Source organism: Tinamus guttatus, unplaced genomic scaffold (genome assembly GCF_059628265.1).
Source record: "Tinamus guttatus ecotype Peru unplaced genomic scaffold, ASM5962826v1 Tinamus_guttatus_pri_ptg000265l, whole genome shotgun sequence".
In the NCBI taxonomy this organism is placed as follows: domain Eukaryota; kingdom Metazoa; phylum Chordata; class Aves; order Tinamiformes; family Tinamidae; genus Tinamus; species Tinamus guttatus.
The window spans coordinates 490,747-562,835 of record NW_028288799.1 but is presented as its reverse complement, the minus strand read 5'-3'; the positions used below and the strand labels follow the sequence as shown (position 1 = coordinate 562,835).

General features: G+C 36.5%; 1 protein-coding gene across 2 annotated transcripts; it reads right to left on the bottom strand.

Annotated features, from left to right (window-relative positions):
* Positions 1 to 18,465: 18,465 nt before the first annotated feature.
* On the bottom strand, positions 18,466 to 70,528 carry GALNT1 (polypeptide N-acetylgalactosaminyltransferase 1). Of its 2 annotated transcripts, none has more exons than XM_010228291.2 (12): positions 70,338 to 70,528; positions 58,985 to 59,213; positions 56,856 to 57,030; positions 38,563 to 38,729; positions 34,204 to 34,411; positions 32,577 to 32,747; positions 31,949 to 32,066; positions 30,907 to 31,087; positions 23,725 to 23,864; positions 23,061 to 23,159; positions 22,189 to 22,323; positions 18,466 to 19,114 (listed from the first exon to the last, which is right to left on the bottom strand). In XM_010228291.2, the coding sequence occupies exons 2-12, from the start codon at positions 59,121 to 59,123 to the stop codon at positions 18,968 to 18,970; spliced, it is 1,680 nt and encodes a 559-aa protein (XP_010226593.2). In that variant the 5' UTR covers positions 59,124 to 59,213; positions 70,338 to 70,528; the 3' UTR covers positions 18,466 to 18,967. The 2 variants fall into 2 exon arrangements, with proteins under 2 accessions (XP_010226593.2, XP_088383347.1); XM_088527221.1 differs by having other exon boundaries at positions 58,985 to 59,127.
* Between the last annotated feature and the right edge of the window lie 1,561 nt (positions 70,529 to 72,089).

Genomic DNA, 72,089 nt, shown 5'->3' with positions numbered 1-72,089 from the left:
ATCAGTACAACACACACAAGCAGACTCATAAAGATTTCAGCTAAACATGCAAAATGCATTGAGCTAATAGACAGTTTCCCTATATGAGTATAGGTCACTTTATAGGCCATTTACACCTACAGCCTTAGAGTAACTGTATATACAAGACTACAGCTTCAATCAGCGAATATGGAAAAATCAATTTTATTGCGATTTGTGGGAAATGTGGCTCACTTGACCCTAATCCATCTGTAATCCACCCTAATGACCCTAATCCACCAAAATACCACATACATATATATTTTATTTGTATATGCACATGCATAAATATGTAAATTTATGTATAAAAGTCCACACAGAAAAAGCTCACAATAAAAAGTGTGTTCACCAGCCATTGGACATCATAATTGCTGTCTAGACTTTATTGCATGCAAACAAAAGGTTTTGGAACTTGCAAAATTAATATTGCTTCAGTCATATTCATAGAATGGATATTCAATGGCCAGAAGTAGCAGCTAAACCCATGTACATATTGGGACCAGAAGAAAAGCACAAGTTTAGAACTAGGTGGTCTAACTGATGGAGATCTGATTCTGCCAGGAGGGATGGCAAGCAAACGCCTGTTTGCTAGGGCGCTTGAAGCAGGACAAATTTGTTGAGACAAATACCCTTGGGTTCCAGGCAAGACTCAGAGGCTAGAGGGCCTGGATGTAGCTGGACCTACCTCTTAATAGAGATAACAAATACTGTGGTAGCTACTAGCCCTACTCTAGCAACACCAGATTCATGAACAGTCTGTCAACTAAAAGTCCGACTGTCTTCAAAACAAGTAGTCAAATTCACAAATAGTATTATTTATTCAAAAGCAACATTTACAAAGCAAGTTTCAGATGTTGGTACAAGAAACTCTCTACTGCAGTGTGGGGTTCTCAGCTAGCTCTAATGTAAAAATGCTCAATAACCACTCATCCAAGAAAATGGGAGAGGGCTCTCAACCTTGAGGAATCTTCTCAGGTGAGGTCCTGACCTGAGGAAAGAAAGACAGGTTCAGTCAGTTGACCAATCCAGAAGTTCCAATGGAGTCTTCTCCATCTTCTTCCCTCCATAGTTCACCTTTTATATTTTTTCTACATTTAGGTGGAGCTTGAGTGAGTGTAGTCATACTTATTTTTATTATTGATTGATGTAAAAGTCTCTTACTTTCATTTAAAGGCATAATCAATCAAACATCTAGAGAGCATGTTCAGTGAGGAGTGGTCATGCCTTGGAGGAGGGTGACTTTTGGGATGGAGAAGTGTGTGAGTATTGTAATGAGTAAAAGTAAAATGAGTAAAAGTTCAAGCAAAGTCCATCCAAAGGGACTGATCTGCCACCCTTGTTGGCCCAGCACGGGACATCTTGTAGTACTATGTGCCTCATCAGCTGCATGGCACCATCAGGTGGCCAACTCTGCAGGGAGCACAACAGAGTTTGGCTGTGGGATCTTCACCCGGCTCCATGCTCCATTCACTCTTCCTTTACTCTTATTAGCATGTGCTAGGAGGGCAATTTGTGTTGCCTAGGGAGCTGTGGAGAAGTAGAGTCGGTGCATACCAACCATTCTGGAAGTGGCAACTGTGTCTTACCACAAACAAGCCCCTGTAATACCGTAACGTCTCTTAGGCCCTAGGTAGAATTAGAATTTCTCTAACTTCCTTCTTTTCAAGCAATTTTCCCACACCGGCCATCAAAAGCAAAAGGTGCTTTGCCAAACACCTTGGGCTCTGTGCAGTTCTCAAACCTCACACAGTACCAAGAGCTGAAGAAGAAAAAAAAAATAGATTGGCTTCATTTTAAATGCACAGGATAATAAGAGAGGTGAATGTGTGAAGTAAATGGAAAATATTTAGACAGCATATCACTCCAAACAAAATGAGAAAATACCAGCAATAATGAAAAGCAAGAGCAGAAAAGCATCCCATTTGGCAAAATGACATGCACTGGCATACTTTATACATAGCAGCTGCCATGTAACTTGGGCAGAGGAAGCTAAGTGGAAAGCATCACTACAAGATAATGAAGCAGCATAATGATGTTTAAAGTTTGTGGCTGATCCAGGACCAGTCCTGACACTTTAACAGCCTGATAGTAAATTGGACTGAAGTTGGCACCCAAAACAGCAAAATTGGAGACCATCAGGAAACCCATATTTAGCCTTTTAATAAGGTAATACTGTTATTGGAGGTTGAAGTTCACCTAAAATGTTCATGCAGGGCAAATAGGGCTGTAATGCTGCAATCAATTGTGCCTGCAACTGGAGGTCATACTGGCCTCTAGAGCGGAATCAAGCAAACTGCGGTGAGCTTTGCAGGCCAAGACAATAGTACCACATGGGGAAAAAAAAGACAATGGCCTAAATAGATTTCTTCATTTTTGGCAAACAAACAGCAGACAAAAATGATCAAACATTGCTGACTAAGGGGAATTGACAATCCCCTGCTACAAAGCATTCTGAAAAGCAAGTAAGATTATTAACTTTAAATAGGACACTACTACACAGTTACAACTTAGTTGTCAGAAACAACAATATTAAAGTGAAAAAAGTTCCAGGCACTGAAAAAATCCTAGAAATGTCAGAGCTTACTGTAAGTAATCTTTGCTTTTAGAGGAGAAAGGAAACTTGACACATCAGTGAGTAAACCATCATGAATATTAAGGGACTAGAAAATATCTTAACAACACTTGGGAAAATAGGACTTTTACCGGATTGGTGTGTGGGAAAACTTGCTCATCAGTGGAGGGAAACAAAATTTCAAGTGTTTAAATATATTAAACCCCAAGTTGTGACTTAATATATAAGAGAAAATTCCACATCCTACAAAACTTGATCATGTTATAGAAAACCATTGTCAAATACTTTCCTGCTAGACTAACAACTTGATTTGCCAAAAATATTGGAAAACATAAACAGGGACAACTAGCAGCTCAGGAAAAGGTCAGAACACAAACCAAAGTATATATAACAATTGTATATAACACAGGAATTGTGTTAAATAATGAAGCAGCAATTGACAGTGGCAGTTAGGCTAAATTATATTTAATGCAGCTAAATTTAGAGCAGGTCTGCAATATAAGGCATGTTTTAGATAAACTACTTGTTTTCAGACCAAGAATGGGATGGATAGAATGCTGAATGATGAGATCAGAGGAAATGGGGGGTTACAGGTCTATAATAGGTAGATGAAACTTCACATGAAAGCTACTCAAGTTTTGATTTGAGGCCCTGCCTCCACTTTCTGAGAAATATGTCTGCATCTACTAGCGATATCAGAGATTTCAGACATCAGTCGTCATATGAGATCACCACTCCAGAGCAACATGTGTTAGAAAATAAGAGAATACTGTCTCCTATATCCAGAAAGGAGGAAGATCAGAAAATTTGAGGATGACTCTCCCTCCATCACCATCTCCCTTCAAGGCTTCAGAGAATAAGCAAACCAGATTAAGCAATACCTCAAGTCAGAAGAGGTTTACAGTAAACAGATAAGGACATTTCAACTGCAAGCCCAAGCAGGCATGCAAAACACATCAGAATTTATTTCAGCACTGGTAGTAAATTTAGATTCAAGCTGAGGAGCTTGTATTGCACCAGAGCAGTGTGTGAAGTTGAGTCTGAATGAGAAAAGGCAATGTGTTATTGGAACCACTCTACTCAGGAGCCCAGCAGAACCTGTACTGCTTACACTCTACCTTTGTATCATACAATATTTATTTTCTTGTAGAAAACATAGGAAATAAGGCAAGAAAGGAGACAGAGGTCAGCTAATGCAGCCTGCCCATTAGGAGACAATACTGATATGCTCCCCTGCTGAATCCCTCATTCACAGCTTGATGAAAACATTGCCTGACTGAGCTCAGGATGCTCATGGAAAATGAACTGCTGGTATCAGCATAATGCAAACAGATCAAGGAGATGTTCACCAAAAGTACTGCTCAAACATATGAAAAATAAGAGAACAAGATTATTTGGTAGCTGGTGATCAAATTTTTACTGTTTACTGGTAGCTACTTTTTTTTTTTTTAATAGCCCAAACTAGAGACATAATATTAAAAACAAACACAACCTAAAATACATCCAATAGTATAAACAAAGTCATTGCACTCCAGATTATTTCTGTATGAAAGCTTAACTTCAAACAGATACCATCATTATATGAAGCACACGAGAGTAAAAAATTTGAAGTAATCAACTTTAAAATCTAATTATTTTAAACAACTTCCTTAAATAAACTAGAATACTAAATCCACATTCAGACATTTAAGAATGTATGGAGCCTGAGCACTCACACTTCTTAGAGCAGCAGTAACACTTCCCCACTCAGCATGGGAGAGGCTGATTGCAGGTTTGCATGCTCAGTCTTCTCCTGCTCCATTTGAACACTAGTATCATCCAAATGTAATTGGGCAGCTATCTGCCAACAAAAGATTGATTTATTTTAAGTCAGACTCATGATCTGAAACACTTTACCAACTCAACTTTTTGACATGTGGCTCCGTTGTTAAAGGTTGATATTTACAGCCCAAACAAGCTTTTGTTGTAGAGCAACATAAGAGGAGTCTATTACGTCATTGTGGGAAATTAATCTTTTCTCCCTAGGGTTTTGTTTCTAACTTCATGGTATTAATGCTGTTATTATTTCTAGCAGAAATAATACAAAATACATTTCTAGGTTCAAAGAAGGCTGTGCTATTTTATTCAAATCATATGTATATACAGATACACACACACACATATATATACACACATATATTGTATATGATATATATGTCTCTAGTTTATTGGAAATAATTCAAAACTAACTTGCCTTCATCAGGCAAGAGACAAAGATACCGTGAATTTTAAGGCCAATTCTTGAAGTTCAGTAAAATATAAGCATGCAGAAGAAAATCACCCATGATTACGCAGACTGCCTATTAAGATTTAGAATAAACAAGATGGGGCTAAAATGCAATTATCTGTATCCATTATGAACTTCGGTACTTAAGCTTAGCACTGTGTAGCTAACCAGAACAGCAGATAAGAAACTTTTTTTTTTTTTTAATCACAAGAAAGTTGTAGTTCATGCACTCCTCTTCTCCAAGGGAGGAGATAAAAAAAAAATGCACACTGATATTTTCCATTTACTTTCCTAGGTATTGAAGGAACCATTTACCAGCAGTTCAGATTAATGGAAGCCACTTCTACTCTTTAAATTAGAGCACTTACCATCTGTTGATGCAGGATCTGCAAATAAGAGTGCAGATAAAAGTTAGAGAACTGCCTCAAAAAATATTACACATTGTGCTCTGAATCAAAACAAATGGCAACTTTTGCAGGGCTAGCTGCAAATGATTTCACTGTCTTCTCAGAAGCTGTTTGATAGGAACTGGAAAGATTTGCTTCCTCATTCTTTGTATTCCTCTGCTTTCTGGAAACAGAGCAGGGAACATAGTTGAGTTTTTCAGATTAGGCTTGCTCCATCCTCGTCTCAGCTTCTTAAGCCAGCTATGACAAAGTTTGCTAGGATGGCTAATAATCACTGCTAACCCTACAAGACCCTAAAATTTCAGATCACAGAACTATCAGTGTTATTAGTCATGGAAAAGAAGTTTAATTCCTTCCATAGTTCTTATGGTTGCTTTTGGGCTTCTAGTTGTACTCATGGTAAGTGATGCACCTGACTTTAATGACAAAAAAGGGGATGACAATTACAAAAAGTCTGTCCAATACAAATTATGTAAAACTATTAAAAACCATTTTGAAATAAGTTTTCTCTAAAATATTTCTGTTTGTGGCTAATTCAGAAGTTTTTGCTTGCAGTGCACACGTTTTCTGAAGAGTTTTGAGTATCAAGAGAGGAAGACATTCCCTTCTGTGAAAAACTTGTAAAATAAGCTCTTAATCCATTTGCATTAGCATTAACAGTTGGATTAAAAAAAAAAACTTACAAATGACAAATGGTCATCAGCAAGAGCATGTGCACCTCAGTGCAAAACAATTTTTTTTTTTTTAATCTCATCTGGAGCCTTTGCCACAAGCTCTGATCTGCCATTTGGAAAAGCATTATATAGTACTACTAAGTAAGTTAAGCAAAAGCAGTTAATGCCTAGAGGAGTGGGCGGATCTGACCCAAACATGAAATTTCCTCTGTGGAGAGAGTGAAGACAAAATCCCAGGAAACAGTGACAGCTTTGGTGAGCTGGGTTCTGTGTTAGCATTGCTTTAGCTGCATATGCTGCAGTGATATAATCCAGAAGGCAGCAAAATTACATTGTGGATGCAGATCATCTGCCTGAGTAAGACTCTGAGATTAGCTATGTGATGCTTGCTTTTGCAATGGGAAGGGGAAGTAGGCAGGTGATAAAAGAGATAAATATCCAGGTCGGGTTTTGAAATTTAATGGTGTCTTTGATTCCTGGTTAGAAATCAAAATGAGAGTGTGGGTGGCGACTCTGAAAGATAACCTGCACGAAGCAACTGTTGGTAAAATGTAAACAGTGGGAGGAAAAACGTAGGGATAATTAAAACTGAGAAAAGTGCACTGGGATGGAATAGCAGCGAGACACCACACAGGCTTCCCTCCCATGCTGTCCCATACCTAATCTCCCAGTGTAATGAGTTACATTTTTGGAAATCAAGATGGTGGAGGGGAAACAGAGATTGCTGCAAGAAAGAAAAAGAAAAAGAAAACATGAGTGAAAAGACATATTTCAGGCATAAGAAAATGGGACTAGAGGTAGAAAGGAAAAAGTGAGGCCTCTTTCTTGTCATCTTATTCAAAACACTTTGCTGATTCTTTATCAAATGATGTGACACGTACACTTCTTCAAAGCCAATATTTCTAAATAGTCATGCACAGATGGTCTCATTCCCTACCCTCTCCCCAACCCTAACGCCTCCCAACCCCATGGGTTAGGATCCCCTGCTGACCACTGCAAAACCCTGCCTGCCCAGGATGTCTGCACTATCCAGTAGACATGCTGCCAATCAAAGGCAAAGCTCCTGCTTCCTCATACCTGCCTTGTTGATCTCATAAAAGGCAATTCTAACACACAGGTGGTTTCCCTTGAACTATTTAACTCTGAAAACTAGTATCTTCCACGCAAGGTGCGGAAGAAAGATTTAGTGCGCCCCATAAGTCAGCCAATGCACTGCCTGTGTGCCCATGAGAATGCTCTGGATCCAAAACCCTGTGCTAGGTTCAGCAGCACTGCTACTGCTCCCTCTCGCTGAGGGGATTATTCCCGAGCAGACAGCAGGCTTTATCTACCTGCGGAAAGTGTGCAAGTTAAGTCACCAGTTTCAGAAGAAGGATTATAAATAATAGGTTTAAATTCAGCTGTAACATATAAAAGTGTATCTCTTCTCAATAGTGGTCCAGATACGATTTTTGGCTTGTCTACCTAAAAGAAAATAATTTGTCTTTCCTGAGACTTAGCTTACATATTTACGTGTTATTTGAGCCAGCAGAGCAAATCTTGGGAAAGCGTGATTTGCCCCTGTACCGACCCTAAATATTTCCAATTTACAGTGCTTGCATATACAGCACGAATTGGTTAAAAAGATATGCCAGCTTGGATTTTGAAAGAACAAAATCTTGCCTTCAGTAAGGAGGGAGGCATTAAAAATAATCTTTGAGAAATTTAGAGAAGGAAAATATTTATTTGTGCATTTACTATCCCCCAAACTGTGAGACATTATTAAAACATAGTATGGTCACTAGCAAGGCTTGCTTCTTTTGGCTGATCTTTTTTGACATGCCAGCAAGAAACAAGTCTGTTCCAAGTCACATTTACCCTGTTACATTTTAATCCAAACCCCATCATGTAGAACATGGGTTTCTATTTCTTTTCTCCTTGATTACATACAGCTGTATTAAATCTATTTTAGCTAGTTAATATCCCTAAGTTTAGGCACATACTAAAAACACTAAGCAGAAATTTAGGGACAGTAAGTTATATCCACAGGATGCAGGAACAACCACTTCATTAACATTTTGCAGCAAATTAGCTTTCAATAAACTTAATATCCTGAATAACCAAGATGTGCAGAAGTCTCATTTCATCTGTCTAAAAAATAAAATAAACAACAATACACAAGGTTGCACTAAAGTTAAATTATCTGTAAACAACATTCTCCAGGTTGCACAGTCCACTTGAACATTAACATATTTGTTGTACATACCTTGCAGTTCTTTATTTCTAGTACCTATAGCACAAAAAACAACTCCTCCACTGTTCATATTTGGAGCACAGGTGAGTCTAGCAATATGAAAGTTTCTGCTCAGCCACTTGACCGGCTGTCATGAACGGAGGGAAGAGGGGAGGGAAGAGAATGTGTGCATCTGAAATCTATTTCTAGGTTAAGTAACTCTGTTGTCAAAAGAAAAATGCATTGAATCACCTTTGGTGCTAACAAAGTGGATTACACAGAAAATTTACTTGGTTCCCACAAACAAGTCCACAAATACCTTCCAAGCACTATATTAGATCTAGATGATTGTATTGTCTCCTTGGGAAGTTGCAGGAAGAACACTTAATATAACCTCAACTACAACGAAATACTCTTGAAAGGCGGCAGATACTCCTTGGCACTCCCCTCCTCACTCTTGAAACATTCAGTGGTATATACCTGGCGGTGGCCATTCACTTAGGTTTGCCAGCTAACAGTGCAGACAACGGGTGGGGGGGAGAAGGGTGGAGTTCTCTAAGGAATGACATACATTGACAAAGAAAACACTGCCTATATTACTATTGCGATGCACACTTTAGAGGTGTGAGGCTTAACCGAAAACATTTACCATTATATCACAATTAAAGTGGAATAGTTTACTAGAGGAAGAAAGGCAAGCTGATCTGCTTGAGGACACCATCAGTCTGAGAAGATTCCAGGGTAAAGGCTGATGCAGGTGGTTTTATATTATCCATAAGTGTTTTTGTCTTCTCAGAAATTGTCACTCTTATGAATATCCCCTTCACAGACAAGTTCCATCAAGAGACATGTGGGATTCATCTAACTTCCTTAAAAAGCTTTAATACCACAGAATACGAAGACAAAAAAGATTTTAAAAAGCAAAACAAACAATAAACAAAAAAAACCCTTAAAACTGATGCTTAAGAAACTGAAGAATGGTCCCGAATACTTCGGATCGTAGAGACGTGTCCACCAATATTATCATATATGGGCATGTGGTGTGAATTGAAAATCATATATAGATATATGCTGTATAGTCCTTCTAGTCCTTTTTCCATGGGTGAAAACCTCTTGCACGTGGAAACAGACGGTATGCTATTAAGAGCACCATCGATGCCCTAAATCAAGCACAGATGCATGTGCGCTCTAAAGTTTGCCATCACTAGACAGAGAGATATTCCTCTTGTCAATGCAGTCTCCAGGAAATTGTGTTAATTATTACCCCATTATCATCACTGCTAGGAGTATAGCTCTGCTATCCCTTCAGAAAATAATGAAGGGAAGTTGCTCGTCAGCCTTTCTGGTTCTGCAACCAGAAATATATCTAATAAACCTCTAATAAACCTCTCTTCCCTTTCCCAGACATAAATGACTTAATTTGAGAACAACCAATGTTTCCTGTTGCTGTCCAAATCAAGTGGACAATTAACAGGCAGACTCAGATGAAAGAAAGCATATTAAACATTTCTCTGATACTTCTTACACAAGATACAGGAACATGAATCGATTCAGTGCTGTGCAAGGATGGCTCAACATACAGAACAACATAGGCCCCTCCTTCAGGAACCAACCACCCTCTAAGCAAATGCTTCATACAGAAGCATCTGTAACGAGCTAGGACAAATTGATATAGACAAAAATGATGTAAGCTGCCACTTCACTGAATACCAGACTCACACAACCACCAGAAAAGAATTTCAAACAGTAGTTTTGTAGTGAAGTGAAACTGTTTATCTAAGTTGTCACAAGACATGTCTGTGATCCTTAGGCCTCTATTGTCTTTGAGATGATCTAACACATAGGATCATATTGCCATGTGCCCTGTAAGCATTGCACAGTGGTAAGGCACTGGACTGGTAGGAGGAGGAGAGAGTTGCTCTGTGAGGCTGTTCACAGTGCAACAACATAAAAGTGTTTTAAGAACACGGATTACAGAGCTGACCTGGTGTCCTGCACAGGAGCCAATAGTAACTCTGAAACACAGAGCCCAAGCATAGAGAAATCAAGAGTTGCGTAGGCATGAACCAAATTTCTCTCTTGTTACTGTCCTGGCAGAAGGGAAGATTAACACCTTCCCTCCCCTCCCTCAAAACAAAACAAAACAAACAAAAACACCACAGACCAAAAAAACACATCCCCAAACAAAAAAATATTACCTTATCAAAAGAGAAAGGATTGCAGGGGGGTAGAAGAGGGAGTGGATTTTTGGAAACCTGATAAAAATGGTTTCTTTTTAATGATGTTTATAATTTCTTATGATTACCCCTAGCATTTATCATAAACCTGACTGCAAAAGCTACAAAGCTTAGTACAATGCTAATGAATTGTACTAAGATACCTGTTAAATTTTGACAAGACTGGAAGATCACAGATTCAATTGGACTGAAGCATGAGAAAATTAAAGCATCTTAAGGGACAAACCTCAACATGTACAAAGGACTCAGTAGCCGAGACCCTGGCCAGAAAGAAGATCAGTTTTTTGGCATCTGATTTCCTCAAATCCCAGGAACCAGAAGATATTACGTGCTTTAAGAGATATTTTAGATAATGCTGACTATGATAAAAGGACTTGAAATAAGAGTAGATGCTGCTTGGGGCAGTAATATGCTATCAACCAGAAACATTTATCCCACATTAAGCTCTTCAGCAAAAGCAGCACTATTGCATAAGCTAAAATAAGCTTTTCAAGTCAACAAAACAGCCTAACAAATGGAAGTGGCATATGATGTGCCATGAACAGGAACCAGAACAAAACATTTCATCTCCCTGGCGACCTGACTGAGACAGCTTGAGACAGCACTGACTGCATCCCAAGCACAAGAGTCAAAACACACCTGTATGCGAGGAAGGAAAGCAGGATCCAAATCTGTGGGACTAAACTTAAGGTTTAGTGGTTGAGCTGGTTTGATGCACTTTGTATAAACTGCCTCATATAGGTGCACATGCACATACGCACGACCTGAAATTAAACCTTTTTGCTTTTAGTAACTCACATTGAAGGTCACAGGGAAAAATACTTGGGCCAAATCAGAGGAATAGTTCGCTTTGATTAAGAGGGGAATCTTGAGAGCTATTAAATTCAAGGAAGCCGTATATGTGGGTGATATGGAACTGGTTCCTGTGGTTTTCTGCATCTGGGAATGAGAGAGATTTTGTCTTTCAAACTTGCCTCTAGCTCATTCACCATATTAGTACAGCTGCATTCTGATTGGAATTGCATGTGCAAAGACCTCAATGGTTGCATGGATGCATACCTTTCATATTTCACATAGGGAGAGCTTTTCTTTATTAAAGGAAATTACACTACCCTTTTCACTCCCAGAACATCCTGATTTACAAGACTTCAGGAGAAACTGAAGGCTCAAGAAGTCATTGCCCACCATAACATGGTAATTACCTATTGCGACAGCTTTTATATGTCGAGGGCCTAGAAGATTTCCTATCAGAATTGGTCACTGGAGCTGTGTCTGTCCAAATGGCATAGATACGAGACTACCAATTTGCTAATCTATTATTTGCTTAGCTACTTGCTAATATTTTCAGACCCTAAAAGAAACAAGCACCCTGAAGAGATTAATACATTTACACTAAACCCATGATGAGAAACAATGGTTAGAATTTTTTTCTTGTTTTCACACAACTTAAAACAAGTTTTCTCTTCTGAGGCAATCACGATCTCATTGCGCAGCCAAAGCAACTACAAAATATAGTCTCAAATTCTTGGGTCTGAATATTTTCAATTCTGAAGTCCCCACAGCAATAAAGATTGGGCTTCTTTCCTACTTCCTGTGGATTAGGCACCAACACAAATTTTTCTTGGACCATTCAGCAGCATAAGTGCCTGCTCTTGCCAAAGCTGAATTTATAATAAAAGCATATGTCTAGAATTTTAGGGGAAACAGTGGTGAAATCTCTTAAAACAAAAATGCTGTTTTAACCTCTGTTCTGGTAGCAGTTCAATTCCGGTATGTTAGCTACACATGGCCAACTGGTTAGGAACAGAAATAACATAGCAGATGAGATATGTGAACAGCAAAGATTTATATTTAAGTGAAACATAAATTCAGGTAAGATCTGAAGCTAAATCTGGATCCTGACAGTCAAAGGTAAACATTTTATCCAGAGCTCTTCTAAGAAAAATCTCCTATCTCTGGTTACTAGACAAATATTTAAGTGATGAAAAGTGATCCTCATTAAAAGGGTAGAAATTGCTTTGTAGTCCAACTGATGGTCCATTAAAGTGTGTTCTCTAAGAGTCAATACCAAAGCCAAAATGGTTTAGTATCTTTATTACTGGCCTGGACAAAAAGGTGGAACATGCCCTCAACAAAAGATCTCCTTCTCTGAAGATCTTCAAAACCTGCTTGGATGTGACCCTGTGCCATGTCTCTGGGTGCCCCTGCTTGAGCAGGGGGTTGGACTAGATGATCAATAGAGGTCCCGTCCAACCTCAACCATTCTGTGATTCTGTGATCACATCAAACTTGTGGGAATGTGAGGAATCAAATGCTGGAGGCCAAGTCTGTAACTCAAAGGGATTGTGACGGGTTTGGGACAGACACTGACAGAAACATTTTGAAGTTCAGTACAAGCTTGTGAAAAGTCCTGTATCTGGAATGGACAAGCTCCTATAATGGTAGAGTCTGGGTAGAAAGAAGCTTTTGAGAGAATGACTTGGAATATGCCAGTGGACAAACTGAACAGGAGTTTTATGATGCCCTTACTATGATGAGGACTAACTTGACCATGTTAGTGACCATATAGCCAAACAGGTGGAGAGAGGTGACTCTTTCCCTCAATTACATATTTGTAAACACACAGCTGAAGTACTGTGCCCAGTTTTGGGCTCCTCAATATAAAAAAGAAGACAAAGACAAGCTAGACTAAAACCACTACTGTATAATTAGGGGTCAGAGAACATAATATGTGAGGAAAGGATGGTTTACTCAGTATCGAAGGGTCTGCAATGGGATTTTACTGCTCTCTTCCACTACTCTATAGATGGTTATAGAGAAGACTAAACCAGACTCTTCTCAGAGAGGCACAGTAAAAGAATGAGAGGAAACACAAAGTTGTATCAAGGGAAATTTCATTTCAGTATTTGGAAAAAACCCTCACACATTTCACCATAAAAGTTGCCCAAAAGGTGGTGATGTCTCCATCCCTGAAGATGATGAGAACAAGGCACTGGACAAAATCATTAACTTTGAAGTTAGACCAGCTTCAGTCAGGGGGCTTGGACCAGATGATGCAAAGTCATGATCCATTCCAACTTGAACTACTCTATGCTTCTAAGAGATAAAAGATAATGTATCAGAGACTTGTAATCGAATCTTCAAGTATTCAGAAAGATAAATAAAATACACAGTGCTTCCAAAAAGTCAAAGCCATTTAAGATTGTAAAATAACCAAAGCTAGGTGATTAGCACACAAGTAAAAATCCATAAGCTCAAATTAATGCAAAATAAAAAAAATAGCTTATAACATAGGCCTGCAGAAACAAACTGTTCAGAAGATTAATATGCCACTGAGGCTCACTTCATGAAAACATATACTTAGAGCAAGATAAGGGTGTTAAAGTGAGACTACTCCACAAGAAGTGAAACTATAAAGTTCAGAGCTACTTGGAGAACACAGAAATAGAAAACACGAATATCATCAACAAGACTGACAGCTTTCAAGCTCACTTATTTTCTGGGAGAAAAAAAAAAGATGCATTTAAAACTAATCAATAAAAATATGTGTATGGAAACATTTCTCTTCAACAAAAGTAATGCAACAAAGGAGAATCTAAAATCAGCAGACATTTTTATGCAGCATATGAACATGCACAGAAGCAAAAGAAGGTAAAATAAGCTATAAAAATTCTCATGCCTCAGGGAAAATCCATTACCTTGCCTGCTTCAAGAACAATTTCCATCTCAACAAAAAAGGTAATCTGTATTCGCTTACCAGATGCTTCAGAGTTTACCCAATAATGGCTATTTTAGAGGCAGGTTACCTACTACCTAAATCCTGATCTAAAGCTATGCCAAATAATAAGCTTACTATCAGGAGCAGAAGCTTGCTTTCATCTTGGAGTTTGGTTTTGATATGCACTAGCATCACCTGGCAAAATAGCACAATGCATTAAAGATTGATTGGTACTGCACAAAATGTCAGCAGCATGCTACAATTGCATTCTCTAAAATTCAAAATGCAAAGTGAGCAGCATAGAGAGGCAGTCTTAATTTCAATGGGGCAATTTCTAGTCTCTAGATTACCAACTAGCTATTGTGCCACTTTTGTTGTCAACATTAAAAATTTTATTAAAATGAAGTTTTACCAAAAAAAAAGTTTTGTTATTCAAAGCAGCGTACACCACGTGAATGATCTTCAAAGAACATCACAACTATGCTCAGTTGAATAGTTCTTGATCATCACAGCATTTAGAGTCAGACAGAAATCTGGGAACTATTAGCTTGACAATGATTGAAAATGTTTTCTCTTTTTCAGGCCAAAAAGCAAACAGAAGTCTATAGCTCCAGAATTCTGATAATTTTAATCTGATATACTCTTATCTGACCCCAAATCTCTATTACTACAATTAAGTTCAAATGAAACGCAAGGTGTCTGAAGCTATTAAAATCCATTCTGTAACAATTCATATTTTCTAGCATTTAATAGACTGATGGCCTCTCCATGCTTTCAAAGGAAGGAAAGTTTTGAGTAACTGTTTCCTAGTCAATCTTCTGAAGTGCATTTACCTTTCCTTACCTTTCAGGGATAAATATGGCAGTCAAAAGTATGACTGACAACAGTCAGTCATCTCTGTTAAATCACTTGAATAGATAGAACAGCTAAAAGGCATTTTGCTTTGTGAAACTGCAAATGATTACTTATATAACTAATTTATTATAAACAGTTTCTCTCTTTTGCTAACATGATGCATCTCATTTTAGGTCTACTGCATGCACTTAAATGGATTTAATGATACCGTTAAGTAGTAACTGCTAAGCCCTTTTGTATAGTACTATCATAAAAATAAAGCTACTAAAATGCAACTTAACTTCATACTGACACAGACAATCTGATAGAATGAGGTAATTTTGGTTCACAAAAAACATTCACAGTTCTATGTTCACACAAGTAAGTATTTTGCAGCTTCCAATACCTAAAGTATTGAAGGCAGCCTCATAAGATCTGTCACACTGTAGTTATCCAAAGGTTGTACCATAAATGTAATACACTTCAGCTCAGTTAAAAGGCACTAGTTTATCTCAATAAACGTCTACACACGGGCAAATGAGGAAGAGATGGAGAATAGAACACTGTACTTTTACAGATTGCATAGAAAATTTTCACCAAACACACTAAATGCAGTACAGAAGAAGCACAAGAAGAGTTTACTGCTAAAATGGGACTCCTGACCTTTCTACTTATCATTATTATATCTTCCATTGACAGTAAATAAGACTAAATATGACAGCAGTATTCCCCCTCGCCTTTTTTTTCTCTCTCTCCCCCCCATTGCCTTTGATTTGAACAAAGCAGACGAAGGCACAAACTCTGGGAAGCAGAGTAGGAATTCTACTAAAAACTGCTCATTTGCCTAGCAAATGTGTTATGCAGTAAGGAAAAATTATTTTCCCCAGAAGAAATAAAATTAAAAATCATAGAGCTTTTAAAAAATCCAGAGGACCTAAATGTGGGAAGATGATTAGAATGAATTCAAATAGGTCTACAAATATGAAAGGGTAGAGTCAACTGATACTATTTAAAGTTGGACATAAAAATGCTTTTTTAAGTGGAAGACTACCACCAGGAGACAACAGATGTAACAATGTAAGGTCACTTTTAGCAAGGAACTTGGAAGACAGCTACCATAACTGGGGGTAAGAATAGCTAGAAATAGATGTGCAGAAACTATTTGATGGCTGTGCTCTAAAGATAATGATACCAGATGATTTGAACAGCACAGTACTTGATGGACGGAGTAGTTTTGTGGAAGCTATGCGTTGTCCAGCAATTCAGCCTGTACAACCTGTCAAGCATTTGCAATGGTAAAATCGGCAAACTAAGCAGAGCTGACTCCAAGTCAACCAACACCTGTTAGCCCCACTACAAGACTGGCTGAGCTAGGAGATTTTTGAATTCAACATCCAGAGACTGCAGATACTCTGCAGTCTGCTACTTCCTCCAATATGCAGCTGGGAAAGAGATTTCCATCAGCAGGTTACCTTTGCAAATAAGGATAATAAGGAGGAGAATGGAAATCAGATTTCTCCATAAGCTCTCCAAGGCTTACAATTTGGTATGTGGGGTATTAGGTGTACAATGATTTTACTATAGGTTTAGTTCGCCAACATATAAAATAACTTGTTGAATTATACAGCCAAATGCATGGTAATGCTGAGGCCTGCTTATAGGTTCTGTCCCATTACAAAGTCTTGACAATTAAGTTGTATAAGCAGGAAAAATATCACAGCAGTAATAAGAAAAAAAAATAAAACCCATGATGGATTGTACAGTTGTAAGATCTGAAACACTAGACATTAAGAAATTTTAAATATTTATAGGACTAACACTGCTCTTCTTATTTTCCTGATTTGCACTCTTTTAATGGTTACTCATCTCCAATTTAGAATCTCTTTTCTGTTGACATTTTTAAAGAGATTCATTCAAAGACTGGGAAGTTCTTTCTGAACTGATATATAACCTTATTTTTACCTCCTCAAAGTTAGCTTGCTAAAACAAACTAGGATAAAACATACTAAAGACCATCATGCCATGTAACAAGGCAGAAGACTGGAAATCAGTAGGCTAACATGAAGTATCAAATGATCACAGAGCACTTCAGAAACAGTGTAAAGTCAAGAGGGACCACTGCCTAAGGAACAGAAGATGCATTGATTACCAATGAGTCATTGTCACACATCCAATCCATTTCACTAACTGTATCCTAGAAAAAAATGTCTTTGTATACCACCATGAAAGATTTGTTTTGAGTCATCCAGGCATACTTAAAGTCCTTTCTAATAAAATGTATTATATCATTATATTTGTAAATCTACTTATACCTCAGGACAGATTTGCACACCTGTCCCAGTAAGAGCTGGATGAAGTCAATGAAAGATAAATTTGGATGTTTTTTTCTGAAGCAGCAACATAATACCACAAAAATTCTTGATAGTTCCTCTGCCTTGCCTACAAAAGTTTGCGTGTACTGCTGCAAAAATAGTGAAGATAACACTGACTAAATTAACTTGGAATGGCAAATCTTAAAAAGCCGTAAGAGCCACATACAATTCCACACGTGTTTTGCACGAGTCTAGATTTAATTTGCTTTACAGGACAGTTGCCAAACAATGATATTTATCATAAAAATACCCTCTCCATTATGTAAATCTCATTTTTCTTTTCAAAAGGAAATTCAATGTATATTCTGAGTATTCAGTATCTTGTTTTTAAGTTCAGCTTATGTAGATTTTTCTTAACAAAAAAAGCAATTCAGTTAAAATGCAGATTAATGTAATGTAGTTGTATTGCTTTTGGCTAGATTAGCTTTAAAAACCCATGCCAATTTAGCTATTTTTCTTTAGGTTTTATTAGAAAAAAAAAAAGCAGCAGATCAACATTACAATTCAGAGTCTAATCTAAATATGCACTTGACAGTGAAGCATATCTCCACATGAAGTAAAAAACTTTCAGTTTTGCCAGTCTCCTGCTACCCAATCATAAATCTGCACAGGCTTTCTGATGGCCAAAAATCAAACAAGTAATAAAAGATTTATTGCTATGAAAACAAAATCATTGTACAGTAGTATGAGTCCTGGGCGCAAAGCATATTCAGTCAAGTTAACTTAAGTTTTTCAAAGTGTACTAAAACCTTTTGTTTGGCCATGAAAGGCCACAAGATAACTGATTCAAGTATAAACTGAAACGGCAGGTGTAGACAAAAATGTTTGATAGCATGATACCCTCCAGTTTTCAGACAGTAAAAGATACAATTCCAACAGCGCAGAAATTAAAATGGAAAAAGTTCAACTGACATTCAAGGAGCTAATTTTTTTTTCTTATGCTCATTTTGTTTGTGTCCAAAATAATTTTAGACCAACTAGGATTAAAAAGCATGGACTATCACACAATAAAAAAAAAGCCTTTTGATTTGGTTATTTCCTCCCACTGAGGTATAAAATCTACATATAAATTTGATATGTCACTATAACAAATTGTACTTTTTATAGCTCTGATTTTGTTTCCATTAAACCCTGTTTACTTTTTAAAAAAAAAAAAAAACACAGAATTCTTATTTCTTGTTGCTGAATATGGTCTGCAGCTCTCTGCTTCATTTATTTGTGGATCTGTATTTAGTAAGCTGGTTACGACCACTAACCAGGAAAGAGATTCTTGGAAATGTCTTCGTTACAATAGCACTTTCAGCAGAGGTTACTGATGTGCAAGCAAACTACAACAATATGCGTCTCTCCATCCAGAATATTTCATTGACTATATTTCCATCATCCAAATGTTCCCTAGGTTATTTGCTGGAAGAGACTCTCTCAATCTTGTAAACGTCAGCAGGCGCAGTTTCTCTACTATGTGTGATAGTTTCACTTCCTTATTACAGCAAGGCTGATTCACAGCTACCAAAAAGCTGCACGAGTTACAGGTTCTAACAGGCCATGAACTATGTATATCCTGCAGGGCAGAAGTTTTTGTCTGTTGCTACTTAACAGTGTAGCCAGAGCATTAGCCGAGATAGCCCAGTCAATGCTTGCTTTTCTGTAGAACCTCTCAAAATATTTCTGGAAGGGTGACATTGCGAAGTAGCCACTGCTGTGAGCGACTGCCATTGCAGTCTCTGATGCTGGGTACCTGGCTGTCTTCTTCGGTGGCTTTGTCCAGGCATTGGTTACTGTTCACATGCAACAGGGTTAATTTCTTGAAGAGAAAATAAAAAGAAACAAGTTTTACAAAAGTCAACAGAACATTTCCAATGAACATTAACATTCTTCCATAGATAAAACAGAAGTTAGACTTAGACTTAAGCTAGAGCACTTAATACACAACATGAGAAGCATATTTTAAAACATTAAAACCTATGAAAAACAGAACAGTCAAACTTCGAAATGACCACCTTCAAACACAGTTCTTTAAATACCGCTATACTGCTGGGGATCTTTGAAATGGCAGAAATTAAAATTTGCTGCAATGTATGCATACAGCTTTCTCAGAATGGCTGAGGTTGGAAGCATCAAGCAGGGACACCTAGAGCATGTGGCACAGGGCTGCATCCAGGCGGGATTTGAAGATCTCCAAAGGAGGAGACACCACAACCTCTCTGGGCAGCCTGTTCCAGAGCTCTGTCACCCTCACAGTAAAGAAGTTCTTCCTCTCATGGAGATTAAATTTACTGTGTTTTTATTTATCCCCATTACCCCTTGTCCTGTCACTAGCCACCAAGAACAGCCCCATTCTCTTTACATTCTCCACTGAGGTAGTTGTACACATTGATAATATTCTCAATATTCTCTTCTCCAGGCTAAAGAGGCCTAGCTCCCTTAGTCTTTCCTCACACGACAGATGCTCCAGTCTCTCTATCATCTTCGGTGCTCTCTGCTATAGAAGTTTCACATGCCTCTTGTACTGGGGAGCCCAGAACTGCACACAATACTCCAGGTGCGGCCTCATGCAAGCTGAATAGAGGGGGAGGATCGCCTCCCTCGACCTGCAAGCAACAATCCTTATGCAGGCCAGGATCCCATTGCCTTCTTGGCCACAAGGGCACATTTCTGCCTCATGGTTAACTTGTTGTTAACCAGGACTCCCAAATCCATCTCTGCGGAGCTGCTTTCCAGCAGGTCCACCCCTAATCTGTACAGGTGTCTGGGGTTATTCCTCCCTGGGTGTAGAACCCTGCACATGCCCTTGTTGAACCTTTGATTATTAGTAGTAATATTCGTATTAGTAATACTTGATTTCATCAGATGTAAACTAATACATTTAATATGTATTAAATATATGCTTTTTCTCCTCCCCCCTTTTCGGAGGGCCCAAAATTGACATTAAACAGGACTATATTTTTAAAAAAACATACAGATATTTAAGAATACATACATTTTTATAGTGTCTACTAATCATACTTATGCCATCTGCAATACACCACTACCAGGCACTACCCTTTGAGAAAAGAGGTCTTTGAAAGTTGCACTTTCTGCCACTCACAAGTGCTCCAGCCAGTCTATGGCACTGATTGATAGTCTTAGTATTTCTCTCATTTAGAGAGCACAGCCAACACACTGAATTGATTGAAAAGTGGCAGAAGAATAGGTAGGCCATATGTGCACAGGCAGCAGTAAAGGGTAAAATAAATAAAATCAGAAAATATCAAAACCACCCCCCTATACTTCAGTCTCCTGCAGTTGCACAACAGCTGGAGAACAAACTAGAGAATTGGAAGATATGAGAGCAAACAATTCTAACACTCTTAAAGACTCTTTTTCCTAGCACACATCAAGGAAAAGGTGCTTTCTACATACTCCTCCTGACTACAGAAAAAACTTCCATGAAAAGAAACTACGTTGGCAGGAATTCTTGCTAAGATTTCTCCAATTGGAGAACTGGAGCTGGCTAGTGAAGCAACAAAAGTAAAGTTCTGAATTATTTTAAGACCTATTTTAATCTTATTTCTGGTTGTAGCAACCATTGTAAAAGAGACTATTTGGTTCTTCCAACTAAGCAAATTTTTGTACGCATTGTACAGGGTTTGATAACTCTTGCTAGCTTTGCTCATATTAAAAATAATCCATTCAAAGATTAGTGATAGAAGTTCTTTGGCAAATCACTGCATTTAGTAATATTACTCACTTAAAACGTAAGACAACTTATGAAAGAATAAACAATTACCAAGACTCGGATATAGGAATTTCAACTAATTCTTTATCCTGGAAAGCCTTCAACAGCTTTCTTTAATCTCCTATCAGCAGTTGCAAGCAATCTGCAGAAATCCTAGTAGCGATCCAGTGTCTCATAAACTAGTTGCCAGCCCAACTAAAAAAGCATCAATCATTCATGCCTCTTTTCAGTCTTAAAAACTATAGGCTATATTAACATCTCAATTATTGGAATCTGTAATAAACCTATTGATTTAAGTACCAAAATATTTTTAGGACTGAAATGACTTTTTGGTAGCTAAATGATGTACATGCTCTCCTTTATTAAACAATCATTAAGCTTATAATAGCAAGAATCTTCTTCTATGAATTGCCTTACAACTAACTTCCACACTAACTGATTTTAAATTAATTAGCTTGAGACACTTTTTTCAAGTTAGCTGAGCTGTAAAGTCAAAATTCTTACTCTATTATTCAATCACGTAATTAGTTTTGAGAACTTTTAGATAAAATTAATGATCAATGGATCATCTGGCAATGCTTATTTGATCTGGCAGCTTAACATACAAATTTCCAAACGATTTTGAATATTAAGTACAAGGGAAGTAGGATTAAATAAAGATGCTTTAATTAACTCTGCCTTAAACATGAAAATTAGAAATACAAAACCTCTTTATAATTTTGGGATACTGAATTTTCAATTAAAATAATATTTCCTTTAATATTGTAACAGATGACACCATGTGCTTAAATCAGTCCAGGATCATTAGCATTATCTTTTACTGGTCCACGAATAAAAAAAGTTTAAGTATTCAGAATATTTTTCTATCACTGATCCCACCCTAAATGAGCTCTACACTTTCTTTTATCTAAAGATCTGAAAGCATTTTGCAAATATATTTATATATTTTTTTTAATTTCTATGAACTATCAGAAATTCACCAGGTATTAAATCAGAGATCTATACTGAGTAATTACACATGAATAAAGACAGACAGAACATAACTCTGACTTTGTTTCCTGTTCTCTCAAATAGCGATTCCACAAAGGAAGAGACTGTTCTGTAGGCTTGTAAAGACACAAGTTGTCTCATTTCATGTTACAAGTCATCAAAAGACTTACCACGAGATCATATTCCCAAAGTTGATTTCCTTTTAGATGGTGGCACTTGAGCATTGTTACTGGGCCATTAAGTTTGGAGACATCTAAACATAAATCATCTGTTCGAATTTCTTTGCTGGCAGTATATGAGAAGACCTAAACACAAAAAGAAGTGGAACTGGAGAGTTAAAAAAAAAAAAAAAGTTTGCCTAAGAGATTCCTTTTGAGGTATGAGGGGGACTTTTGAACATTATTTCATTACTATCCATACTACTTCCCTTCCTCCATGCATTTTAAGGGAAGAAATATAAACAGTATATGAAAGAGTTCTTCAGAAAAAGATTGACACTGTCAAGTTGCAGACTCTTTCCTGCATAGGAGCAAAGGATCCCAAAAACTGGTTATCTTTGTATACTGGTAAGGAGTTGATCAATAATTTTTAATAAAATAAAATTGAAAATCAGACAAAATAAATTCTTAAGTTGACATTCACAAAAAATAACATATGCTAAGAACAGTATTTCAGATGCAAGCGTGTTTTTAAAGGATACCAATTTGCAAGTCTTAACAGAATATGGTTATAGAAAACCTATAAGAAACAAATCCTAACTTTCATCAGTCTACTCCCCTTTATTTCATTTTTGACTTTAAAGCGGATCTAGCTGTTGCAATAAGGCTTCAAACCTACCAGTAACAAAATACCAGCCAGCCTTCTTGTGCATTCCCTCCTACCGTTCCATTCTTCAGTGAGGGTTTTCCTAAACTTTACAGATTAGGAGATAACTACTGAAAGAATTAAAACAGTGTCCTGATAAGAAGTATTTTTCTAAACAATTCAAATCTTTACAAAAATATACTAAAACATACCAAAAAAGTTACAAAAAAAAAATCACCTGATTTCCACCCATTCCATGGCAATTGAATATTCCAACTTTTTCATTTTCTTTTCTTGCCATGTTATCCAGACATTGATTTGTCTCTATATTTCTTATCTGGAAGTGAAAGAGCACATCACAAAAGGTTATTTTTAGAAAAGGATTAGCTCCATATCAAACTACACTGTCACCAGTTCTCTCTGCTCTATAATGATAGGCTGTTCAAAAAAAAATGCAAATTATATAAAGAGTACTTATTACCATGAGGTAGCCCCTACCCAAGAATCCCTCCCCCAGACAAATGCTAAAGCCAACATACTATAGAATCATGTTCCTTTCTTTGCTTTCTTCTGTATCCAATCTTGGAAGTTCCAAGACTGTCAGAAGTTTTAAAGTACTTTTGGGCACTGAGGTTTTAATTCCTTTCAATATCAGGGATAACTAAGTTTAGTTTCCTCACTACCTGAATTAGAGCCTTAACTACTATATTTCTGTATAATAAACAGGCATGAATATCAGCCCCACTACCTGCCCCTTATCTATCATTTTACAATTGACAACAATGCCTAAGATATTTGAACTTTGTTAGAGGTCGCAGGTTCATGCTGCTCAGCTCAGAATCTAAACTCACTCTGCAATATATTTTAGATATGGTAGATAAGCGTGTGTGGGGAACTCTTACCTCCCCCAGAGAAAAGTAATGCCGTGGAATTTGGGAATCAGGATAAACATTCTCCAGATACCAGGAGAAAGGCTTGCAGTGGAGCTTACGTCTTAGTCCAAGTCGAGATGATATGTCCCCGTAATCAACTTTGGTAACTCCTGTAGAGACCAAAAAGAGAGTCTTATTTAATGGTTGTTAATGAATTTTATCTATGACTCCATTTAGCACATCAGTATAATGCACTGCCTGCATCAAATACATCCTCTCAAATGAACAACTCATTTCTACACTAAAAAATTTCTTCCAATATAGTATCATGCCATTTATATTATCATGAAGGACAATCACTATCCACAAATTTTTCAGACAGTTATTTTAAAAGGCAGAGCAACTACATCTATCCTATATATAGTAACATCTTACCTTTGTTTGGTGGAAAAATTTGAATGCAATCACCTACTAAGTTAAGAGATGAAAAAAGGTGAAACCATGTTTTCACTACTCCCATTCTATCCCCAAAGACAAGTGTGGATAGAATGCAGATACCTATGCAGTGTAACATAGCAGCTTCCTTCTGCGGAAGGAGGAAAACTCAATTTTAATCGAATTCTGAATCAGGAACCACTTACCAGACTTCCTCATCCATCTAACTGCATAAAGAAACAAGCAAAAACTAACACAGGGAACTAATCCTTTAATAATTCAGTATTTTTCCAACATAATTACAGCATTTGCAAGAAATGTTTTCACCATTAGCACTAATCATATTTCTGTGGTGTTTTGCCTACTTTTTTCCCCCCTCATTTGCTCTTTGTTTATCAAAATATGCCATTCTTGCATCCTCCCACCCCACTATCATGGTTGTTCTTTATTCTGCACATTAAGCTGTATAAATCCCATTTGCAAATGGGATGAAGAAGATGTGCATGATCAGTGGGTATTTATAAAACAGAATTAAGCATTGCTATTAATATTGCAATAATTTCAATAGAGGTAAAGTAACGTCTAGTTTTCTGATGTCACATTCACCACTTTCCGTATTATTATTATCTATTTCCATATTCTTACGCTAAATAACACAGGTCTTAAATAATACACTACCAAAGCAACAAAAAAGGAAACTTCAGTCATGTACCAATTTTAAGTCCACTCTGCAGCCCACAAATATGCTATACTGGCCACTTGAGCTGTTCAGAACATGGAAGTCTTGTACTTGAAGACCCCAAGTTACACAGAAATCCCTGTGCTTAAGCTGTAAATTACCTCTAAATTGTGTCACCTTTTGCAGTTGAGCTTGATACAATTTGAAGTTGCGCTACTGTGTTATTACATAAATCTACCAGCAGATGGTGTATTGCTACTCAATTAGAACAGTTGGATAGCCATATAACTTCAGCTAAACATCCATAATTACCAGTAAAATCTTCAGTATTCTAGAACATTTTTTTATTATTATTATAAAGATCTCTCTTAAGAAGGAGCTCTGACAAACATCAGCCTGGGTTTTCTAGACATAAAAAACTACTCTACTTGACCAATGTCTATGTTTGCTCTACATCAAAAGGAACATGCTCTCAAGAGAAAGAAAAAGGCTTCTTTGCTGAACAAACCATAGCTGAAACTCTTCCTCCTTTGTTCAGGAAAATGTAGTTGATAAACAGTTACCACATTATGTCTAACCTTACAACATACAAACCTCATTCTTTAACAACTTGCTACACTGATCTTAGGAAAAACATTTAAGGTTGCCATGTGACAGTAAGAATTAAAGGCACAGATATAAGGAATTAAAAGCAAAGTAGTATGTAATAGCATACAACTGTGCTATTGATTAAAGTAGTTTTAAATGCCACCACGTGCAGAAAACAGTGCCATTTGGTTTTCCCTCCATTATCTGGAATTAAAAGATGTGCATTATGCCCTACTGAACCATTTTTAGCTGGAAAGAATGGGAAGATTCTTCTCTAAAGTTAGGTTTGAATCAGACAACATACTGGCACATAGACTACAGTCAGCATCAGGTAACAGATGGACTGGATATGAGAAATGGCATAGTTCCCATAGTGGTGTTCTGTAACAAGGTAAGCAAATGAATCTATTGAAGAGGCTTATGTATGGTTTCTAGTGTTTTTGAACTTGTTTCTAAAGGCTCAGCTGCAAATTCAGAATTACATCAAATTTTCCTCTATGGAGACAAGCATGCCAGACTAAGCAATTTGGCATATCATGAGGAAAGTAATCATCTCTGTTGGTTATTCTTCCAAATACTTGGTTTTGCTTTATAAAAATAGCAGAAATAGTACCTAAACAGTACATGCTACTACTGTCTCCACTGGACCATGCAATAAAAGTTTTTCCCAGAAAAAAATACTGGAAAGGTAATAGCCTGGACCTTCCTGGTGATTTCATCTGTCCCAAAGATTGTGGTATGCTGTGCATGCTCTTTTCAAAAACATGGTTAAAGATGTATTCAAACAACACAAAAAGAAATAGCCATATTGCAAAGGAATATAGCCAATTATCCAGACAGACATTCAACATTCTCTTCTACAAATGTAAAATTCATTTCAGCACTTGTCAACAATGTCACTGCTCTTGAAAAAGAAATTTAGTATGCAGTACCAGATTGCCTTGTTTGGTAATGTCTTCACTACTCAACCAGAGCTTTGCTATACTTGCATTTTCACCAAAAAGTAGTAATCAAAGTTTTTGACAAATCCACACAGCTCACCCAAACAAGAATTCTTACAATGTTGGTCTTACTGAACATATGGAACATATGCTTAGAAGCTATTCGACAGCATCAGTATTTTCTGATAAACATATTTATTTTTTTAAGAGTTAATTCCACTCTTAAATGGGAGTGGGAATGGGAAAGAAAGGGAAAGATTTACAAGACAATTTCAAAAGTAGTAACTCCTCCACACTCCTTTCCATAACTGCCTACACGTATATACATAACGATTTCTATGGGTAGAATAAGCCTTCTTCAGCTTAATTTTCTTTGCCATCTTATGAATATTTAAGCGTCCCAGCAGCTGTGTTGCAACAGCTCTACCATCTCGAAGATGTCTGACAAGTTCAGTGTGTGGCAATACATTTATGCTAAACTGATTCAAAGAATTAGAAACATGATGTTTTCATCCTGATTATATAATCACTCAGTCATTTTCAAAGCATGCAAAGTGTTCCATCCCAAGCTAATCTTCTGTTAAAATGAATGACTTATTATTATGAAACTGAACAAGCAATAATCATTTAAACCTGCTTCCAATAACTATGTATTTTCATTTCTGATTAATGCTCATAGGGAATACTAACTTCTCCATTGTCATCACCAAAATCAAAGGCCTTAGCCAACTGCAGTCTGTATGTTATGAACCTACACTTGCCACGCTTGGCCAAAGATAAGCATATGGAGCAATTAGAAACCACCCCTACTGATCCAATTTTGATGAAAACACATTTACACATGTCTAGATGGTTCTTGTTTAGATAATTCTACAATGTTAGGTTTTCAGGATTTCTATCTGTTCAGTTATTCCCTATACAATGAAAGATACCTTCTGGGTCAAAGTCTTTGTCAGCACCAGAATTTATTTCCATACCAATTATGGAATGAGGAGTATTTTACACTTTATACTAATTAAGATGCCTTTCACTTAACCAACAGGGAAGTGGGTAACAGGTTGCTGACCAGCAACAATATGAGCAGGGGACTGCATGTAGGAGGGCAAAAACAGACTCACATACGGCATAAGCAAACCACCCAATCTGAAACTATATCAAACTTTAGGTTAAGGAAGTCCAAAAACATGACGAACTACCAGTTTGATCACTAACAAGTAAACTGTGGTCAGGTCAGCTACTGAGCTGAGGTAGTTGTGAGACTCCAACCTAATGGTTTATTGATGTTGCCACTGCTGAAGGCATTTTCCCTTGCTCATCTTCACACGCCTACTGCTTCTTACGTGCTGACACAGGTGCTAACTTAACCAGCACGCAGGGAAAAAAAAAAAAAAAAAAAACTTGGGAGTTTAACAAGGCAAATTAGTTTACATGGGTGAACTATATGAGGGCTGTATGACCAGACACGAAAAGCAAGGCACCCTCTTTGCAACAAGTTGTTGGACTGATAACACCAGCTCATGAAGCTTTACCATACACACTTCTGTCCTAGTATTTTAGGCAATAGGACAGCAGTAGGAGTTGCAAACAAAGAATTGCCAGAGTCTCTGAAACTCACAGGAACTAAGAATCACTTGCAAATGTCCCAAATGCATTTACTGAAGAGCTAGTAGAAAATGGTCTGGGAAAGTCATGCAAGAAAAAGTGAAACCATCAAGTCAAACCCTGTTGTAACTCATGATCCTAAGGAAAACTGGAGCCTAGTGAGGAAAGACTATAAGAAGTGCCATTACTGTCAAAGAGAACAGCTCCTGCATGCAGCGAGACAGGTTTGATTTGGGCCAGCAGCAGTTGCAACATTTTCCTGTCCACCTCCCAACTGTACCTAAGCAGAAATCTGCTTCTAAGCAGAAAGACGACTATTAAAAATCATGAAAGCCTGGCAAGAAACACACAACAGTTCCTACTAATCTGTACTTAAAGAAAGACACAAATACATTTTAGAAGAGCTTTTCATTTGACTGCACTGTGTCGATAGTAAAGTTTCTCAAATTCCTGCTATTCAAAAAAGTAAATCCCCTCTGCCCTCCTGAGACAACATCAATTAAACAAACTGGGAAACCTATCTGTGAATCTCAGATTTGCTTTCCTAGACCAATCCCTTTGTGACTGACTATCTTAGAAGAGCCCAAGAAAATCTATATAAAGAACGAAAAATATCTGTTAGTTAGGCTTGATTATTTCTGTCAGTAATATTAACTCTTCCAACACTGCATTTTCCTACCAACAAGAGATACCTAACTTCTCACCCAACCGACAAAAACGTAGGTGCACACCAAATTGCCCAATTTTCCTGTTCATCTGCACCCAAGCTCACAAACCAGCATCCACTCAAATTCTCACCTTTTTCCTTGCATGAGGCTGTGACACAGTGACATGTTGTCACAGTAATAATGAAAGTACACATTGCATCGGCAGTTAAGAGTTTTGCAGGCTATATACTGTAGTAACCTGCTGGTAGACTAAAAGATCATTCTGCAAGTACTAGACATTTTCATTTTTATGTGGCAGAACTGCACCGAGTTCCCTTAAAACATGAGCCCAAAAAGCCTTCATGAAATACAGTAATGTAGTTTCTGTCTATAGGTGCATCATGGGTCTGCATAACTCTGGTAACACAGGAGGTAACAAAACAGCAATGGCAAGGGGGTTGTGAAATTCCACTTAAGAGGTCCCAAGATAGTAATCCTTGCTAGTTAACGCTTGCTAGTTTTCGGCTTGTACACTAGAGAAGTGCAGTAAAAAAAAATAAGGGAAAGCATGAGTAGCAATGACAGCATCAGTATAATTTGTAAGTTAATTCTCTGAAACCATAGATATTGTTATATACTACAGGAATTACAGCACTACTTTTCACAGCTCTAGGCACTAAACTAATTTCAATATAACCTAACTTATCCAGGTATTATGGACAATTCTTGATACTCTTGGAATATCTAATATCATACTTCAGTACAGTGTCAATATGGACCTGAAAACACAAATAAGAGGTGCGCCTGCCAGTAGGCACAAATGCTAAGAGAAGCATGACAAGAAAACATTTCTATCCTATTATATATATAACCCATATTTCATATATATTCATTATTACAATATAATAATAATCTTCCACTCTTTTTTCCCCTAGCAGGAGACTGCATGTATAGTTCACAATATTACAAAGCTACAAACAAAAAACAACAACAAAAAACACACTCACCCACCCACATCATCAGAACAACTATGTACGAAGTCAGAAGAGTAACCGCTTTCATAGCTTATGGCCTCCACATTAAATAGAAGATCTATAAATATGATATACAAAATAGTAGAGCCTTATCACAGTTTTCACTGATTTTGACTTTTAAAAGTTAACTTACTTTTATGGTTAGCATCTATCTTACGAGGAAATACTAAGTGAATTGGGCCTGTTTAGCCTGGAGAAGACCGATCAATATATACAAACACCGGAGGGGAAGACGTAAAGAGAATGGGGCCAAACTCTTCTCAGTGGTGGCCAGCAACAGAACAAGGGGTAATGGGTACAAATTAAAACACAGGAAGTTTTATCTGCATATGAGAAAGAACTTCTTTACTGTGAGAGTGACAGAGTCCTGGAACAGGCTGCCCAGAGAGGTTGTGCAATTTCCTTCTTTGGAGATAATTCAAAATCTGCCTGGATGTGACTCTGTGCCACATGCTCTAGGTACCACTGCTTGAGCACAGGGGTTGGACTAGGTGATCTCTAGAGGTCCCTTCCAACCTCAACGACTCTGTGATTCTGTGCTCCCAGTTTCTTTTATATATATATAAATATATATATGTGTGTGTGTGTATGCACAAAATGCATGGTATATTTAATCTGATAATGCTACACTAATAAAAAGACATGGCAGTAAGCATAACCTACTAGCTTTTGACTTCACCTAGACGGCTGTGATTCTTAGTACCACGAACTTATTTTAAAAATTCTATGCTGTCTTAATTTGAACGGCATATTCTATTGAGGAAAAAGAAAAGGATAAAGTAGTGTGGTCACTTGTTCTCAAAAATGCTCTTAAAACCTATACAGAAGATTTTATTGATTTTTTTTCAGATTAACACTGCACCATATTACAACTTTTAAATTTCACTATTAATCTAAATACTATAAATACTATTAATCTGTATTAATAAGCAAGTCACAGAGAAATACTTGTTTCAAGATACTTATTTGAATAAGCATACGTGGCGTATAAAACCACAATATTTAAAGTTGAATGTCTCTAACAATCTTTCAAGTTTTTAGACAGGATGTTTGTTCTCTCTCATCATGCTCCCCTCTCACCCCCACTCCCCTAAAAAAGCAGCAGCACATGATCTGCAGAGTAGTAATATTTTAGCACTTCTCTGGCTTCCTCTCTTGCCCAACTGAGCCTTTTCAGAACACTTGAATTCTTCAAAACAGTATCATTTTTGTTTAAGTATTGAAGTCCAATAGAACTTTAATTTTTAATTCTTATTGGTATTTTTCATAACCAAAGATCTGCTTACCTGGGGAAATAATGTAGAAAAAGTTTTTGAATTCATCCATCCAGACTTCTGCAAGCCTCCTGTTATTTTTGTTGATTATCTGCCCTGTACCTCCAGGAAAAGTGTATGGTGTTGCTTTTCTGAAGACATGCCCAACATGTGAACAAGTTACAATTTCCAAAGTGCCACCACACTGCCAAATCTAAAAATGATAAAACAGATATTGCAAGTGCTATATTTGATGTTTGCCCTTCTTCAATTAGTATAAACAACATTAAAGTCCAGCACAAATATATACGGCATGGAAGAGAAAAGCAAGTCTGTTTCCTGCTTGACAGATAGGATGCTCTCAAGCTAGAGCTAGGGTAGCATGAGGGTATGTGAGGCCTCAAAAAAGATGCCTCAACAAGATACTACTGCAGAGCACCAGGAGTGCTGACAGTGAAAGAAGGGAAAAGGCTCACATGATCCACAAGGAAGCAACAGATGGTAATCTGGCCACAAAGGCCCTTCTTAATAAATTCTTCAACTGAAAAAAACATGCACTTTCCAAGAAAAAGTTTCTCAAAGCATTTCCATTTTTTCTTGAACCACTAGAAATGTCAGATTCAGAAACTAAACTACTTTAAAAGTATCCACCTATATACTCTGAGTCAGTAAGTAAAGCAAAAGGAAATAGTACTATTCGGCAGAAACTAGTGAGAACAGGTTAGGTCCAAAATTAAAAATTAAATTAGGTCAAATTAAAAATGCGTAATCATTAAGTTAGAAATTCTCTATTTTTGTTGTTTTGTGGCTGAGCTAACACATAACAGCCTAGAGTACACACTGATGAGATAATCCTTATATTATGCTCTCGAACTTTTCAAATCAAACACCTTCAGAGAAATTTCACACATTTAAAAAAAGTCATTTAATATGTCCATTAGAACAACATAACATGAACTGAACTCTGAACTGTGAAGAGAAGAATCCATCATTGTCGTTAAGCTCCTACTGTATAGAACTTATGTTGTACTATCATGAACACTAAAACTCTGAACAGAGAGGAATTTTTACTTACCCTGAAGGAAATTTCTAAGTTTTCTCCTCCCCAAATATCCATTCCAGCATCATATGTTCCAATCTCCTGAAAGTAATCTCTGTCTATTGAAAAAAGACCTCCTGCCATTGTAGGAGTCCTGAAGACAAAAAAACCACAAAACAAACAAAAAACAAACAAACAAATGGAAAAACAGAAAATAAGTCAAATATCAGTCACTATGAAAATTTATTTTGTTTAAATATATTTCACTGTTATACTGACGAAATGGTTTATTCCACAAATAGAGAGTGAGGTAGAGAGAAAAAAAAAAAAAAACTACTTCAGCCTCCAATGTTGGTAAATCACATAAATAAAACAATTTATTGCAGGATATTTATATTTCTAGCAACTATTCTTGAAGAAATTACGACATACCATGAAGTCACCTATGATTTTCACTATTATGCTTTATACTTATGCTTCATGTTATGCCTACTGGAATTTATCAACAAGACATCTATGCTGAAAAATTTCACACACTGGTCCTTGAAACAGACCAATATGACAACATGACACAGCTCATTAATTGCTCGTATACAAGATTAGCCTAGAGAGGATATGACTAAACATCAGACAATACTTCTATCAATTTGTCATTTCTCATTACCTAACAGGAAGTGTTCGATCTCCTTTCCGTCGATCCATCTCTCTCTGAGGAACAGGATACCAACGAAAATTCAGCTTCCAATTGAATCCACCATAGGTCATATCAGAACCTGCCATATATTCAAAGGTGTCATCACTAATTACATCAATGATGGGACACACTACTGTTCTCCTGCAGAGAGGAAAGCATCAAACTGTTAGTCAGAATGTCAGAAAAGTAATTTGTTTCAATTTAACATACCCATTTTATTTATACTTTAAGATCACTACACTTAACAATACAGTACTCAAAAATGTTTACCATCAAATATATTTAAATTTTGTCTTGCTAGTTAGAATTAATTCATCTAAAGGAAAAAAACATGTTTCTGACTCAATTTTGTCAATATTATTATTTGCATTTTAATAACATACAGATGGGAAAAAAATCAGAGCTTTCTCAATACTATTTTTTGGTTTTTAGTTGCACAGTCAAAGTATTTTACCTGTTTTAAAATGAAAATTCAATCATTTACTTTGAGGAAGTATTCTGGTTTCCCATCAGGCCTAAGTAGTGATAATTGTTGCTTTAATTAATTGCTTTAATTGCCGCTTAACTTTTTCAACCATTGTTCTGACATTATTAGAATTCATATTTCTTATTACGTGTCTTAATCATCTTAGAAACACTTAAATAACCACTGTCCTCTACCAGGCTTCCTCACTTGAAAAAAATACATAAAAAGATACAAGGGTTGCAATTAAATTAAAAGGACCTATTTTGAACAAGTCAGAAGAATAATTTAAATATGATAGTCTCACAAAAATGTATATAGATGATAACTTGAAGCTTAGTATAATGTTTAACACTGTTCTGAACAATTACTTGCTTCTTTGCATTATGTGATGTTACATACTGTAATTATAAATTTTAAAAAGTGACTTATATTAATAATCGTAAGACCAAAACCAAGACTTTATTTAAGTACTGCATTACAGTACTTAAATAAATGTCTAGTTTAGTCTGTTCGCTAACAGAACAGTGTGCAACAGCAGAATTACTACGCAGATGCATGAATGTTTTATAAAGCAGACCGGTTCTCTCACTTTTGTTTTTTTCTTCAGTACCATTTCTATCACACTATTGTGGATGCAATCACTGTGATTCCAGGAATCCATGTCATGCCACAGAAATTCTATTCATTCGCAGGTAATCTACAACCCAAATATATCATGCAATAAGGGAATCACAGTGAGTACCTAAAGCCAGTAAATCTGACAGGTCTTGCCTAATGTTGGTTTTATGAGAGATTGTGATCGCTTCTTCTAGTTATATGTTCCCAAATTCATGGAGGAGTGGTTTAGGCTGTAGACAGAAGAGTTCAAATACCACTGGTCTCAAATACATGCTGAGATATCCTGATATTTAATACATTATCGCATAGATCCTAATAAAAGTTCCAATTTGTACTCAGTTTTACTTTTTAAAAAGTTGTGCTCAATTACTGCTTTACTGTAACACTAATAGAAAATATGGTATTAATCCAGTCATTTGAAAGGTAGAATTGCTTATAGGTTATATGGTAATATTTAGACCATTTCTTACTAATCTGCAAATAATAGCATACACCAATAGATGAAAAAAATACCTGTCAGCTTTGATCCTTGCCAGCAGAGGTTCAAGCCAGCCTACTGTACATTCACAATGAGCATCTAAGAAGGTGATGACTTGGCCTTTAGAAGCAGCAGCCCCCTTTAATCTGGCTCTAATCAGTCCAGAACGCTGTTCCATTCGAATCACATGAACAGGGACTTTTAATTTTTTCACATAACTTTCTAGTGGTCTCTTCAAGAAGTCTGCAGGAAATGATTGATACATAGAAACCATCAATTACATAAAACTGCATTTTTTTGATTATGCAACTTGTAGTATTTTCATTTTGCAGTACTTCCATATTGAAATAATTCCATACCTCTTTTCTATTACCTTCTAAGTTACTTTTCATTACTGCTTACTCCACCTCATATTATGCCCTTCCATATCTACGTGGATTTCAGTCAGTAGAGCAAGAAGTTCCCCCTCCTCTTCATTATTGGAAGCAGCAAAACACAGTAGAACATTTAAGCCAAAGTCAGGTGGGATAGGCAAATTTTTGTTGTGGGGTAGATACACCCCTTACTTTCAAGAAATGATTCAAAAACTGATTCTTGAATTTCCTTGTGTATACACCTATCTAACAAGAAAATAAGAGAAAATGAGCTGACTAGCACCGATAATTAATCTTTTCCTACAGTTCTGCATCTTACAGATAATTTATTTGCAAGCAAAGTTTAAAACACAACCAAATTCAGTTTTAAATTCTGCTTAACATTTTTTTGTCTAAGTTTTTTTTATTAATTAATTGCGTTAACACTTACAAACAAAAATAAATGCAAAATCTGCTATAGCTAAGTGATCATCTGAATCATGAATGAGCCAGCTTATTCAAGGAGCAAATTAGTCAAAATGCCACAGCTTTAACTGACTTCCATTTGCCTAGGGACACAAAATCATTTGTAAGTAGCTGCCAAATTAACAGGTTTCCCATTTACGGACACAGTCTTCATTCATCATAAAAAAAAACCTAATGATGGATGATATCAAAGGAAGATAAAACAGAGTGAGAACACAGTTGACAGTCACAGAAACAAAGTCGTCAGCAATAACTTGCAGATTCCAAATCTGTAATAATATAGGCTAAACAAATATTTCTTTTATAAACACAGCTACAAAATATATTAGTTGATATGCCAAAAGCACATGAGAGTCGTGTTACAACAGCACAAGGTCTTTGGGAGGATTCCCTGTAAGGCATTATCTCACGCACGAGCAATAGTGTAGCTAGAGGAAAGGGAGAGAAAAAATAAAAGAAAATCACGGCATGAATCCTTAGTGGCTGTATTGCAAATCTTGAGAGGCAGAGTTGATCTGAGAGCAATTACCATTCCCTACCATTGCTCTGGTTGAACAAGCTCTAATTCTCCTCCTCCCTGCTTTTTTTTAATACATTATTGGATAGTCTCTAAACCCCACAGAAATTAGTTTTGATATATCTTAAAAGCTCAATTGTACTAAGGGCTTAAAAGTTGGATTAATCTTAAATAGATATTTGTCTCTAGAGAAACTCAAAGCAAACACATATTAGTGGAGATTATAAATGTACATAATTAGGGAGGATTCAGTAAATAAGTGTTTAGCAGTGTAAACTATTTCATCTGTACATGTCAACATTTTGCAGGCCTTTCGGGGATGTGCACAGAGATCATAGTGCTGAAAAATTCGGTGGCAAATACTATCACATCTTACAAAGTTACTAACTTAAAAGAACTAGTATATACATTTTTAATCTTTACGACTTTCATGATATGCACGAAAAGACTACAGCAGTGAAGCATCCCTTGCTCTGCTAGCCACCTCCTGATCCAGGCAACAAGTCAAGTAAATCAACATGTTGTACTGCATATTTCAAGCACTGACAACCTTTTAACATATTTCTAACCACTTAAAAATGAATGAATGTAATGAATGGTGTTCCTGGGATGAGTAATTCTATTAAAAAAAACAATAAAGTTCTGCCAAGAGGATGTGTGAAAGACTCCAGCAATGTAACTGTGGCAAATCAAGAGCTAACATGAAAATAATTTTAGTTACATTGCAGAAAGGCATGCTAAATGCATCACATAAAAAAAAAATAAATAAATTTCCCCACAACTTCTCAGTAAAATAAGAGAACATCATGGACAGTTTAAAGAGTAGTTTTTGCAGCAACTAAGAAAGCCTAGATGACACAAAAGCGAATATATTCAATTATAGTCAAACTAGTGTACAAATTGAAAAAAAAAATCAGTCAATTCTTCTGAGTTTCGTTTATATATATTCTGGGAACAGAAAATGTTAAAACGCAAATTTTTTATTATACGACACAAGTTTTCGCTAAATAAGCATTCAATTACAATATTATGAATTTTATGAAAATATGAACTTTAATGACATCATTTGCAGAAATGTAATTTTAGAGGCATTGCTTTGAAATGCTTCTGTAAAACTTCAGTGAGTATTTTTTCCTGATGCAATCTGTCTACACTTGGCCACCCAATATTGACCCAGGCTAAGTACCAAATACTTCTAACAGATTTCTTCTGTTAACCTTCTTGAAAAATATGTGAAAACCAATACTTAAAAACAAACAAGAATCCAATTCTGATTAGTAACTAGAGAAGCAAGCATCACAGGGGTCTTGTTTCTCAAAAACTTTTATTTCCACTGTAAACAACTGTGTGATATTACGTAAATTCATTTTGCTAAAAGTGTGACACCGGCTGGTACAAAGTGTGCTGCAGGGAGACTGAATGCTTACTTTATCCCAATTTAATTGAGTCTGATGCTAGAACTCAAAATATACTATTCAGGCTGAACATTTTCTAAAAAATGTCTGTTGTTCTAGCTAAATACAAACAGAATACTTAAATAGCATATAGTAAAATCTTTTTGTTTCCAGGCATCAGATCCTTCAGTTTTGATTAACTGATTTGCTGAAAACTTAGTACGTTGTTGCAGAAAAATTTCAGTGACTGTTGAGAATAGCCGCAAGTACAACAGAAAATACTGTTCAAAATCTTTAAAATGCAACGATGGAATCTGAAATCAAGATCAGAGGAGATTCAATAACAAACAAAATCATTCTAAAATGCTAGTGTCATTCAGCCTAGAAATATATATATTTTTCTTCTCTCCTTCACTCTCCACTCATACGTTACATCACTTCAGATAGAAAGACCAGGAATAGACTGCAAAAGCACTTCAACCACGCATTGTTAAAACCCTTGTTAACATTTTTAACTGGTGCACCCTAACACTACTTAAATCATTATTCAGACACAGAAGAGTCACCCATCTTTCTCCAACAGTCCAATTAATCTAAGGAACAGAACATAAGCTTTACAACTTTGCTATTAGAAAACTCAAGCTGACACATCAGCATGCTAGGCGCTAAAGCCTTTTGCGGCTAAAGAACAGAAATTTCTGCTGACACAGATGTATTGTTCTGAAACACTTCAAACTGCAGTTTCCAGGACTTATATCAAGTGGCATCTAACAGTACTATAGGAAAACTTTTAATGTACTGTGACACTTAAGATTAAAAATAAATACACAAAACATATGCCCTTGTGTTCCCACATACAAAAGCAAGGAAAACCAAAATTTATCAGATATACTTCATAAACATTAGTACTCGGGAAGATTAATCAAGGCTTAAGGTGAAGAACGCAGTATCAATTATTAATATAAATATCGTCTATCTAGATTTCTACTTTTTGCCGCTATATCGCGAAGAAGTAAAGTTCAAATAAAGTTATTTTATTTTGAATAAATCAGCTTCAAGGCTTTTTTTTCCCTCTCCATTAATTTCACTGCATATTAAAACTTTCATTAGGTAGCATGGAATTTTCATTCAGAGTAATAATTAAAAGAATAGAATTCCTTATCTGGAGAACTGAATTTCAACTTCCTATAGACTGAATAATCAAAATTAATACTTCTGAACTCTAAGTTTGACAGTAGTGAGGGAGTAAGCTAGGACTGTTCTTAGTTTTGTTTAGGAATAAAATTGCCTTTACTATTATTTAATCAAGTGATTCAAGGTTTAAATGCCTCTCAGGTTTTAGGAATATGCTGAAATGACAAATGTAAAACATGAAGGCAGTAATAGGACAAGCCTATTAAAAAACAGTAAATACCACAAACTCAGCACTGTCAACTACAATGTTAATAGATAAAGCTTTCATTAGCTTGCAGTACAGAATGATCCATCTCAGTGCCAGGAAAAGCACCGTTCACTACCCCCTTTTCTGGCAAAACTAAATCAAAGAAAAAAGCTAAAGCTAAATCCACAGAAAGTCGGACTCAATTTTTAAAGTTAAAAGAGCAACTAGCTAGAATATCTGTAAGATTTCCACATTATCATTACCTCTTTCACTGGCATCATCTACGAGTACGATTTCTTCCAGCATGTGTCGCGGCGACCGGTTTATCACACTATGAACAGTTCGCAGAAGCGTGCTCCAAGCCTCATTGTGGAAAACAATGACAACACTTGTTGTGGGAAGGTTGTCTAGATACACCTTTGTTTTACATCTGTAAAGAAAAATGGGTAAATATGTTGCACCTTGCGAAAGAATGGACTCAGTCTGGGATGCAGAGTGAGACAACTTTATTCTCAAACCAACTTCTTTTATACCCTTTTAACACAAGTGTTGCAAAGATTACAACCAATCAGCATCTTGCCAGCCGTGCAGTTGTGGTTATCTTCTTCTCCTTGCTTTGTTCCTCATCTGCTGACAAGACATTCCACATGTGATTGCAGTCCTCCTCCTTTTCCTGCTTTGCTCTTTGCTGATAAGACATTAGTCCTTGCGGGTCAGCCCATCAACCATGCACTACTAAGGCATTCTTGTGATTAACTATTAACAAGGCATCTATTATCTACTGACAAGGTACTATGCTTCCACATCTCCCCCTTCTTTATTTGTTTTTAGTTGAACAGCCATGACTTAGTTAAATGATCAATCAATCAATCACTGAACACATAATAAGAAACAAAGCAGATAGATACACTAACAATAAGCAAAATACAGTTAGTACAAAATACAGGCAGTACAACAATTAGAAACTTTGCGTTAATATAGCTAAGCAAGAGATTGTTTAGTTTGTTGCATTTACTCCCATGGTTTGATTCCAACAAGCATAATAGTGTCCTTTTCCCAAGGTCTCTCCACCAACACTCTCGAGTCTGTCCTTGAGATCCCTAGATCTCCCCCTTCTTTATTTATGAAGAATGCTTGTTTCAAGGCACGGTCTATTAAATACCGAATTGCTTTTAACAAACATGGGATACAAATTAAAAGGCAAACAAAGATTATCAAGCACATCAAACCTACTTGCAATGTTCCCTTAATCCATGCAGCTAATCCTAAATTCCCCAAAAGATTCCCAAAAATATTGAAACCATCATCTTGACGTAACTTCTGCACTCCTTTTTGTAAATTTTCAAGGCTTTTATGGATGGATTCTGAATGGTCAGATAAATTCATGCAACAGAGTCCATCAAAATTCTGACACCCATGGCCTTGTGCTAATAACAAAAAGTCTATAGCAGCTCTATTTTGAAGTGAAGCATGCCTAACAGAATTAACATCTAGCAATAGCCCACTCAGTGCCAGGGAAGTAGCATTAGTCTGTTTTGCCAGCCAGCAACCAAGCCTATTTAAGGTTACTAGCGCTTTCCCTGATGCCACCCCAGGTGTAAATATAGATGCTGATATGATTTCTGCAGTGTTCCAAAATGTTACTTGGTCATCACACTCAGATTGAAAAGCATGTATGGCACGCTTGGGGCGTTTTCTATGGTTATTAATCATCGAAATGTTGGGTGTCAATAGAGTCAGCCTTCCAATGCTGCATGGTCCTCCGCATGCACGAGAGGGGATACCAGGCCAGGCATGATCTCCACAAATTAGAAATAGGCCCTTTGGTAATTTGAGTGGGTATCTACCAGATAAGGTTAATTTTGCGGCAGTATAGTTGCACCATGCAGTGGCATTTCTATACTCCGGTAGGGTAGCATTCAGCCATTGTATTTTATGTGGCTCCGGATCCTTTGGATCTCGTCTTTTGTATCCTGCGAGAGGAGGGGATATTTCTTTCCAGTTGGCCCATCCATCTGTATAGTTAAGATACACACAATAATCCATTTTTACTGATCCTAACAAATCTAGCTCTTGTGGCTCTATATTCATTTTTTGAAACCATGGGTTCCAATTATTCCACTTATCAACTATGTCAGTTGGTTTATCACTTATGTATGAACGCCTTTCGAGAGGAACCTGCCAATCATCAACAGGTTGTCCTACCAGACAGGTTGCAAAAGGACTTCCTGGACTAGATAATGACAAACAGAACGTATCTTGTCCCGTTTGATTGGCCAGAGTTACCCATATGTTAGTTTTAGGCTGGAGTGGCATCCACTGCGGTGTGGGTGATGTCACAGTGCATATGATGATGATGACTGTGATAAGAAAGGCTTGATCCATCGAGCAGGTACCCATCTTGGCCCTGTGCCTGTAGAAACACAAGCATATCCTCTACCCCAGGTTATTAAAGGAAAAGGCCCTTCCCACTGATTCGTCTGTGGGTTTTTGGCTACAACCTGGGCTTTTTCCTGAACTTCATGTTGTCTGTGTGAATCAAAATGTCGGTATATAGGGGGTCCTTCTTCTGTCCAGTGATTTAAAAAATTCAACACATAGCAAGCTTTTGCTATATGTTCCTGTGGGGATAACCCTACACTCCCCTTTTCTTGTTTTTGTAGCATATTCTTAAGGGTACCATGTGTACGCTCAATAATCGCTTGGCCTGTGGGTGAAGGGGGGATACCAGTGATGTGTTGGATTCCCCATTGTTGAAAAAATATTTGTGGTTTTTGTGCTATATAAGCTGGACCATTGTCAGTTTTTATAGTTTTAGGCACTCCCAACATTGCAAAGGCCATCATAAAGTGTCGACATACATCTTTGGCCTTCTCACCTGTATGTACAGAAGCATAGATACAGGATGAGAAGGTATCAACAGAAACATGCACATATTTGAATCTGCCAAATTCAGGGATATGTGTTACATCTGATTGCCAAATTTCAAGCGCAGAAAGACCACGAGGGTTTACTCCAATGGATGGTACTGGTAAAATGCGCTGGCAGTCTGGGCACGACTGTATGATTTGTCTAGCTTGTTCCTGAGTCAATTGAAACGACTTCCGTAATGCTTTTGCATTTTGGTGATAAAAGTCATGCAACAAACGTGCTTGTGCAAAGCGATCTGGCAGAACTACAGCTCCTGCAAGGCCATCTGCTTGAGCATTACCTTCGCTAATAGGTCCAGGCAGCGAGGTGTGCGAGCGTACATGTTGGATAAAGTACAGATAAATCCTTCTGTTTAATAGCCATCTGAGCTTCCAGAGAAGCGCAAAGAGGGTCTCGTTTGAAACTTCTTTTAAAAAGGAGTGTTCTAATCTAGAGACTAACCCTGCGACATAGGCCATCGCGTAAAAACGCAGATGACCGCTGATAATTCCACTATCTGTAGTGAGCCTGTGACAACATGTATGTCGCTCTCCCAATGCCCTTCATCATTTTTCCAGACTACAACTGCACTCCCTGTCCTACCTGAGCCGTCAGTAAATACTGTAAGAGCATCAAGTATTGGTGTAAGGCTCAAATGGGAAACAGGTAATAGAGAAAGAGAGTTAAAAGACTGTATGATTTTATGTCCTGGAAAGTGCATAATGTCCACTTTTGTCCTGGATAATCTGCCAAGGCACACTGAAAAACAAAAGACTGGTGAGTCAGAAAGGTTAATTGTTTTGTACTGAGCGGTAAATAGATAATAGCAGGCTCTGTGCCATCTAGAAACATCAAACGCTGTCTTCCTTTTTGAATAACCATCGCGATCATATCAATAGCAGTGGTGACAGTTTTGCCAAAATTATGAGGTAGAAACACCCATTCAAGATTATTAACGGACATGCGTCCTGTGGTATCCATTGTGCTAATAGGCCATAAGGTTGGAAGCTAGAATAAAAAACAAGGAGACTGACAGGATAGTTCTGCTTTCGTCTGTGAGTGGTCTGAGTGGTTAATTTGTTCACAACTTTGTCAAGTGCAGCTCGCGCGGGAGGGGTATGCTTCCTTGGGGATGTTAAACTCATGTCTCCTTCTAAAAGCTTAAATGGAGGATGTAATTCCTCCGTGGAAATCCCTAGGGAGGGACGGATCCAGTTAATAGTTCCCAAAAGTTTCTGAAGACCATTTAAAGTCTTTATGTCTGTCTTTAGAGTCAATGATTGTGGTCGAATTTGATGATCAGAAATTCTCCATCCTAAATATCGCCAAGGCGGAGTTTCCTGCACTTTATCCTCTGCAATTTTTAATCCTGCAGCCGATGCTGCTCGCGTAATCTGACACAGAGCCTCTTGTGCCGTTTCCTTTTGTTCTGCAGCAATCAATATGTCATCCATATAGTGATAGATGAGGACGCTGTTGAAATACTTCCGTACTGGACTTAAGACTGCTGCCACAAATTGTTGACATAATGTAGGACTATTTTTCATGCCTTGTGGCAAAACTTTCCAATGATATCTGTTATGGGGTTCCATAGCATTGATGGAAGGTACAGAAAATGCAAACCGAGGTGCATCCTGTGGTGCGAGTGGAATGGTAAAGAAACAGTCTTTCAAATCAATTACGATCAAAGTCCATGTTTGAGGTAACATCGCTGGAGAAGGGAGTCCAGGCTGTAAGGCTCCCATATCTTCAATGACCTCATTGATTTTTCTAAGGTCATGTAACAATCTCCAGGAATTAGTTTTCTTTTGCATTACAAAAACTGGTGTATTCCAGGGGCTTGTAGTAGGAACTATATGTCCAGCTTGCAATTGTTCCTCTACTAACTTGTGTAACTGCAGCAGTTTAGTTTGTGGAAGGGGCCACTGATCCACCCATACCGGCTTGTCTGTTTTCCAGGTCAAGGGTTGGACCTGCTGCTGGATAGTAGCCCCTAAGAAAAATCCATACTTAACTGCATGCCCCATTGACTCAAACAGTCTCTCCCCCACAGGGTAACGGATCCAGGCAATATAAATGGTCTAATGGTTGCGGTTCTTCCTTCCGGACCAATAATATTTATCAGGCTTTCGCTTTGCATTGGGGTACTCTGCCAACCAATTCCCGAAAGCAATGCATGCGCATTCACTAGGGGCAAACTGTTTGGCCATTGCGAGGCAGCGATGACTGTAACGTCTGCTCCGCTATCTAAAATTCCTTGTGCATTAAACTTTATCACTCCTGATTGTAGCGTACAGGATATCTGTGGGCGGTTCATAGTTATCTGTTGAGTCCAGAAAATCTCTGGTTGTCGCATGGACCCAAAAGAGCCTATGCCGCGTTTAGTTTTTGCAGCATTTGGTGTCTGTGGTAAAAAGTATACTAATTGTGCTATTCGGCTCCCCGCTGGCACAGTACAGGGTGGTATCGGACTCCATACCATTATCTTTATTTCTCCTTTGAAATCTGCATTGATAACTGCAGGTAACACAAACAGCCCTTGTCTGGTTGTTGAAGACCGCCCAATCAATAGTGCTGCCATTCCTCGCCCCAGGGGGCCATGGACACCAGTTGGATTAGCACAATGAGCCATGTACATCAGCCAAAGGTGTTCAAGCTATCCACCGCATGCAACATAAATACTACTTTTGCTGGAGAACCTGGTTAGACAGACAGCTCCTGCAAGTGAGAGCAGCTCACAGATGAGCCATTTCTATTCTAAGGTACTGACAAAAGTCCAATGTGCACCCAAATCCCAGAATGGGACTGAAAAATCCTAGAAAAGCACTGAAGAGGTATTTTTTTTTTTAAGCCTCCTAGGTATTACCTAGGAAATGTCAAACTTCTGTGGAATCATATTTCACCTTGAAATTTGAAACAGTAATACCTTTGAAGGATGAGGTACAATCTTCCTTCAGTATTAATCTTCTTTATAATTAAGAACAAATTTAATTATCCTTCAGAGAAGTGATAGCCACAAAATCTTTGGAGAAAGCAAGCATGTATTCCTATATTTTCTGATTTAACTCATTTATAATGAAAATACCTTATAAATTGCAGTACTTCAAATTATTTATGTGGTATCACTTAAAAATAAAACATTTTTCAGCCGACATATTTTGAGTTTCAGATAAAAAAAAAAAAAAACAGTATTTAAGAAAAATGTTCTTCCTCCCCCATTCACTTGTTCAGTCAATTTCACTGTTCTCAAATGAAATAAATTCTCAAATATTTTATTTCCGAAGCATCACTGCTTTCTAGACCAGAATAAGCGTGCAATCATGAAGCTTTTTTTTATAATAGTAATACAGATCAACTTGTTCTTTTTGATAAGATATAAGAAAGTCAGAAGAATTCTAAATTAGCTGATCTCCATTTAGAACAATAGCAATATCTTATTTGACAGAAATCCCCTCCTGGAGGGGCCCAGGGATCCAGCATTGTAATTTGAAGGCTTTCAAGTTTAGCCTTTCCGAGTTTGGTTTAAGAGACCCTTGAACTCCTTCTGCAGTAACAGTTTAAGAGTGATGAGAACTACCTTGTTTACAAGTATTCAAAAGACAATGCAATTGTCTTCCATAAAAATTGGCAGAGGATTTTTTGAATACTAGTTTTAACAGTGTGACATTACCCTGACAATATTTAATTAAATCTTGTCTGCCTGTTAATGTAGCCAGGATAAAGGAAAGAATAAATACTGTTATATGCAATTTTTATTACTCTCTTCACCTGTCTTCCTATGTATTATTTATATATATATTTGCATAAGGTTTGTGAACACATAAGAAAGATTTAAATTTGGAAGATATTGTCAGATCCTCTCTCTTTCCTTACTGCAACAGGAACATAAAACAGTAGTGAAACAAAACAGTTGACACTTGTGATTAGAGTACTGGCCTCATATGAGGTTTATACAAAAACATCATATTTTACATTTACCAGTAAACATTTTCATGAAAAGTCCTTTTTGTCTTTCACTTGAAAATAAATTACCCTAGACAGGGACTACTATAAAATTTAATATACAGCATTAGTTTCAGCTGCTGGTTATGCAACACTAATAGCAGAACGAAACCATCAAAGATATGACACATCCTCAGAATGAATTAAGGGAGATTTTAACTTCAATTCACTACTAATACATTATGCTCCTTTTGTCAGATCACTCCTCAAATAATTTTCAAATCGAATGCATAACATTAGGAATGCACACCAACTCCTGTAATTTAATGAAGACTCCAAACATTGGCTGAAAATATCTACTTCACATGATACACCTCTTCCTTTCTTTAATCTGTGGCAGTCACCAAGCAAAAGGCTAATGTAACTCCATACATTATTTACATTGTGAAAATTCCCAAAGATTTTAGATGTTTTAAATGCAAACAAGGATTTAAGCACATACTACTTTAAGCAGAAAAGTGGGTCAGACTTAAAATATGAGCAGGACAAAAAGTCTGATTAATCTACATTTCCTCAAGTACAAATCAGTGTTTAAAACATAATATTAAGTCTATATCAAGCTTTCTTCCCCTATCCTGATATACCCAACTTCAGCTGCATTAGGCAGGAGTACAAAGGTAATTTTTGATTTTTTGCTGTCATATAATTGGGAAATGTAAGTTATCCAACATCGCCCCCCCCCAAAAAAAAAGAAGAAAATTAAGTTTACAAGCTATGCTTTTTAAAATTTATAGATAGAATCCACAGGACAATAACAGACATGGCTCAACATGGCTCAGTCCCTGGCTTCTAACATGCTCCGAGAACATTCATTCTTCATAAAACTCCACTTTTTTTTTTTTTTTTTTTTTTTGTGTGTGTGATAAAATCAGAATGCTTGGTAGGCGTTGCTTATAACTAAGTCGTTGGAAAAATCCCTGTCTGCTCAAGAGAATGAGGCAGTGCAACAAGTCCAAATTCTTCATCAACTTGAATTCAGATTTCAAGGACTAAACAAATGGAAGGCAGACAGATGCAAGTCTGTATGTATATAACATTTTCTAAAGACAAATACAGATAGCAAGATAAGTAAAAGTCATCCCAGATACCTTGTGGCCTGATTTCAGTTTTAAATATACAATTGACTGATAAAAACAACCTTCCAGTTCGTTATACTATCCACATTTATCATAACTTTTTGCAAAGATTTAGTCTTACATAGAAACTGATGCCATTTCAAATGGCAATATCTTCATCTAAAGAGCATCGGACAAAACTCCTGTCCCTTTTTCCCCCTTTTACCTCCAGGTATATTTATATATTTGTTATACATGTTTTATAAATTTATAGTTTAGAAGGGAGAAAAATGAAAATAAGTTAGAAGACACACAGAGTAAGGCAATTCGGTCTAAATAAACTGGTAAATTAAATCTCACACATTATAGGCTGTTTCAGCATAATCTTGAAGGGAAAGAAGATATCATATCAATTAAAACCCTAATTCTATTTTAAGTAGGAACTTTTGGTGACTCTGCTTCCAAAAAGTCATAAAATTTAGTTCCCAAATGTGCTAAGAAAAGTTTAATATAGAAAAAAAAAATCTACATTTTGCTAGTGTTCTATGCACCTATTCCACAAATAGAGAAAAATATGGGTGCTATATGTCTATTTCTACAGAATGTAAGATAAAAGCAAAATAAAATAAAAAGAATAATAGAATAATTTTCTCTTCAACTAAAAAGTACTATTCAGAAAGATCTTACAAAAGACAGGTTTTCTAAGTTACCCAACTAGTGTTCATGACTATGAAAGTATAACGAAGAGAGAAACAGGCCTCTTGTTGCCTCTGCCACTAAAGCTTGGTGCAGAATCCAGAGGTCCCAATCCCCCAGCGGCAGGACTCAAGTCATCACTTTTTGCTCTTCTCTAGAGCATTAGCCATGCCCACAGCATTAACTATGCCTGTGCCTATGTGCTAATAGAAGCATTTAGAGTGAAATACTAGATATATGGAAACTTCACATCCAAATGTTGGTAAAGAAATCGATGATGCCTCTAAAATATAGTTAATTAAATATCAAAGTGTCTGGCTAAAAGATTCAGAACTACATCCTAGGCACATAAAACAGATTTTAAAATCCTCTTCAACAATGGGAGTGCACAATACACATCTGCTGAGATGGTGCGAACTAGTGGGAGCATCTCCATTTTGCAATTTCTTCACCAAAGCTGTTTACTCTCAATCCTGTTTGACATCTGCAGAACTAGAATACACTCTCCTCTCATGTGATAAAGGAACAAGAAAACCATACTTCGCCATTGCAGAGACAGAAGAAATCTATCAGGAGATCTTAACAAGATGCTTCATTTGAATTCCCTGAAAGGTGAAATTCTCAGGACACTTGTCCTGCTTTGCTCATTGCCTGGCCCAGAGCTCAGCAAGGCTAGTGCACCCTAATTGCCATCCCCAAGATGCACAAAAGTCAAGAAGTCTACACACTGCTGGTTACTATCCTAACACTGCCTTCTTTACCTTTGAGCTTCTACACACTCTAAAGATTACCTCAAAAATGTAACTGCACAGTCATTTTTTTTTTTACAGGATAATACTTAGTATTTAACCAACACCTTGAAAGAAACTGTATTTAATACCTTGTATTTACAGCTGTATTTAATTAATTTAATTAATTAAATTTAATTTAAATTTAAAGTAAATTTAAATAATTTAATTATTTAAACTGCATTTAATACTTTGTATTTACAGCTTAATTTAATTTAGAAATTATCCTAAAACTCAACTGATTGAGAGCTGTATGCTATATCATCATACCTTAAATGCTACGTATTTAAAAAAATTAGTGGTGATCTGTCTTCCCATCTTTTGAAGTCACCGTAAAGTATTTCTTAAAGCAATGCAGTAAAGTGCAATTTACTACCCCAATAGATCTTATGTACTTCTGTTTCCTAGGCTAGAGAATTAAAGACCAAAAAGACTACAGGTAGAAGTAGTCTTGCAGGAAACCAATTACATATTGGTTATATTGGTACATAACATTGGTATATAATTACATATTGGTACCAATTACTATAATGCTTATGCAGTGAGAGGCTAAAAGAAAAAGGTTATTCAATGAGGTATAACATTAAAATAATTTTTGTAGCTCATTGCTCATTTTCTAGGAAGATGTAGCATTTACATTCTGTATTAGAAACAGATCCCACATTTCTAAATTTCATAGGACAGATCTTGACCTCTTCCTTGACTGCCAATTAGTTATTCTCCACAGGTGAGGAAAGAAAAAGACAAATAACACTGGAATACTTTTTTTAAAAAAAATATTGAATTGTCAAAATGGGGCCACCCATGCTTATTTGAAACAATCAAAAAAAACCCATCCACTTGCACTAGCTGAACCATGATTTGCTACATCTGAGATGAGTTTTATGGCCAGCTTTTTCACGGAAACAAGGCATGGCCAATAAAATAATTTCAAACAGCATAAAAACATTAATAGCAGCAAAATCCATAGGCAACCTTCCGTTTCCAGCCCAATCCATTCTGATAAAGGACAACATAAGCCAGAGCATCTGCTATGCACCATGCAGCTCAGCTGGGCAACCTTACTGGAGCTCAGAGCAGAGCTGGTATGTATAGTGAGATTCTGCGGTGCTGATGGGTTTTTTGAAGCTGAACTATGAACAGTTTATCATTATCATTTTACAATTTTGCAGGTGGCAGATAACAGCTATAAACAAATCATTTGCTAGGACTTGGATTACTCCTTTGCCAAACTTAATTTTACTGAAAATCATGTTAGACCTAAAGTTTTGTGGAAAAGCCTGTACAATAAAGCAGTTTAATGCCAGTGATTCACATAAGCTAGCATAATTAAAATATTTTGGAGTCTGCTTGGGAAATAAGCACCAGTATCCTTAGACTTGAAAATGTACATTTATTTTCTACCAATGCGAGACTGCTGGGGGAAAAAAAAAAAGTCTTAACTCCTTTCACGAAACTGCAAACTTTAACTAATGCTATCTGGTGAGTCTTGCTGCAGTGCCATAAAATGCCAAAACTCAGTTGTTTACCTGTCAGTTTGCAAAAAGACACAGTTTTCAGTACAGGCATGTAATAAAGCTGAGGCACAGATATGTCTAATGAACCGTCTACTTTCTGTTTAAAGTAAATGAAAACAGGTCTGAAATAAGACCTGGGAGTCACACTGAAACAACTGAAGCTGTGCTGTTTCTTTTGCCACCTCTGCTACAGAGGTGGTAATCTCCAACTGTGTTAAAAAGGTACAGCATTACAGCACTTTGTTTTCGGTAAGCAATGATTTAGTCTTTTCTGGGGATCACCAACTGCCTTATGATACCATTATAAACAAGGACACTAATAAAATTGATTCCAACATAAGTATTAAGAATACATAAAGCCTACTGCAAACAGACTATAGACAATTTGCACTGGAAAAACATTTCCACTACACAGAAAACCAATACAACCCAACGAGCTAAAAGCAATACTTACGAGGGAGAGGTAATCACTGAATACCATAATGTGCCAAACCTCTTTTCAATGACTTGGCATAAAACCACAGTAATTTCTGGCTACACAAAAGAAAAAGAATACTACAGGGAAGTTTGCAGCAAAACTTTACACTAATCCTGAAGAAAGACTCTACCTCCAAATCAGGACAATTTTTTTTTTTTAATTAAAAAAAAGGCAGGTCTTTATATAATTCTTATGACAACAACAATTAACCTTTCCCAATGGGTGACCTGGATGCAGGCAAATCCTTCATTCTGATCTAAACATTTCCATCCAGCCTGCCAAAATGTCTGCCTTCAATAGTATTATGTTAATTTACCTGACATCAAGAGAATGAAATTTTCCTTTCTTCTAATTTCAAAGATTTGGATCTTTGGAAAGGAAAAGTCGCCTTATCTCATGATTCAAGTAGAAATCTTCTTTAGACCCTGGAAACAAAATCCAAAATGGGCCTTAAAACCATTGTGGTTACAGAATTCAAGCAGAATGTCACAAAAATAATCACCTGAAATTGATTACTCTTCCTACCCTGAAAGTGATCCTAAGAAAGCATCTTTGGATGAAAATAAACAACTGTGTACTTAAGAATTAAAATTAAAACTTAATTCCAAACTTAAAACTCCTGCCAAATTATTTTGCACGCTTGACCTAGCAATTTGATAATATATGAATATATATGAATTGGCTGTCCATCCAAAATGGAAGATACTTGTAACTAAGGATGAGGTCACCAGTTGTAAAGAAAAAAGTTTATAGAAAGCAAACTGATTTTTAAAGTTGTTTTCAGTTTCTCTAGAAAAAAAAGATTTAGACCCAACTTCTTCTAGTTAGTGAATTAAATCAACATCAACAAGAAAATTTCCAAATATTGATTCTGCACTAATCCAGTAATAAATTGCATGCAACAAAGAGATGAAAAGTGTTCCTGGTTAGAAAGAACTGCCAGCCTTTAATATCGCACCTATTTTCAGCATTATCACTACTGGAAGTCACATTGCTAGTTACCATACCAGATTTCCTCTCCAAATTCCAGGTAAATTAACAGTCTGAATTTCTAGCTTGTGACAGTGTTGGATAAATTTTTACCTCCCACCATCTTTACAACTTGCTTTGATTTTCTTATACATCACCATAGCCTGAGCTTAACAAGTACCAAAAGTTCACAAAATGTATCACATTTTATCGACCAATTTTAATCTCAATGGCTACTTAACACTCTTGTCTGATTATGAAGTTTTTTTTTTTTTTTTTTTTTTTAATTCTACCTCACCAGGTGCAATTGCAGGTAGCTGCCAAGAGCATCAATCCCACTTTCCATCACCAGCATTCTGTCCTATCTCTGTTGCACCAGACCTGGCAATCATACAGCTGCAGGGTGTGTTCGTTCATTTTGCTGATCCAACAGCACACACTTTTCTCCCTCATTTTGGTGTGCAAGTCTCCATTTAGCCTGCCAATTCATGCAGTTGTTAGATCAAATGAGAAAAGTTCTCCTTTTGGCTGCTGGCCACACCAGATTACATCTGATTTGAAACAATTCCATTAGCTTTTCTCCTGGACGAATTAGAATAATTAAAATGAAAAACAGCATACCTTCTGAGACACCATATAGATGTAAATTCTTCAAATGCTGCCATTTAAAAACTCCACGAAGCTCAACATATTTAATTATACTTCATGAGTATACAAATGCATATGTTCATTGATTAGTCTCACCACAAACAGATTTTTTCAAATAAACTATATTCATCAAGCAGCAATTGTGTAAAATTGATTTGTATCTTATTATGATTCAACTGTAACAAAGTATACATCAAAACCTTGCAGTCAAAACTAAGTTTTGAGAAGTTAAAATGTGAGTTCTAGTATATTCTCACATGTACATTCTGGTTTGAAGATTGACAACACTTTCCTAAGCATATGTTTGAAAAGCAGATTGCAGTCACATAGCAAAGTGCTTTGCAGTCACATAGCAAAGTGCTATGGTGTACTGCTTCATGTAATTAACAGCATCTGACACCTAAAAGCCTAGATCTAAATACATTACATTATTACAAAGGAAATTACAAGACAGGTGTTAATCATATGGGAAACTTACTCAGAAAGGTGCCAGTCATAACTGCTACAAACTCCACAACATTTGTGTAAGTTAAGATCCAGAAGAATGACTTGTAACAAAGAAAAACTGTCTACTTTTTCCTGGTGATCAAAAGAAGCTTGAAGACAAGCCTTCGATAATAACTTGTATCAGCCACATTACTGCACTGGTGAAATATTGGTATAAATTTAAGATGCAGATTACTGAAGTTAATATTAACTTCTGAAAGTAGAGGATGCTTCTACCTTTTTTTTTTTTTTCTTCTCCTAAATGCTAGAGTCAAAGTTGCATTTAAATCTAGCTTACTCAAAAACATCGGACCATCATCTGGCTTAAAAACTCTGGTAATGTCTTAACATTATCTCCAAAAGCTACATACACGCTCTTTCTACAAAGAGAGATGTTGAGAAGAGGACCCTTAAAACATCCTGTACATTATGCAGGACTGAGATTTAATAAGTTTTCAGATATCCTTCATTTTGATAGTATTGTACTGACTCAGCAGCAAAAAGACGGTAACTTTTTTGAAAAAAAAACAAACAAACAAACAAAAAAAAACACGCTGAGTGCTACAGAACCAGCTGCCTCAGAGAAGGGAGTGCAAAGGCAGCCAAAGCACTCCATACCACCTGTTGGTGCTTTTCTGCTCTGTGGAGGTCACCAGGTCTTACATCTTGACCTGCAAGAAAGCCTCCTCACCTGGCACCTCCAGCTCAAGTCAGGACTGGTGGCTTATACAATGCTGCCTGACATGGGTCCAGATACGTCTGCAGTGCCTCCACCCATGAAAACTGGGGTCAAAGGAAGAAGAGTTTTTCTAGTGCAAAGGAGACAGAACTCTCCTTGATTAAACTCTCATCACAGGGATCCAAATGACTCATTTTTTTATACATTCAACAAGTAATAACAAGGGGCCTGACAGACTCAACCTTAGTACATGGTACTTATTCTCCATTTTACAAATCGGATTCAATGACACCTCAAGTAGATTGGAGAGAAAAACCAAGTCATATGACACACAAGTTTCACACATTCAACCACACACTTCCCAGCCTGAACACCAGTACAAGACACTCATACAGCACTGAGCACCTATTTTAGTAATTGCTTGGTCCTTTTTTTAGTTATTGCCTTGCAATTCATCAGTGAAATCAAGGCAAGACTGGCATCCTTATTAACCAGTTTGCTGTCATGTCAAGCCCATAGCTGCGCATTTTCCTGGCAAGTATGAATCAACTCCCACCTGGATGATGATTCGCCAAACAGAATAGGACGTGTTTACAAGAAATATTCTGTTAACAACATACTGCCAACACAATCAGAACAATCTGCCAACCTCAGTGGCTTGTTCCCTTGCTAACAACATCCCCTTTGGAGATGGCAGTGCTATTTGTCTAAATGGGCCAGCCCAGAGTTGTGGAAGAATCCAGGTGGGGAAAAGAAAATCCATTCCCCCTTCCCTCCCATGCCAATTAAATCATCTGGTTGTGGCATCTAAAAGAAGGAGAATAACATTTCCCCTTGCTGATGAAGAATGACTAGGAACTCTGACATATCTCAAAGATATTAAAAGCACTTATATGCCTAAACAGTTTTGGGCGAAATAATAACACAACCTTATTACTATTTCCGAGACTGCTCCACAGAACAGAGTTTTAAACCTCTGTAGACCTGTGAAACTGAGAAATTCCCCTGAGCTGGGGGAGTGCTTAATAGTCATTAAAACAACTTCCATTTCTGTTCTTCTGCTAAGAAAAGTAGTAGTCTTGGCCAGAAAGGCAAACTTGATATTCCAGTTGAGTCATCTGTAGAGATTAAACCCTAAACATCCAGATGCAGAAGTGCAAGCTAGAAGGTTTGAATATATTGATTAAGGCAGTAGCTGCCTCATGATTCCACATCACTGAGTAGGGTATAAAAGCAGTGACTACCTTCATGCAGACTACAGGGGGGCTGGGCAGAACTAACCAGCAGTGTAAATGATAATACAGACTCCTTTACAAAGCTGCTCTCCAGCTGCCAGGTTATGTCAACAGCATGGCAAATCGGTCATGGCACATCCAATTTCACTAGTTTTTCAATGGCTAACTGTTAGGCACAAGGGTGGCTTTACACACTTGGGTATTAAAAAAAAAAAAAAAAAAAAAAAAAAACACGCACATGGCCAAAGAACTGTCAGAATGATCCATCTCCTGCCACAGCCATCTTAGAAATTAACCCAAAGCTGTGAAAAAATTACATGGCTGAACAGCTTCATCAGCTTCTGAACACATCCTGCACTTCTCAAAAACCTTGATGGAAAGACCTGCCAGCAGTTGCACTGTAAAGCACACAAAGGGGCAAGGAATGGCTAGAAGGACCCCTCGTCTCAGTCCCACAACTTTTCCCATGTTAGCAGAGATTTAGACAGCACAAGAAAAAAATCCTGGCTAAGCAATTATAGCAGAACCAACTCTGCTTACACAGCAGAAAATGCTTCTAGCTATGTGAACATTTTGACTACAGAGATAAATAACTTCATATGACATGTCTGAGCATTTTTAGTTTTCACAATTCTGAAAATAGCAGCACTTTTCTTGAAAAGTATTATTAACTCACATGTACAGACTAAAATATGTTCTGCATTGTAAACATTGTAACATTACATTTTGATTGAGAAATGTTAGCTTTCTAGTTTCACACTTTATAGTTTCTAGTTTCCCAATTACTATGAACTTTCAGAGTAAAAACTGAAAGTATTAAAAAAGGAGTAGCTTTCAGTGATGATTATTTTTCCCAAAAATCTTTAAAAAAAAAAAACCCAAACCTCAGAACCAGTGAATGTTAAAATTGTTTGAAGCATAATATAACAACAGAAAATCCATTTCTGTCCTAAGTCCTTACTCAAGGCTTTACGTTATGATTCCATTTTTATTTATATAGCATTGTAATAGTGTCTGTATCCATAAAAATGTAAAAGGTGAGTGTGGGAGCATATCTAAGTAACGGAGGCTACCCAAAAGAAGACGGATACGATGAGCCCAACTAAGACCAAGGCAAAAAGATCGTGGGAAAGTCATCAGCAGGAAGAACACAGAAGTAGCAGAGGGAGAAGTAGTGGACAGTAATATGTAACCAACTGCAATGTAAGCGTACGCGTGGCTAGATGACTTAGCAGAAATGTAGTAGATAAATAGAGCGCTGTAACGCGAATAAAGCGATTTCTGGTAGACTCATATTGAAGCCTTCAGGAGTCATGTCTGGCCTCCCACAGCTGAGAAAATGCAATGCTACGTCAAATATAATGCATATCGTACTGAAAAATAAAATAAAATAAAATAAAAAATTAGAGACCATGGGCAAGCATGGAAGACAGGAAAGTTCCTTTGGCTCAACAATTTCTCTTTCCAGTTTGAAGCTAAAATTAGATTTTATAAAGCTGACAATTATGAATGGCCAAGACAACTATTGACATGCACAATTTCCCAGACTACAAAATGATGTAATAAATGAATCCAAGTTTTACAACATTAGTGCTGATAAGCAAAAAAATGTTCTTTAATCACCTTACTTCCAGGATCATAATGAAAAATTACTTGTATTTATCTTTTAAATAAACCAACCATATAACAGCTACTTTCCCAAATTTGTGTTATTTCTTTCCATTCTGTTCTTCCAGAGGGAAAAAAGAAATCACTCCAATTAGCATTTCAACTTCACCAAAAGTCTCAAAAGAAACTCACGATCTCCCTTTACAACTAAAACAAGTTTCACAGGCTAATTAGTCAGTAGCAGTCATCACTATACTTAGAGACAACTTCTTATTCTATAGAGCAAGTGTTAAGAAAGGTAGACACTATGTATAAATCTGCACAAATGTCAAGAGAGATCCAATGCCAAGTTATAACTACAATCAGAACAATAATGTGTGACAGGAAAAGCAAGATACAATTGTTAGGCACTTACATATACAAAGGTGAGGGTAAAAACATCAGTATTCAAAAATCTCTAAGTTCATGCATTTTATTCTTCTACGATACTGAGAAACAAGTAAGTAGCAACTACAAAATCTGGCAAAGAATAATTGAATTGAAAAAAAAAAGGAGAATTCAAATCTATGAAGTTCTGTATTTAACCATAAATGTTTCTCAGTATCAACCACAACCATTAACACAGAACTTGAACACTTTGTCCGTTACTACATTGGATGTCACATACAAACCAGATGTTCAAACATGATTTGGTCAGAGTTTCTTCTCAATCCTCCTCACATCATTTTTTGAGGTAGGAAATGAAAATAAATAATCCAGCAGGTAGATTTTGCATATACAGCAGCAGCAAGCTGAGTTTGCACAGCATCTGATTCTTGCAGCAGGATGCAAGTAGTTGATTGGGACAATATTATTTCATAGCTCTGTTTAACTTGAGAGCCCTTTTAACTTGAAAGGTGGGGGGATGGAAAAGGGGGGTGGGTTGCCAGGGCAGTCTCAGCAATCCTAGTTTTACTTAAAGCAAGGCTACAGTTTTCTAATTATCCATGACTGAAATGACCCTGAAAGGATCAATATTTCAGAGACAAGGCCAAAAATATAAACCAGATGGATATCAGAAAAAAGTCCAAGTGAAACTGCACACATTTCATTAAGTATAAAAATAAGTAATTATTTTTTCCTTTCATTATGCTTTTTCTATTTCATATAATGCAATTTTTTAACCTGCCTCATTATGACTCAAAGTTTTCAAACCTTTGCAATATCAGCAAAGTTTTGTTTTCTCTTCAATCAATTAAATTTCTACAAATATAAAGCCTGCTCAGTGAATAATCAGAGCAAACAATGCTAAAAAAACAGTTCATTCTACACAATCTTGTTTTACAGATGAGTACCATATATACTAGAAATTCTACTACTTCTCACTTTGACATTAATATCTTGTGGAACTGAACTCTTGCTCTGGATCACTCTGCATTTGCTTCACTTTTGTAGAGTACATATTTCATACAATATTACATATTTAATACAATATAAAGTACTTACCCTTCTAATCTGACATCAGGTAAAGATCTGTTGAGTGCAATCAATTCACTTGCCATTAAATTAAATTGATTTATTTTAAACATTTCTTTCATTTTTTCCTGCTCCTCTTTCGGAATGACCACAGGCTTCCCCATCTCTCCAGGTCCTTCATGTGGCTTTTGCATAGGTTCTGCAACTAAGAGCAAATACATTAAAATGCTAGTAATGCTCCTTTTATGCTTGCTTTTGTTTACTACATTTCATTTTGTACTGTAGGAGCGTTCATGTTTAAAATTAAGTTCTAAATTAACATTTTTCGAATTGGAAAATACATATGGAAATTTAACAGAAGTTATCAAGTTTCTTTCAGGCACTACAACTTCACTTGGAAAAACACTAGGAACTTGCATCTATCCATCATCATGTTCTAAGCTTCTTCACCATACTTTTAAATTTCCCTAAAAACAGACATATATATATGCATATATAATATATATATATATCTCTGCCAGATTGTTCATGAACATACGAGCTTCAAATAGACTTTTCACATATAATAATTTCGGTTAAGATTAATCAATTTAAAATATAAATGAAATGTTTATTTCCACATTTGTATTTTCACAAATAAGACACTAGCATTTACAGCTTAAAATCATTTATCAGTATTTACTAACATTAGATTTTAGTTAATATAATTATATTTCAAATCTTAATGTTAATATTTGATCATCAGAAACGGTAACACTAACACTTGACATGTTATTTTAATAAGAAATTGTTAATATCAAATATCTGTCCAAACTGAAGAGATGGAAGAAAAAATAAATTCAAACAAAGAAACTGAAAAAACAAAATGCTAAAAACAACTACTAATATATTTTATTTACAAATATTTATTGACTTTTCCCCTAAGTTATTCTGAATTCTCAAATAATCAATTTGAAATATTACTACTTTACAAATTTATCACAAATTAAAATAAAGGACCTAAATAGAGGAGTGGGAAAAATAATGGCGAACGTATTAACATGCCTAAATGGAAATGATCTCATGATCTTTAGTCTCGTGCTACTGTATGGTACATGCATACTGTAACTAAAGTTTATGCCAAAAGCAAAAAGTATGTAAAGAGTAAACAAAAACAAACAAACAAAAAAAATACAAAACCCACATGCCCAAACCTTCCCCCTTTGCCAAAACAAGACTCAAACTTGTGCAACTTCCTTGTGCAAAGCAGGATGTGCTAGAACCTCCCTACAAATCTTTGCAAGCAGGTGGCAAAACAACAGTTCAAATGTACCAAGTGTAACAATACTACATTCCCGTAAAGTGTTGGTCTGTGGAAACTGACAAGCCCATTTTGATCATGGGCTAGCAAAAAAAAGAACACTTCCTAAACATCCCCCTGATGTTATTCTGAAATAGGGAGCACTATTCTGGAAGCACTTTCGAAAAAACTGCAATGAAATCAAAATTATCTATACCAGACGTCAACAGGTGAAAAATATTTTCTAACAGAAAGCACTAAATCCTGAGCACAATTGTTATCTGTAATACATGTCCAGGTTCTCTGATGGGTATTTGAAAAGTAGGATGAAACTAATGGAATAAAAAAAAAAAAATCTGAAGAGTTTTACCACTGACTAGGAGTAACTTATGAAAAAATGTTTTGTTCCCCCCCCACCCCTTTGTATCTGTTTTATTCTAGTTACTTTGATACATCTATTTCCATTCCAACTTTTTCGGCGTTTTGTTTGTTACCACTGAGTCAACTGAAGTTGACAGTATTTTTGATTCACTGAATCAAAGTTGAATTTCCAAAATGTACTCTATGTTATGCTAACATTAGCTTATGTTCCTGAACTGCTTATTGCGCAGCAATTATTATAGCTTTTTCATATTTATGCTTAAATCCTTAAATATTGCATATTAAGATGCCCACTGAAGATGCATCTGAGAGGAATGATGCCTGAATTCTGTGGTGTATTAAAGAAACATTGCAACACCCAATTGCAAAGTTTTGCAAAAATCAGTATTAGTTCAGTTTTTATACCTCTGGGGGGGGGTGGGGGGGGATGGGGAATAGTTTAAGGGAAGTGTAACTTTAAACAAGCATAACTTAAAGATGACTCGGGGAGAAAACTTACCATCACCAGCAGGCAGGCCTCGTTCTTTTTTCTCATCACATTTGTTGCACTCACTGAAGTAAAGCAATAGAAACATATCCAGAAGGACCCAAACCAATGAGGTGGCAAGAACCACCTTGCAATATGCAAATTTTCTCATGGCACTTTTAGTCAAATACAAAAACTAAGAAATATAAATAAAAATAGCAACTGATTGCTTTAATCCAGTTTGAGACACCACATTCTGTACCTGTAAAATAAAAATAATAATAATAAAAAAATCAAAAATGTTACCAGAGAGTAGAAATTAAAATAATAAAATCACCAATAATTATAATTTATGTTAGTTTATGGTAATTATGACAAGCCTATATGTATCAAAGTGAAGGCTCTCTTCATGCCTGTGAGATTAAGACAGCAGGGCCACTTAAGGCAGCAAAGCATTTTTTTTTTTTTTAAACATTATATAAAACAACTGGAAACAAGCTAAGTAGAAATACAAAATTGGCTCAGCAAAGCCAACTGGCTGATATTCCTCATACTTTCCCCATGCTGTACACACTGACCTTCTGTGGCCATCACTAGGAATGGTAGTCTACAAAAAATAATTCACATATATTACTATAAAATGGAATATCATGCTTTAGCCATGAAGACAGGTGCTTCGCTCTCAATGAGCCCGAAGTCGTATCCATTTTGTTAAAAACCAAAAAAAGAAACAGAGCAAAGAAAGTAGTCACATGCTACCATGACCATTTACTAGTCATTCAAAAACCAAAGACTTCAACACTTGGATGCTTAAAATTTAATTATTTAATATTTGACTAGGAAGCGAACATATGCATTTTTCAACAAGTATGAATTAAAACTTCAGAAGTCTAACTTCTAAAATCCCATTTTGTTGCTCTCAAAAGCAAATTTTTAATAGAGACAGCCATGTTCCATCAATGCCAAAAAATATTTGGAAAAAAGAACAACTAGGGGTTGTTCACTTGAATTAATTAAAAAAATATATGAGATATTTTTAACTAAGAGCTTTTCCTCCCCCACTACTACATTGTGCATTACATGGTTCATTTTATACAGCCAAACTGTAGAGAATTCTGCTAACTGCTACTGTACATAAAATGAATAAGGTTACAATTTGTCTTGGAAATACTTCCTTTGTGTCATTTCTTCTGCTTCCTGTTAGCAAAGGAGTTTCTTTATGGGAAGACTTATTTCAATATGTTTTTCCAGAGTATTTCCCAGTGGGAATAACTTACTAGATAAACAGAATTACAAATACTCTTAATTTGCTTTTCTTTTTTTTTAAAAAAAAAAACACACTTAAAATACAATCTGTTCTTCAAAAATATATATTTAAATACACACACACAGTCTCACACACATTTCAAGTCTAAGCTACAGTATTTTTAGAAAGGAGAACTTTAATCATGAGACATGATCATGCAGCAACCTCACCAAAAAACCCTGTATATCATTAAAACTACTTTTCCTTTTGTATTTCCTAATCATGATTTATTTCCTGCTTTTTATTTGCTTCTTGGGGGAAAGTACTATGATATTTCCTAAGTACAGTTTGCTTCCTCCTCTCACAGGCTCCAAAGGAGGCTCTGTTGGCATGTATCCCCATGTAAATGGCAGTGGATTGGATGGCACAGCCATCTAGAAGTTTTTAACCTTTCACATCCACAGCAGCAGGATATATTCCTTCGCTTCCTGCACAGATGCGCATTAAATGTCAAGAACGAGCCCTGTTTGGATTTCTTTCAATTTGCAACTACACAATTCTGCAGTAACGCACTGGAATACCTTGCCACAGCACACTGCCAGGGCTGCAAGTCTCTTCTGAAGCTATGAAATGCGAAGTTCTCACCTCTAGTTCAGAAAGTCCCTGACCTTTAAGTCACTGTATGTTGGAAGGGTACAGTGAGGCTTCCAAAACCACCCACTCTGAGGGATAAGGACTGCAGAGCAGGACCTGACTGACAAAGTGAGGCAGGCAGCATCCTGGGTATACTCTTTCATTTCCCTTTTAAAAGAAGGGCTACTACAGGTCTCAGGCACTTCTGAAGTGCCTGCACAACACAAACGCATGAAACATGACAAAGGAGCCAGGAGGAATTACAAGTCTGTACACAGCTGCAGAGCTATTACCTCACTGGGATTACAAACATATGATGGGATATCTTATATAACCAGAGTGTTACAAGTGATGGATATAGGCTCTGCAAGAAACACAGGCTTGGATGACAAGAAGGGTTGCACTATATAAAGGAGTGACTGATATGCACCGAGCTTTGCCTAGAAATAGGTGGTGAACCAAGACAAGGGCACAGAGACAAGGATTAAAACATAGACTATGACAGGACCCTGCTACAGATCACTTGGTCAAGAATGAAAAAAAGATGAAGCATTCTTTAGGACAACTGCAGGAAACCTTATGATCACAGGACCCAGGAGTCATCAGGGTAATAACCAGCCCAGTATCTCCTGGAAGGACAGAATGATTGGGCACAAACAAGCTGGGAGATTCCTAAAGCAAATTGATGGCAATTTCTCTATGCACTTAACTGATGAGCCAAGCAAAACAACTTGTTCTTTCCTTGCTCCAGCAAGGAAGGATTTGTTGAGAACATGAAAGTCAAGCACAACCCTGGCTGCAATAACCTGTATTAACCTAACCGTGGAGTTTAGGATTCAGAAAAAAAGGGAGCAGGATGTTACAAAACGGGACTTCAGAAGAGCTGATTTTAGCTACTTCAGGAATATACTTGAAGGATCCCTCGGGAAATAAAGAAGTCCAGGAGGCCGGACTGATCATCAGTGACAAGTTCCTCAAAGTACAGTAGCAGCTCAGTCCAATACAGACATTGTAGAAGGCTAGCACAGATAACAAATGAGCTCACCAAGCTCAAATGCAAAAGGCAGACCTGCCATGAAGGAATACAAAATCCTATAGGAAGTTAAGCATTGTTCAGTATAATGTTAAGTCATTTTTAGGTATGAACCAAGTTCACTTTTGCTTACACCAGTTCTTCAACACAACTGTCCCTAGCTGAGACTTGACAAAGGGCTGCACTGTATTTATTGAGCTAGACCAGGATCCTGCACTACATGCAAGACCTAAGCAGAGATAAATTGATCTAATGCCAAAATTCCTTTCAGTTGTTGCAACTGAAAACATATTCTCAATTACCTTTATAGCAAAAGGATTTAAAGGTTACCCTATCAATTTGCAAACTTGCAATCTGTTTTGGATTCTTTCCTGAAACCTTAAGAAACAGAACTGTTACCAGTACCTAATTAAAATTAGCATGGCAGACTGTATACATTCCAAGTCAGATGGACTACATTAAGAAAAAGGGTGGCTTTTGATCTTTCAGATATGTTTAGAAGGACGCTGGGACAAAGTCAGAGCTCATCAAAAACATGACATAATATTTACTATTTCTAAGTCACTGGTATCAAATTAAACCAAAGACAAATCAAGTCAATGAACAACATGCAAGGAAATCTTGAAGGCCTATACAAAATGGATTTTCCAGTATTTCTACTGCATAACGCAGAAAAGGCAGAAGAGGCAGAAAAGACTGGCATACTGTAGTTTACATACAATAAGGGTGTGTGTGTATATGTATATACATACACATGTACATATATAAAAATATTTGATCACAAAGTGATATACAAGATACAGATTTGTGAAAAATAGACCCACAATGAAAAATAGAAAATAAAAAAAAATATATGCCTACAAGAATAATCCTTAGGTAATCTGGGGACTAAGTATTTTAAGCAATCTTGAACTAGATCTAGATTAGCAATCTTTACAGGCCTTGCAATTAAAAGAAGGCAAACAATAATATAGCAAGCATGAAAATCTTGTGGACTGGAATAACAAAAGTGACAAAAAATTAAACACAGGACACAGTATTATGCAGCTGAGCATCAATCCCTAACTTCCGCTATCAGCTGAAGAGCAATCAGTAGAGATAAGGGTAACTGAGCTGCCACTGTCACCTTGTTTGACTCTTACATGCATTGAGTAAAGTTTTTTCAGTAGATATGCAACCCAGAAACTGCTGTACAAGGCATCAGCACAGAGAAAGGTAGAGCGATATGTTCTGCAAAACAGTTGTCCTAAAATTCTTAAATATCTTCTGCACTTAAAAAGGACTCTGTCAGGGGACTGGATACAGCAGTCCAAGCAGTCTTCTTCCATCCTATTCTTTCAACCTGGAATTTATAATATAGTAATGCACATATGCCCAAAGATGTAAAGTTAATCACTTCCAGAAGCAAAGCAGATGCCAGTCCTTTGTAAGTAAGATCCCTCCCACCAGTCTGGTCTTCTTCAGAGAGAGTTTTTTTAGTGGGCCTTTTCATAGGAGTAGGGGGAAAATCAACCCCCCACCACACACACAATTTCCTTGATCCTGATAGAAGTGCTTTTTGAGAAAAAAACTAAAATTAAGAAAATCCATTACTGAACTTCCAAACTAAAGCCTTTGAAAGGCTCTAAGTCATTTCTTTTTCCCAGCCTGAAAAGACACTCTTCAAATCAACTTCAAGAAATCCGCCTTGCTTACAGAAAAACTAAACCAGCTAAACTAGACAAGGCTTCAAAGGACCAGATGAACGAAACTTTAATCAAGTACTATCATAAGTTCAGGAGTTTATCTGCAGCGTTTGGATTTAATTTTTTTTTTCTTTTTGCTATACAACAAAAAAGGATTAATAGACTGATCCAGTAAAGAGCCAAGATACTTGATATCACAACAGCACTGTAAATGTTACTAGCACTCAGGAGGATTATAAACATTTGTATTGTAATTCCATTCTTGGTTTCCAAAGACAGCTGAAAAAGTAGCTTTCCAATGGTCAAAAGAAATGTTTTTTTAACTTCTGTCTATTCAGGTCTGAAGAAAAACTGAAAAAACAGATTTATTCAGGCAGCCTTAAGATGTTCCCATTTTCTCCTTAACCACTTAACAATTTAAAATGTATTTCTATTATGCTGAGTGAACAACCAGCATATGCCAATCCTGCAGCAAAAAAAAAAAAAAAAAAAAAAAAAAAAAAAGAATATACATATTTAAAAATTACTGCTTCAAACATTGCGAGTACACCATAAGTTCAATTTAATTACTAACACATAACAAAATGAATACACACACATATGACCTTGAAGTTAGTAACTGTACCTTTTAAACTTAGGCATTCAGTTATAATTAGTAATTTAGCTATAATTAGTATCGTCAAGAAAGTCCAAGCCACTGCTACTCAAATCTCTTCCTTCTGTAGCTGAACAGTGGATTGAGCTTGGCCTGGCAGCATATACAATCCTTTTGGGAAAGCAGACTTATCAGTCTATAGACAGGTGTTTTCTCCTCATGAAATAGTCATAATCCCAGACCACGCTGCCAACACCTTGGATGCTGATGAAGAGATGCTGACATTGCTCTTTGAGCCAAAACGACTTCATACACGTGCTGTGCAACGGCTACTGTGTGTCCTCCACTTCCTTGCAGTAACCTCCTTATGCTACCTACCTTCAGAGGCCTGAAAGACAGCAGTGGTTTTTGTTTACTTGTTTTGTGGGAGTCTTGTTGGGGAAGAATAATTTTTTTTGAAAGATTCACATATAGTGACCCAGTATTTAGCTTTCTGGGAACAGCAATGCCACCTCCTCCTCCTGGCCAGCATCTTAGAGCTACAGCTGACCTCAGGCTTTAACAAATTCTCTGCAGACTTGTGTTAGTCTTCCAGTTCCAGCACTCCAGGATTGGAAGAGAAAAATCCAGGCCACATCAACCCAACTCCAGGGGAAAGATCTTCATTTCTCAAGAAAAGGAATTTTATCACCAAGGCTACAGACATGCTCAAGCTCACCATTACTCAGAAGAAGCACAATTTTTAAAACTAAAAAAAGTTAACTTCACTCTCAGAGATAAATGCAGAAAACCATGGTTCTTTTAAGCAACAAGCTAAATTAAATTTGTATTTCAAAAGGACATTCTCACAGTGGTAGAGGCTATTAGTGCATTAGTACACTCACCATCTACTGTCTGCAACAAAAACCTATGAACACCTCCACATATTTTATATTCACAAATTTGAGACAAATGGTAACACAGCATGAAGGCTTCTAGCTAAAAGCAGCATCAACTGGCCTCACAAGAAGTATGTTCAGTAATACCAAATGCAAGCAAAAAGTCTGATTTTCTAGTTTCTAATAATCAAGTGAGGTCACACTCAAAAGAGACTATTTTAAATCATCTGACAGGTGCAAGATGAGCTGTAAGTAGAACCAACTAGCTGACGTGATCCCTTTTAAAGTTAGAATTCTTGCTGTGGAGGGAAAAAAAGAAAAAAGGCATTTGCTATTGAGACAGCAACCTTGTTCAAGCAGTTACATGCACTAGATTAGACTATGTAGCAGTAAAAAAGCTCTAGAAGCTGTTCCACATTTTCAATATTGCTATTTTCATTTTTTTCCCCACTTACCAATTTTTCACATAATATGAATAATCAAATTTACTTTCTTTTTTTTAATTCTACATTTAAAATATCAAACTGCAAACCTACTTCTGAGAGTAGATGGGAATAATATCATCCTCACCAACTGATCACTGTTCATTCAGATGCATTAAGTACCCACTAGAATTTTCTGCAGCTGATTCTTTTCAGTCATGACATGTCAACAGTTACAAATATCAGGCATTGTTTGCTTTTGAAATATTTAAGGGAAAAAAGCAGAAATCCTATTGAAGTCACTAAGAGCCACAGACAAAGGGGGTTTGAACTTACTCCAGCTCTTAGCATTAAAATACAAATTAAAAGGGAAGAAAACTAGTAGTAGTAACTGAAGTGTCAATACTAAGGAACACAGTTCAAGGAGAAACCCTTCACTACTTATGACACATAAGAGAACTCACTGTCACCAGTCAGTTATAAATTTTTAAAAGACTGTCAAAGACCTAAGCAAATCATGATCTAAAAATCAAGGGATCAAATAAATGTTTTAAGACATGCTTGGAACTTTCTTAATATGTTATTAGACATTAAATCTTTCAAATGAAATCTCAAATGTTTTCAAATAGCCAAATTGCACAAAGCAACGAATTTTCTTCATATATATATATATATATATATATATATATATATATCAAAACAAAAGCTACAGTGAAATAAAACTGTTCTTTAATTGAAATACTGTAAGATGCCAGAAAATACAGACTAGAAGTAGATGGGAAGTTATCATTAAGGATATCATTAATGCTCACGGTAATTTGAAGAAGAGTCAGCTAATTAGCACCAACTGTCCTTACACAGGGAACAGCAGAACCCTCTAATCCTGATAGCTTTCTATTCAAGGTTAATAACCCAGAAGGGGAACCTAAAGAAATAAAAAATATGAATGAAGGCTTTGGATGCATTCCCACAAGCAAAACTGGGAAACAAACCCATATCAAAATATTATGAATTTTACTTCTCTACATTCATACACATACATGTTCTATCTATATGCAGAAAATAAACCAAATAATTGTTCTGAAATAAATGCAGCTTCAACACAGGTAGAGAAAAATTCATATAACGTGCTGGGATCATAGGTGTTCATCTTAGACAAACTGAGTGGATTCTGCCTAACATAACTTCCCAAATTTCTAGCAAACCAAATGCTGGCAGCTAACAAGTTAAAAATTACTGACTAGGATAATGTATATGACCAAAGATTGAAAGAAAAAGGGATATGTTGACAAGCATGAGACATATATTTATAATATATGGCTTAGATTTTCTTTAAAGTATACATATACATAAATATGTATGTTAACATGATTTACTTTTCATCTCTCTAGCAGTAATGCTGCAGACAGTAAAAAAAACAAAAACAAACCTTGCCCAGAAAAACATCAGATTTCTAACCAAGAGAAGTTGACCATTTTTGCAGGGCTAAAAACAATTCTTTTACACATTTCCAAAAGGTGAGTTTTCTATCTAAAAGTAAAAAAGAACTCAATGAAAGAACCTTAACACGTGCTTTTTTTCTTTCTCTAAAGAGAAAAGACTGATCAGATATTTGGGGGAAAGTATTGTCCAGTGGTCAGTCACAAGACTAAGTTGATTACAGCCTCTCCTCAAGCACTAAAAAGTATTTGATTATTTGGGAATAAGATGTCTTTATTTCATATATAGATGATAACTGATAAAAGTGATAGCCATTCCTGTATCAGACTTCGGTCATACCTTTTTAATAGCCACTTAACCAACAAGATCTTCTTAACAAGATGCTTCTTATAGCACAAAAGTTACATTCTTCGTTCAGTAAAAATACAAACTTAATCCAATCCATCCTCAAATTGATATATTCATGAAGTTATTGGAATATTTCTTATTAAAAAAAAAAAAAACCACCCTTCCCTATTTCCAACTTGGACTTTCCCTCTTATTTATAGCACTTACTTTAGATTTATTTTTTTTTAATTCTGCCTTCCCAGAGATCTCTGGCAACAAATATCAGAAATATCTCAGGCTCAAGTCCTTTTTTGTTTTCCCTTTATCAACCCAAACAATTTACACGTGGTATGAAAAAACCACAAAATATTCTTCAAGGGCTCATAAATTTGCTCCTGACAAATCTGTTTCTAAACTTTGATTTTGGGGCTCTATTTTGGATAGATAAATATGAAGAAACAAACTGCCACACAAAAAACAACAGAATAAGAAAGCAGCATCCTGAAAAAAGTGCTTTATCACTTGGGGTCCTTTGTAAGTCTGAACAAGGAAAGAAGAAAGAGAAAGGGAGAGGTTGACAGAATGGTTAGCAAATATAGCTTTTATCTGGGACTGTAGTCCCACTTCCTATGGAGTAGTCCCATGGCATCCTGGTCTTCTCAGTCCTTGCACTGGTATTTCTAGCAGACCAGAGCTTTAACTCTAGGTCACCTAAAGCCAGAGAGGTTCATGCATTGAAGTATTTATGTCTAAGAGCATAGAAATTACTGTCCTATGTGAACTGCCACAAAACCTAGTTTTGAATTACAGAAGTGCCTTTTCACTTCATTTATATTTAAGCAAGCAAACTATTAACTGTCAGGCAGAGAGCAGATTTGACTACTTCTGCTCAGACATGTCTGCCTTCCCCATCACTCTTGCATCTCCTAGGTGGCTACCATACTGAAAAGCATGAAGAGAAACAATGAAGCAAAGCCAAGACAGGAAGGTGGTCTTCTGCTGCTGGCAGAATCAGATATCAGGTTGATTTAATAGACACACACATGCAAGGAAACACACACACACACAAAGACCCAATTGTGTATGAAATACAAACTGCCTACGTGATTAAAAAAATAATAATAAAATGAAAAAAAAAAACCCACCACACACAGTATTCACCTACCTACTGAATATGCCTTCCTACAAGGGATAACTAATTTTTTTTCAAAGAAAAATCATTCAAAGTCATTACTTTGCTATTTTTTCCAAAAAAACTGTTAGGCATATTTAATTTATTTTTAAATTTATTTAAAAAATTTAATAAATTTAATTTTTAACATATTTAATTTAACACTTCATTTTTGAAGGTATGAAGTTGGCAGTAACATAAGCTTTTTCATAATCCAAAATTCATATCTAACTAGAAACTCCAAAACAGGTCACTAAGTTAATGTTTTATAAAGCATAAAAACACACAGAAAACCCACAACATGATGGGCCTATTTTGCAAATTCAGCTATATATAATTGGATAGTGCAGCATTTGAGTAGTTTAACCACTGAAAGAGTAATTAAAATCAAATACCTTCTAAAGACTCCTAAAGTTCTATGGCACAATTTATTTAAAATTATTTTTCAGTAACCATTATGAGAGATTTTTTGCTGCTTCCCTGAAGCAATTAGACCATGGTTAGAGACCATGGTTAGAGATTCATCAATGCTACTATAAGTAGCTGCTGCACTCCTCCCTCTCTCATTCCAGGTTCCTGCTACACCAAGAAAAATTTATGCAGCAATGATCAGGGCACTTATAAAACTGAAAAATAACCAAGAATTTTACCTTTTTTTTTTCCAGTCAGATCCCCACTGCAGATCAAAGAAAGTATAGAAAATTATAGGAGTTTATTGTGCTTTCTTAAAATGGCACTGTTGCCAAAACTTTGTCCATAAAGGCACTGAGCCTCCCTAACAACCCCATTCATTTCCACTTACATCAATTATCTGATTAAACTCAATACACAGATGAACAACCACAGAAGAGGTGGCTGGTCTGCAGGGAAAGCTAAAGTTTGAAAAGCCATGAGCTACAATGATGATCAAGTCAGTAAAATTACTATACCCATGAATGCATTCAAATACAGAAACAATAAAGGTGAAAACAAAATGAGCAAGAAGATCCAAAGTTTACACTCAGAAAATATTAATTTTATTTAACAGTAAGAAGCAATCACTTGAGATTAATTCCCCCTCCTTCCAAACGATGCCTGCTCAAGATATCCTTTTTCAACATTGAATATAAGAGCATATGCTGAATTAAAATATTTTGAAATTGGCTGGAAAAGGATTAACTTAAAGTTCTAACAGGCCTTTCTCCCCACTGAACCTGAACTTCACAGTTGTTTGTTGTTTTCTACAAAAGGAAACAGACTTGTGCTACCATATCATTGTCCATCTGTCCCTTTAAACTTTGGTTCTCCATCTTATTTCAACCAAACATTAAAATAAATAAATTAGTACCAAGCAGGAAACGCACACAGAGAAGGACTAACAAGAACGAAGCTATTAAACACTGTATTGGGCCACCAAGGTGTACACATGTAATTCAAACTGTGGTTTATCATGTTCACTCTTGTCCAAACAGGATGCTTTACAGGAACTATCCTTACTAGAGTAGAACAAAGAAAAACAAAACAAATAGAAGGAATCGGGCTTTGTTAGTTCTGCTGCACACAGAAAAGTATGCTTCTGTGGAAAGGTTTAGCACAAGCGGTCTGTGGATCTGGATTCAGATTCAAGGGCTTTGCATTAGATCTCTCTTCAGGAAATAAGAGCGCAAAGGTAACACAAGGAGAAGATAGCTAGGATGCTCTATTCACTTGGACATTGTACTTACAACTACCAGCAGAGAAGCACAGTAACTGACAAGACAGGCTGGTGCTAATCCAAAGAGATTATGAAGGACATTTCTTTGATGGTTGCAGACCACTGACTTGGGCCACCAGGGTCTTGAAAGGACAGCGAAATACAGAATATGCAATGGCTACGCTATGGCTTACACACAGTCTCTAAGTGCGCCCTTCGGTTGAGGACACTTTCAGCAACCTGAATAAAACCTCAAGAATTTCTGGATTATGTTTTGTACTAACCTTCTCTGTATAGCCATCTGGATGGTCCACAAACACTGCTGGCAAGATCCAACTGCACTGCTGTAGAGCACCTTTGGTAAGATCCATAAAGCAATAGATTGGCCTAGGCCATTCTGATGTGAATATAGAAGCAAAAGGAGACGTGTTCCATCCACAAAGTCTTAAAGTTGTCCTAGAAGAACAGAAACACAAATAAGTTTTAAATTCAATTCTGGCAGAGGTTGAGAGGAAAGGAGAGGGGGAGAAGAGTTTTCCAACCATTTAAGACTTCAAAATCCTTTATTTTATTATTATTTTTTTCCCCCTCCCCTCCTTCCTCTCTGGGCAAGGGAGAAGCCAGAACATTGCTGCTAAAAAGAGGCAGTGAGCCAAGCCTGCGATGAGAACAACATATGCAGACTAGAGAGGAGAGGTGGAACAACAGCCATCAAAATTTTGCAGCCTTTCAAATGATATGATTCGAGTAGGAGTATTGCCTGCCTTTCTAAATAAGCAGTTATCTATTTCTGAGTTCTATATATGTTGCCCTCTATCCAATCATGAACACTTAGCACAACAATTTTGTTCCAGAGAAAGTTGGAAGACAGCTCTCTACAGCTCATATTCACAAGAGCAGGTCTGGACAAGATCATCCCTCTGAGCTTATTTTTTTCCATATGTATTCTAGTTTATATAGTTTTTTCGGTCACACATACAATTTTCATCTCTTGCCTAAAATTTAAACACTAGCTTTTTAACTTTAAAGAGAGTGACACTTGAAAGTTTCTGAGCCTTTCTAAGGGTTGCCTTTTAAGTTTTAGCAATACTTAATGAAACAACTCCTTCAAATCTCTCCAATCATTTAATAAAGTCTGAAGGAATTTCTAAACAGCTGTTAAGTGAACAAAATACCTTAACACACATGAGAAGGCATGAGAAAGGATTCCAAAACAAATTATCTCTCTACTAAGGCAAGTAAAGTAGTAAGTATAACATTTGACAGTGTCTTCATTTTTTTCACATCAGGAGATAGAAAAGGTGAACACTTCAATTCATACTTGCTCTGCATTTGACAATAAACATTAAAGCATTATAGCTATTTTTATTCTTTCAGCACCCAATAAGCAATTTTATATCCTCTGAAATGGATGGCAGTTTGAGTTTTAAGAGAATGGTCTAAGGATCTCACAGAAGGAATATAATTTTTAAACAAATCTGAATAGAGAGGTTTCAATGGGCCAGAAGAATAAGGATACGTAAGATGATCCGAGGCACATGCAGCAGAGACCTAACATCAATCACAATAGCACTTTTAGAAAGGTAGCAGTCAAATGTTAAGAGATCGTGACATAATTCCAAAGACACCCAAGTGCTGCTTTTTCTAAATCAAATTATTCACAGCCTTCAAAACAATTAAACAAACACACAGACTTCTGAGAGCTCTGACTAGGTTCTACGCATTATAACATGCATGCACAAATTGGTGTTCTTCATTTTAAATTGGCTTTTCTGTATGACTTTTTCCTCAAAAACGATTTAAGTGCTTTAGAGAGGTAGAGAACATGATCAGTTCGTACAGATGGGCAAAGTGGAAAAAGAAGTGATCTGCTGTTCACTGCTGACAAAGCTGGGAGCAGATTTTCTTCTGTCTAGTCAAGAGCTTTAACCCCAGTGTAATTATTTACATAAATAATCATCCTTTAGTGATCTTGCCAATAAATGTATTTCTTCAAAGAATCCTAGGAAGATATATTCTTTATTCACTACTGTCCT

Coding starts and splice junctions, on each gene's coding strand:
- GALNT1 (XM_088527221.1), bottom strand. Junction 38,730..56,855: donor CCTGATGTCAGATTAGAAGG/GTAAGTACTTTA, acceptor TTTTCTTTACAG/ATGTAAAACAAAGGTGTATC. Junction 22,324..23,060: donor ATGGAATGGGTGGAAATCAG/GTGATTTTTTTT, acceptor TTTTGTGTTTAG/GTCTTCTCATATACTGCCAG.